The sequence below is a fragment of the Panulirus ornatus genome, chromosome 4 (assembly GCF_036320965.1).
Source record: "Panulirus ornatus isolate Po-2019 chromosome 4, ASM3632096v1, whole genome shotgun sequence".
Classification (NCBI taxonomy): Eukaryota; Metazoa; Arthropoda; class Malacostraca; order Decapoda; family Palinuridae; genus Panulirus; species Panulirus ornatus.
The window spans coordinates 43,778,280-43,850,368 of record NC_092227.1 but is presented as its reverse complement, the minus strand read 5'-3'; the positions used below and the strand labels follow the sequence as shown (position 1 = coordinate 43,850,368).

The 72,089-nt window shown below is 42.5% G+C and overlaps 1 protein-coding gene across 1 annotated transcript; it reads left to right on the top strand.

The window, feature by feature from the left end:
- Window positions 1-53,160: 53,160 nt before the first annotated feature.
- LOC139766044 (23 kDa integral membrane protein-like) lies at window positions 53,161-60,769 on the top strand. The gene is made up of 5 exons (XM_071694184.1): window positions 53,161-53,348; window positions 56,797-56,985; window positions 57,873-58,046; window positions 59,371-59,616; window positions 59,846-60,769. The coding sequence occupies exons 1-5, from the start codon at window positions 53,298-53,300 to the stop codon at window positions 59,900-59,902; spliced, it is 717 nt and encodes a 238-aa protein (XP_071550285.1). The 5' UTR covers window positions 53,161-53,297; the 3' UTR covers window positions 59,903-60,769.
- The last annotated feature ends 11,320 nt before the right edge of the window (window positions 60,770-72,089 follow it).

Genomic DNA, 72,089 nt, shown 5'->3' with positions numbered 1-72,089 from the left:
CATGAGAAAAACGATCGTGAGAAGCACGTATTTTGAGATCAGCTGAGTGAGTGTGTCGGCAGTTTGGATTAAGAGAACGGGCGATTTATATGCGAAGGTGTGTAATGTGGCAGTTGAGAGTGTTAAGTGGGGGATCATAGGGCAGCGCAAGGAAACTGACGAAGACACATTCACTCATACACATATATATATTCATACAAGCACATATATGTTCATACACATATATACAAATGTACATATTCATACTTGCTCGTTTTATCCATTCCCAGCGCCACCCAGCTCCACAGGAAACAGCATCGCAACACCTTGCATCAGCGAGACAGCGCGAGGAAACAGTCGAAGAAAGGCCACATCCGCTCATATTCATACACGAGCTGTCATGTATGATAAATACTACACAGCAGAAAGATGGCAAAGGAAAATCTAAAGCCACGGTCAAAGTTAGAAGTGCAATCTGGATATAGATAAAAAGTTGAACCACGGTACATTTTCTATATGAAATAAGACATTTGCTACATGGAGTATGTTATTCTATATAAGAAATACATGTCTGGTACTTCATTTTTTTTTAGAGTAACGGACATAGCATGAGTCATCTTGAGTGAAAAGAAAAAGAGAATGAAGAAATCATTCAGTGTTTCGCTGGCGTTTGTAGACCCGACTTTATAAAGGTAGGAAAGTTACCGGAAAACAAAGAAAGAATTAAGAGATCTTCACAGCTTTCCTGCTCGAGGAGAGGAAGAGGCATCATTACGGTCAGTCTTCGCGTAGCCGACCTACGTGAACTATACAAAGGTCTACAGATGCTATACAATCATCGAGGGTTATTACCACCATATATTCAGTGGTCAACTGTGGGGAACGTCACCAGCCTCCACCTGCTGGAGATTACACCGTGAATAAGACGTCATCTTAAGCGAGGCTGTACCATCGGGTGTACAGTCTAGTCATGGAGCTTCTCCCTCCAAAGGAGTTCCCATTCCCCTGCTACTAGATGTAGCGTGGCCTAGGCTGCAAGGGGTTCTGGAGGGAGAGAAGATAACACCGGGACCCTTACAAGTCCTGAGGCGATTAACAAATAAATCTCGACCCAGTGAATATGTCATCGCTCCCGACATATCACCAACACACAGTGCACTGTCATGGTATATTACATCAACATACACAGATAAGAGCAGCCACGTCCTATTCTTGACGTATGTACTTCAGTAGATAGCAATATACCTACCTCTACACACTTCACCTTCTCTACACCCAAAAAAAAAGATAGCATCATATACCGCACCAACACGCACAGCTCCTTCTGCACCCCCAAGGTGTTTAGATCGTTATAAACGTGTTCCATTATCATTTCCTTCCTTCGTTGTATAACAGCAGTAACCAGTCAACAATCTGTACCACTGCCAACCTTCCTCTCCCACAAAAGAAAAACAAAAAACATTACTACCTATATTTGAGTTTAGTCTTAGATTCATATTGTTAAATGCATACGTGAATAAAGGTGTTCAATAAGGGTAATATCGACTGGTCAAACTAGCGCAACATTTCCTAGTAAATCGAGACACTTAGCATATTTATAGACGTAAGACAGATGACTCACAGGTGCGCATTCCACTGACGTGGAGGCAGAGTTGCCAGACGTATGATGCTTTAATACACGCATGATAATGATAGCTGTCTGCCATCATGCTCATGTGTACAATGATTCGAGTCATAGCGGTGAAACAGAAATTGCAATAGGAGTTACAATGAATCTGTAGCAAGAATAAAATACTGATGATCATTAGAGGATATAATACCAAACCTGTAACACCAAGGGAACCACACAGCCGCTTTCATATAAATAATTTTGTATGACGACTTTCTTTTTCCCCTAAAAATGGTTCAAATACGACCATGTGGAGAGGCACGTGTGCTCATGTTGTCTCTGGAACCTGGAACCTTGTGGAGAGGCAGGCAGGGCCTGGTAGGCTAACCTTGATCTCCAGGAAGGAAACTTCATTGTTACATGAAGGACTTGTGAAAGGTTAGGTTACATTGCTCATTCTGATGACGAGCATCTTGATCTTCCCACTCCCGACCTCATGTTGTCCCCATGAAGGAATACTAGACGTGACAGACCTCGGGATCCTTCGTTAAGCGCGTCAACCACTCGAGTCTGATGAAGTGACCCTAGAGCACGGCGGTATGACCCATGGGTGTGATTGTGACCCGTATGGGTGGCACGGGCGGGCAAATTTCTCGGCTGGATATAACGCAAACCCACATCTGGTTATGCCTCTTTTCGAAAACGGCCGCTTCCACCACACCCGAGCACAGGTTCCCTCTTGTGGTTTCATTCTCATATACCTCTTGACACCATCCTCACCCTCCACACAAAGAATGAGAGTTTCCTTTTCCTTAAATAAACCTATTTTGTCTTTATCATCATCATCATCATCATCATGTCAGTAAAACGCCTTCCTGTCTGGACTCCTTTTGACGACTACCGAAAGACGATTCGACCATCTAACAAATCCGTTTCACATGTATTCAACACAGTAGCGTTACCGAACGCTATCTGCTCGTGGTCACGCCGTGTGTAAATCACCGAAGGCGGTTTTATCATCCGAATACAGTTTATTCAAAGAACTTCTCGTTCTAGAGGAGCCGGTCCTCTCCCTGCTCGCCACTGTGGCGCAGCCCTGGAGATGAGGTTCTGGGGTTATACGACCCTTCGAGAACGACTCTATACGACCCTTGAGCATGATGACATGATCCTTGGCAATGGTGTTGCCTCTGACCTGACATTTCAAGGAAAGGTCAGGTCAAAGGCAAGGCCCTATCTCTACCCATCCAAGCATCCACCTATCCACCTTAATACGTAAATACTCATTTCAATACCCATTCACCCATTCACCTATCCAATTACCTGTTTATCCAACTGTCTTCTCATCAACAACTCTCGTACCAGAGATCAATACATCATCCGTAATACGAGAAGATACAAGTTCTTGGCCAATCAGAATTCACTCCCAACATCAGCTCACAACATGAACACATTCTATCCCAACATCAGCGCACAACATGAACACATTCATTTTCCTCACACAAGTCATACCCATCTTCATCTCAACTTCTGACCTCCTGATCTCCAGACCAACAGGGAGTTTCCTAGTCCTTATCTACAACTTTCATCGACACCTGACCATCTAAGGTAGAAAAAAAAAGATGATTTCCTCGAAATCGATGATCGTGCCTAACCACTTTGCTTCCTTGCCCCATGCGTTAGTGCCATCCACGATGATTCATCAGCCAATGTCTGCTTACATCATAAAAAGACCTTAGCAAATGGATTCATACGCAGACGGCACATCCGGACTTAGAAATAAGTGAATATATTGTACTGTCCATCACGCATACCTAAGACGTGGACCTGGGTGTATAAAGCTGTCTGAATACGCGTGTGTCTGCAGAGATACTTGTGTGTAAAAGTATGGACGTGTCTGATATGGTTCGTTTCCATGGGTGGCACTGCATGCATGACTAAGTATGGATACGTTTGGCAGTGTTCGTATAAATGGATTCAAACGTGTCTACTTATAAACACCGTCGTGAATGGGTAAGGCATCGCTTACAAGACGCAGTATGGCAACAACAATACATGCTGCCGTCACACGCAAGCATAGACAAAAAATATCAATATACTTCCGTCGCAGACCCGAGGGTTGTAGCGTCACTCCCAAGGTCAGGCGGGCCACTTGTGCTGGTAGCAGGAGCAGCAGTGGTGGTGGTGCGTCCTTAAGGCCAGAACACGGCCGTAAACAGCGAGAGTGAGAGCGAGTGTGTGTGTGTGTGTGTGTGTGTGTGTGTGTGTGAATCCTTCTTGTACACTAAGATGGGAGGGAACGTCTGCAATGTGCTCTGTTCTACCAGCGTCTACAGGTAATGGCTTCTGATGAGGCGTCCTTAGGTCAAACCACAACCAGAGAAACCTATACCAGTGGTGTGTTCTTTGGTCACACTAACATCGAGACTGGTGCCTGCTTGCGAGATGGCGACACAGCAACACACACACGTAACTATGGAGAACCATGATAGTGTGTTCTGTAGTCACACCAACATCTGCTTAACACACGACAGCCATTGGATTCATAAATGATGCTCTGTCCAAAGATTACACCAAGGCCCAACGACCTCTAGCTACGTCCGCCTCCCCATACCTCAACCACAGCTGGAAGCTTCCTGTTGTGGCGGTCGCGTCTCAAACCCGAGCCACGAGACTCCTGATGGTGTTGTGACCTAAGGTCACACCATGGTTTTGTGAAGGGAATTTCAGGCGATTTGCCCTACAGTGACACGACAGGTTAAGCCCTTGTGGACGACGGTATGACCTAAGAACTCTATGGTAGAACCCTCGTGTACGGAGGTACGACCCTGGAGTTAGATGACAAAACCTCTGACCCAACCCTTTAGGGTTAATCTAAATTTCGTCTCGCAGTGCTCGAGGGTCGAACCGTCGTGCTCACAGGTCGTAACGATGTGCTCAAATATCGCAGCGCTGTACTCAAGGGTTCGCAACGCTGTGCTCAAGGGTCATAAAGACTTGCTCAAGGATCGTACCGTCGTGCTCAAATACAGCGACGTCGTATTCATGGACCGGAACGTAGTTATAAAAGATCGTAAAGTCGTGCTAAAGGACCGTACCGTCATACTCTAAGATCGTACCGTCGTACACCAGGGTTGTACCATAAGAGTTCATCGGTCGTACCGTCGTGCCCAAGAACCGTATAATGTCGTGCTCAGTGATCGTTCCCTCGTGTACAAGGGTCACCTTAAAGAGTCGTAAGCAGCGTTCAAGGGTCAGTTACCATATCAATATGTATGTGTCTGTACGAGTGCGGCATCACCGAGCAGTTCGCGTCTTTGTTTTCTGTGCGCCTTGCTGTCTTCCGCTATGACTGTCAGTATAAAGACTTGCAGGAAATCAACTTCACACCGAGTCTTATGTCTCTCTTCCTGTCTTTGTCTGTCAATCTGCGACCCAAAAAAAAATGTATCTGTGTATATCAATGTTATTGCGAGGCGAGAGGAAGAGGAACGTCGGGGTGGTAAGAGCATCCCACATAACATGAACCTGGATACCCTCAACCCTTTCATTATGACGGTACGATCCTTGAGCACAACAGTACGACTATTGAGTATGACGATGGCCTGGACTTCAAACGATAGATCAAAGCCAAAGTTATCGTACCCAAAACTCGTACTGCCGCCTTAAACACAGTACCGTCACACATCCACCTCGTACCGTCGTGATAAACGGTCGTCACGTCGAACTCAAGTTCGTAAGTATATTCCAATATAATGCATTCCATTACGAAACTCTTATGGCGGTAGAAGAATGAAAAAATAATCGTTACAGGTAGGCTGAATATGCAAATGAGTACACTGTCACAGAACAGGAAAATAGATATCAAAGCAGTTTATCTCCACGTGCCTCTGTCGTCAGCAACTAGAGGCGTGGTCAAGGCCTCACATTCTCAGAATCGGTCAAGACACCGGCCGTGCACTTCCACTCCTTCCTTGCAACATGGACCAACCTCAAGACTGGCAAGCAGTACGTAAGAAGATAGACAGTACAGTATTAATAGTATTCTTTTTTTTTTTACCAGTACATGCAAGATGCGGTAGTCAGGTTGACGCCCGTACGTGTATCCCAGCACACACACACACACACACACACACACACACAGAGGCAACGTGTTGCACGTTGGCCAGCCAGCCAGCCAGCCCAAGGACGGGTGAAAATAGAACAGGAAAATTTCTCGAGCCAGAGTTGATCTGACGCTTCAGCAAACACGGGGGGTGGTTTCTGGCTGGCAGGGTTGGGCAGGTTAAGACTTTGTGGTGGAAACCGGGGTTGAGGTGGTAGTGCAGCGTGGTGGTGGTGTATGGTAGTGTGGAGGTGCAGTGTGGTGCATGGTAGCGTGGTGGTGGTGGTGATGCAGCGTGGTGGTGGTGTGTGGTAGTGTGGTGGTGGGTGGTGGTGCAGCGTCGTGTATGGTAGCGTGGTGGTGGTTGTGCAGCGTCGTGTTTCGTAGTGTGGTGGTGGTGGTGATGCAGCGTGGTGGTGGTGTGTGGTAGTGTGGTGGTGGGTGGTGGTGCAGCGTCGTGTATGGTGCGTGTGGTGGTGGTGGTGCAGCGTCGTGTATGGTAGCGTGGTGGTTGTGGTGGTGCAGCGTCGTGTTTCGTAGTGTGGTGGTGGTGGTGATGCAGCGTGGTGGTGGTGCGTGGTAGTGTGGTGGTGGAGCGTGGTGTATGGTAGTGTGGTGGTGGTGTGTGGTAATGTGGTGGTGGTGATGCAGCGTGGTGGTGGTGTGTGGTAGTGTGGTGGTAGTGATGCAGCGTGGTGGTGGTGTGTGGTAGTGTAGTGGTGGTGCAGCGTCGTGTATCGTAGTGTGGTGGTGGTAGTGATGCAACGTGGTGGTGGTGTGTGGTAGTGTGGTGTTGGAGCGTGGTGTATGGTAGTGTGGTGGTGGTGTGTGGTAGTGTGGTGGTGGTGATGCAGCGTGGTGGTGGTGTGTGGTAGTGTAAAGGTGCTGATGATGACGGTGTAATAGTGGTGGCTGGCAGTAATGGTCATAATGGTGATAGAGGCAGTGATGGTGTGGTCGTAGCGCCAGTACCAGTTCGTTCCTGCTGCTAGATGTATGGACCATCAAGAACATGGTTATCAATAAAAGCATTTCTTCTCTATTTTTTTCTAATGGTAGCAACTGTTTCTTGACCTGGTTTACCATCAAACGAATTTCAAAGCACAATGAAGAAAACAGATTTGCCTGGTTTTCCACACCTAATGCCTTTATACAGGTATCTACTATGTTATGTATTCTTAAAAGAAATCTGACACAATAACCCTAGGCACAAACCCAACCCAGGTGTTCATCCTCCCCTTGAGGCTGGTCAACAAATGGGTACCTGACTTAAGCTGTTGTGTGTGTGTGTGTGTGTGTGTGTGTGTGTGTGTGTGTGTGTGTGTGTGTGTGTGTGTGTGTGTGTGTGCATGAATAAGAGCAAAGACATGGTATAAATATACACGGTCAAGGTACGGAGCAATATGTGTAAAACTCTCTCACTGTAACATAAAAATAGTAATGACATTACACACACACACACACACACACACACACACACACACACACACACACACAATAATAAGAGTAACCTCGACCTCAAAGTGCCTTATGGAACAACGCCATCATCTCAGGCTGGTGTCTCCACATTTCCCAACTCACGCCTCACGGCCGCACTGTGAAAGCGAGTTTCTCCCTCACCTCTTGTAACAACAGCTCAGCTCAGACCACAGGAAGGACAACGCCTATCATGAACCTCGCCCACCTGGGAAAAATTATCACCCATCTATCCTTATACCTTCATACCACTGGAAGTCCTCATACCACTGGAAGCCTTTCATGCCACTGGAGGTCTTCCATCAAACAAGTTCATTAACTTATAAATTTTACTTATTCTTTTTATATTCTCTGGCCTTTCACACCTTTGCCAGGCAGCATCAGAAACGACTGACTGATAACCGGGGGGAAATTCTGGCTTGGCTCCTCCGCTTCCCTACTTCTAGGTGATGACACAGGAGGGGACGATTTCCAGCCTCCTCCTGACAACCCCCAACCCCACCCACCACCCCGCTCGGTCGCCTTTCAAGACACACACGACACACGTGGGGAGTGAGGATTCTCCCTCCCCAGTCCCCTGGGATAATCCTGTAACCTTTCGACCTTTATGGGATAAGGTCAACAAACATGTGGCAAGGAGACGCGCATGGGATGGAGAGAACTGGAGCGATCTGGTATACAGGGAGGTGACGTGGTGTTAGTCTGTTAAACAAGGGAACAGGAAGTGGTTAGGGAGCTCTGGTTTCGAGGTATTATACATACCAGAGAAACTGTGGATAGCCATGACGAGATTCGGAAAACTCTGCACTGTTAGCTTTGGGTACATTTCTCGTGAGTGTAAGCAGTATTTCGTGCGAAATGAGCCTTTATTTCTTATATTGTAGGAGGCAGATTATCAGCGTTACACTCAAAATACTGATGGCAACGACGATGATGCCGAGGATAGTGAGGGATGGAACACGTACTGTTGCTGGAGGACAACAACAGTGATAAAGCAAGAGACACTGCAGGTCTGTACTGTGTATAGCTCGTCATTGTACTTTTCTCCGGTGGGGTGGGGGAAGTATCCCGGGTCTTGTGCTGCGTTACTGGGGACGGGAGAGGTGGGGGGGCGTTAATGGGGACTGGGAGAGGCAGGGGTGGGATGTGATCCCCGCCCAGCAGCAGGTGGTGGCCCACCTGTGGTAACATGAGAGGGAGGGAGGGAGGGAGAGGCTTGTATCCCCCGTCCGCACCGCTACTGCAGACTGAGCGCTACTCCGATAAACTGAAGGTAGAGCTTTTGTGATGTATACTAAACTGCTGAAGGCGCAAACCTGCTTGATGTCTTCGATGATGAACGGGAAACTTTAGTCGTCCACACCGCTGGGAAAATATAAGAATATCTAGTAGTTTCCGATGCTTCAGAACACTCTCTAAAATACAGGGTCAAAGCCAAGTCCTGAACACTGGAAAGGAAACTGAACAAACTGTCTGTAGTGCTGAGGAAATACAAACTGTGTGCATCCCTGAGGATGATCCTGTTGTGAAGACAGTCAGGAAGATCATACCTGCCTACACTGACGACAGCGGGGGAAGGGGGAGGTTATTCTAGCCATCTCACTGACGAGGTCATGGAAATTCCTAGCTCTCTATACTGACGCGGTAATTCAAAGTTCCTGGTCTCTACACTGAGATCATAGAAAAATTCTTGCTATCTACAGTGAGGATAACATACAAAAAAATCTGGCTACCTTCACTGAGGAGGTCTCAGAAAATTCTATTCATAAAGACAAGGTGATAGAAAATTCATGCTGGCTATAATGAAGATGCAACGGAAAATTCCACCTACAGACGACATTATTTAAAATTCTAGACCCTAAACAGATAAGGTAATAGAAAATTCTACCTACTGACGAGGTAACTGGAAAGTCTAGCATCGTACATTGACAAGAAAATGAAATATAGAAAAGATGAAAATTACCCAAGCTTAAGTGATAAATTTAGAAAAAAATAGCAATTATTCGGAATATTCTCATCAACACACAATTATGTCATTCCGCTCTTCAATGACCATCATTCACACAGAGAGAGCAGAGATCAAGGACAAATGATACTTTCCTACACCTTCAAAGAATAACACATCATTACTCAAGAATTTTGGTGTGCAGACCAACATCGCTGAAGTTACATGAATTGTATAAATACAATAACTCTTGTCCTACTTAACGTATGCATGAAGATGCTGTTTCAGTGGACTGAACCAGGGTATGTGAAGCGTCCAGGGTAAACCATGTAAAAGTCTGTGGGGCCTGGTTGTGGAGAGGGAGCTGTGGTTTCGGTGCATTACACATGACAGCTAGAGAATGAAAGTGACCGGATGATGCTGTTCTTCGTCTGCTCCTGGCGTTAACTCAAGAATGATATCCCATTCTAGGATGGGTTTCTCACTCGCTTGCATTCTTCTCAAGCCAAGCTAGTAACCACTTACCATCATTGCTTTTACCTTCTTTAAAAGACGTGTGTTGCTCCTTTGCACGTAGCGGCAAACGTTCAACATCAGTTTGATATGAGTCAGCCCATAATAGTTCAGGCTCCCAAACACATGTTGAAATTATCACACACTCGCTGGCTGTCGAGAGGGTCAGTCATATGCAGAATTCTGGAACAGTGGGAAGCACCGCAGCTGTTTTCTAAAGAAGCGAGCGGATGGGGCGTCCCAGATACACAACACTATGATCACTCAGAGAACTAAGCCAATGCTGCTAAAACTGAACGATGTCCCAACCAAAGTAGACAAAATTACTCTAGAATTCCAATTTCGGCTGAATACACAAGTATTTTGGGTACGTTTTAGCGTGAAGTAATACTAGAAAAAGGACACTGGCTTCCAGTGATCCTACAGCTGTTACTGCTGCAAACAGTATCGTCAGAGATCTTTATGATGGTGGTCTTATCTCCTGTAGGCGACAAAGAGAAAAGATTTCGGCTTGACCGTCGAGCGTTCTTGGTGGCATTGTCTTCACAAATGAGAGAGAGATTTACACTTGATGAAAATTATCCTATCCATCCTCCGAAGCACTGAACCAAAGGCAAGTATCTCCCTTCTGAGGAACGTCGAGTCTGTGGTATAATTGGCTCTTCATTTTCCTATATTCGTGGAAGACGACGACTTCGATGAGCAGCAGGATCAGCGGAGGGATTTGTTGTATGGTGAATACTTGAGAAGCAAGAGCGGTGCGGCAACAACTTCCTGGTCTGAACTATTGACAATCAAAGATGGCAACAATCAGTCCAAATTCAGTCTTCTTTCCACCTTTACGTGCAAGCCTTCTGGCTCGACTTCACTCCTATGGGTCTTTTCCAAAACTAAGGAGACAAACTGTCTCCATACGTCCACTGCAACGCAAGCTATCGCGGTGCAGGAGGTAACATCTTGTCTATCAGCAGGCAGCCGACCATATGACTTGGGAAAGAAGTTAAGGAAAGACAGTCTCTCAATAATATTTCATTAAGGTGTGTTCATTGTATGGCGATATGGATGTCACATGAAAACAAAGAATCTTGGTATTTTATGATCCATCTTAAGAAAGGTCATATTTTGGAGTGGTAACACTGGTGAAACATGTAGTGTACTGTAAAATTTCTATAAGATTATCTGAACTCCTACTGAAGTGCGATTACCCCTTCATATATCTATCCATAATCAACAAGGGGAACAAATAAAAAAAAAAATCTTTGGTGCCTCAGATTTTAGACATGATTCTAGGTATATTCACGCCACTGAATAAGAATATGACCTTCATTTCCTTCTAGCAGGTATAGTTTTTGAGATAAGACACTTATCAATAAATGTAGCTCTCATGAGCACAGGTATTTCTAAGTGGAGCTTAAAATGTTGTGCTTCTACACAATGGCAACAAATATGCTCTTACAGATGATATCATACCAAGATCACCAGTGGCTGCTGATCTGTGTGGCTCTTAAGATGGAGACTTTTCTCCTGGGTCAGCAGAGTAGAGACAGCAAGTATCCCTGCTTTATCTCTCTCTCTGGGATAGTAGAGCTAAGGATGAGCACTGGCTGAGAAAACAATGGCCTCTGAGAGAAAACATGTTGGTTGGAGAAAAAATGTAATCGCAGAACCCTTGGTTGACAGAGATAAGATCATTTTACCACCATTGCACATCAGACCAGGTTTAATGAAACAGTTTGGGAAGGCTTTGAACAAGGAAGGGGACTCTGATTACATATGCAGAGCAACCTTGGTGACCTAAGTGAGGAACAGGGAAGAAAGATACCGGGGAAACTGGGATACCCATACCGGGGACACTGGGATACCCATACCGGGGACACTGGGATACCCATACCGGGGACACTGGGATACCCATACCGGGGACACTGGGATACCCATACCGGGGACACTGGGATACCCATACCGGGGACACTGGGATACCCATACCGGGGACACTGGGATACCCATATGACGACGGATTACTGCTAGACCATTCAACGTGACTGTCCTGGGGCAGCTCACCGTAAGAAGGTTTTGAAACGTGAGATGTCTTGAGTAAAAGAAAGTTGCATCATTGATATACAACTTCCTATGCTAGCTTCGGTATTATCTGATTCTATAGATGTAATTTAATCATAAATAAACAAATTTTACTTGTATGAAGCCATTTTTTCTCATCAAAAAGGCAACAATTATTCATTTCTAGTCATCAATCTTTATGCCCAATCGGTTGTATGCATAACAATTAGGGTAATATCATATCTCGATAACCAGAACAGATAAAAAACTGATGGCATAGTTACAATCGGTGACCAAAATTTACCTGATAAAAAGGCCTAATTTCTAAGGCACCAAATTATGTGTAACCATATATGTACATATTATTCATTTATTATACTTTGTCGCTGTCTCCCGCGTTAGCGAGGTAGCGCAAGGAAACAGACGAAAGAATGGCCCAACCCGACCACATACACATGTATATACATACACGTCCACACACGCAAATATACATACCTATACATCTCAACGTACACATATATATATATATACACACAGAGACATATACATATATACACATGTACATAATTCATGTCTGCCTTTATTTGTTCCCATCGCCACCTCGCCACACATGGAATAACAACCCCCTCCCCCCTCATGTGTGCGAGGTAGCGCTAGGAAAAGACACCAAAGGCCCCATTCGTTCACATTCAGTCTCTAGCTGTCATGTAATAATGCACCGAAAACACAGCTCCCTTTCAACATTCAGGCCCCACACAACTTTCCATGGTTTACCCCAGATGCTTCACATGCCCTGGTTCAATCCATTGACAGCACGTCGACCCCGGTACACCACATCGTTCCAATTCACTCTATTCCTTGCACGCCTTTCACCCTCCTGCATGTTCAGGCCCCGATCACTCAAAATCTTTTTCACTCCATCTTTCCACCTCCAATTTGGTCTCCCACTTCTCCTCGTTCCCTCCACCTCCGACACATATATCCTCTTGGTCAATCTTTCCTCACTCATTCTCTCCATGTGACCAAACCATTTCAAAACACCCTCTTCTGCTCTCTCAACCACACTCTTTTTATTTCCACACATCTCTCTTACCCTTACATTACTTACTGGATCAAACCACCTCACACCACATATTGTCCTCAAACATCTCATTTCCAGCACATCCACCCTCCTGCGACAACTCTATCCAAAGCCCACGCCTCGCAACCATACAACATTGTTGGAACCACTATTCCTTCAAACATACCCATTTTTGCTTTCGGAGATAATGTTCTCGACTTCCAAACATTCTTCAAAGGTCCCAAAATTTTCGCCCCCTCCCCCACCCTATGATCCACTTCCGCTTCCATGGTTCCATCCGCTGCCAGATCCACTCCCAGATATCTAAAACACTTCACTTCCTCCAGTTTTTCTCCATTCAAACTTACCTCCCAATTGACTTGACCCTCAACCCTACTGTACCTAATAACCTTGCTCTTATTCACATTTACTCTTAACTTTCTTCTTTCACACACTTTACCAAACTCAGTCACCAGCTTCTGCAGTTTCTTACATGAATCAGCCACCAGCGCTGTAACAACAGCGAACAACAACTGACTCACTTCCTAAGCTCTCTCATCCACAACAGACTGCATACTTGCCCCTCTTTCCAAAACTCTTGCATTCACCTCCCTAACAACCCCATCCATAAGCAAATTAAACAACCATGGAGACATCACACACCCCTGCCGCAAACCTACATTCACTGAGAACCAATCACTTTCCTCTCTTCCTACACGTACACATGCCTTACATCCTCGATAAAAACTTTTCACTGCTTCTAACAACTTGCCACCCACACCATATATTCTTAAAACCTTCCACAGAGCATCTCTATCATATATATATATATATATATATATATATATATATATATATATATATATATATATATATATATATTATTCTAAGTCCCGTTATATTAGGCTCTCGCAGCTTAGAGTCTGCGCTATAATCAGAAGTACAAGAAAGATTGGCTCTTGTGAAGAGGGAAATTCTCTGACGAGTCTGTAGTCTAAAGTGACGATGATGTAACCTCACTAGAGGTAAAATTTAATTCGTAGTGTAACCATTGTCGGACGGAGTACGGGTAAAACACACATACACACACACGCGCATATATTATATATATATATATATATATATATTCCTACGAGTCCACGAGGAAAATGAAACACGATAAGTTCCTAAGTGCACTTTCGCGTAATAATCAAATTATCAGGGGAGACACTAGAGAGAAATATAACAGTCAGTTGATTTATATCGACGAAACGATGCTAATACGCCATTTGGGAAAATGATTTGGTAAACAGACAAGAGGTAGTGAAAGCTTTGCGGATTATGAAAGCTGGCAAGGCAGCGGGTTTGGATGGTATCGCAGTTGAATTTATTAAGAAAGGGGGTGAGTGTGTTGTTGTCTGGTTGGTAAGGATATTCAATATATGTATGAATCATGGTGAGATGCCTAAGGTTTGGCGGAATGCTTACATAGTGCCATTATACAAAGGCAAAGGGGATAAAGGTGAGTGCTCTTATTACAGATGTGTAAGTTTGTTGAGTATTCCTGGGAAATTATATGGGAGGGTATTGATTGAGAGGGTGAAAACATGTACAGAGCAACAGATTGGGGAAGAGCAGTGTGGTTTCAGAAGTGGTAGAGGATGTGTGGATCAGGTGTTTGCTTTGAAGAATGTATGTGAAAAATACTTAGAAAAACAAATGGATTTGTAAGTAGCATTTATGGATCTGGAGAAGGCATATGATAGCGTTGACAGAGATGCTCTGTATAAGGTATTAAGAATATATGGTGTGGGAGGCAAGTTGCTAGAAGCACTGAAAAGTTTTTATCGAGGATGTAAGGCATGTGTACGTGTAGGAAGAGAGGAAAGTAATTGGTTCTCAGTGAATGTCGGTTTCCGGCAGGGGTGCGTGATGGTTCCATGGTTGTTTAATTTGTTTATGGATGGGGTTGTTAGGGAGGTGAATGGTTTTGGAGAGAGGGGCAAGTATGCAGTCTGTTGTGGATGAAAGGGTTTGGGAAGTGAGTCAGCTGTTGTTCGTTGATGATACAGCGCTGGTGGCTGATTCGGGTGAGAAACTGTAGAAGCTAGTGACTGAGTTTGGTAGTGTGTGTGAAAGAAGAAAGCTGAGAGTAGATGTGAATAAGAGCAAGGTTATTAGGTACAGTAGGGTTGAGGGACAAGTCAAATGGGAGGTAAGTTTGAATGGAGAAAAACTGGAGGAAGTGAAGTGCTTTAGGTATCTGGGAGTGGATTTGGTAGCGGATGGAACCATGGAAGCGGAAGTGAGTCACAGGGTGGGGGAGGGGGCGAAAGTTCTGGGAGCGTTGAACAATGTGTGGAAGGCGAGAACATTATCTCGGAAAGCAAAAATGGGTATGTTTGAAGGAATTGTGGTTCCATAAATGTTATATGGTTGCGAGGCGTGGGCTATAGATAGAGTTGTGCGGAGAAGGATGGATGTGTTGGAAATGAGATGTTTGAGGAGAATATGTGGTGTGAGGTGGTTTGATCGAGTAAGTAAGGAAAGGGTAAGAGAGATGTGTGGTAATAAAGAGTGTGTAGTTGAGAAAGCAGAAGAGGGCGTTTTGAAATGGTTTGGTCACGTGGAGAGAATGAGTGAGGAAAGATTGACAAAGAGGATATATGTGTCATAGGTGGAGGGAAGGAGGAGAAGTGAGAGACCAAATTGGAGGTGGAAAGATGATGTGAAAAAGATCTTGAGCGATCTGGGCCTGAACATGCAGAAGGGTGAAAGGCATGCAAGGAAGAGAGTGAATTGGAACCATGTGGTATACCGGGGTCGACGTGCTGTCAATGGATTGAACCAGGGCATGTGAAGCATCTGGGGTAAGCCATGGAAAGTTTTGTGGGGCCTGGAAAGGGAAAGGTAGCTGTAGTTTCGGTGCATTATACATGACAGCTAGAGGCTGAGTGTGAACGAATCTGGCCTTTGTTATCTTTTCGTAGTGCTACCTCGCGCGCATGCGCGGAAAGGGAGTTGTCATTTCATGTGTGGCGTGGTGGCGACCATAATGAATAAAGGCAGCAAGTATGAATTATGTACATATGTATATATGTATAAGTCAGTGTATGTATATGTGTGTATATGTTGAAATGTATAGGTATGTATATGTGCGTGTGTGGAGGTGTATGTATAAACATGTGTATGTGGGTGGGTTGGGCCATTCTTTCTTCACTTTACTTATGCTACCTCGCTAACGCGGAGACAATGACAAAGTAAGATAAAAATAAATAATATATATATATATATATATATATATATATATATATATATATATATATATATATATATATATAATCTCGTTAACATCAGCATTAATAAAGTCTTAAATAGGGTAGTAAAACTAAACTTAAAGAATTCTTAAAGGAGTGAAATACAACTTGCACTTGAATCGATGAAAATCAATGAAACATCAACACTAAACGCACATGATTTGCTGGCGAATAAAAACCTCGACCAACGCTTTGTTAAACTATCAAAACGACCAACATAAACCGAACCAAAGCTTTGCAAAACTTAACCAGAAGCGAGTGAAACAAACCAAACCAACGACCTGTTAAACTACACCAGGGGTTGACTGAAATAAACCAAACTACCTTCCTGTAAAACTAAACCAGGAACGAGTGAAATAAACCAAGCCGAACGCTCTGTAAAACTACACCAAGGGCTGACTGAAATAAGCCAAACCAACGACCTGTAAGACTAAACCAGGAGCGAGTACCGTGAAGGTTCGTAGCTCCCCTTGTGTCATGGCCGGGCTGACCATTGCCTTCAGAATAGACCGACTGGCGCCTTCCGCGGTGGCCTGAGCCAGGGAGGAGGAAGGAGGGACAGCTGGCTAGTCACACCCTCACCCCAGGTGCTGTTGCTGCCTCGCTCTGCTCAACATTCCTGCGCTCAAGCTTAAAATATCTACTTAAGTAATGCTCTAAAATTATATATATATATATATACATACATATATATATATATATATATATATATATATATATATATATATATATATATATACATATATATATATATATATATATATATATATATATATATATATATATATATATATATATATATATATATATTATTATTATTATTATTATACTTTGTCGCTGCCTCCCGCGTTTGCGAGGTAGCGCAAGGAAACAGACGAAAGAAATGGCCCAACCCCCCCCCCCATACACATGTATATACATACGTCCACACACGCAAATATACATACCTACACAGCTTTCCATGGCTTACCCCAGACGCTTCACATGCCTTGATTCGATCCACTGACAGCACGTCAACCCCGGTAAACCACATCGCTCCAATTCACTCTATTCCTTGCCCTCCTTTCACCCTCCTGCATGTTCAGGCCCCGATCACACAAAATCTTTTTCACTCCATCTTTCCACCTCCAATTTGGTCTCCCTCTTCTCCTTGTTCCCTCCACCTCCGACACATATATCCTCTTGGTCAATCTTTCCTCACTCATTCTCTCCATGTGCCCAAACCACTTCAAAACACCCTCTTCTGCTCTCTCAACCACGCTCTTTTTATTTCCACACATCTCTCTTACCCTTACGTTACTCACTCGATCAAACCACCTCACACCACACATTGTCCTCAAACATCTCATTTCCAGCACATCCATCCTCCTGCGCACAACTCTATCCATAGCCCACGCCTCGCAACCATACAACATTGTTGGAACCACTATTCCTTCATACATACCCATTTTTGCTTTCCGTGATAATGTTCTCGACTTCCACACATTCTTCAAGGCCCCCAGAATTTTCGCCCCCTCCCCCACCCTATGATCCACTTCCGCTTCCATGGTTCCATCCGCTGCCAGATCCACTCCCAGATATCTAAAACACTTCACTTCCTCCAGTTTTTCTCCATTCAAACTCACCTCCCAATTGACTTGACCCTCAACCCTACTGTACCTAATAACCTTGCTCTTATTCACATTTACTCTTAACTTTCTTCTTCCACACACTTTACCAAACTCAGTCACCAGCTTCTGCAGTTTCTCACATGAATCAGCCACCAGCGCTGTATCATCAGCGAACAACAACTGACTCACTTCCTAAGCTCTCTCATCCCCAACAGACTTCATACTTGCCCCTCTTTCCAAAACTCTTGCATTTACCTCCCTAACAACCCCATCCATAAACAAATTAAACAACCATGGAGACATCACACACCCCTGCCGCAAACCTACATTCACTGAGAACCAATCACTTTCCTCTCTTCCTACACGTACACATGCCTTACATCCTCGATAAAAACTTTTCACTGCTTCTAACAACTTTCCTCCCACACCATATATTCTTAATACCTTCCACAGAGCATCTCTATCAACTCTATCATATACCTTCTCCAGATCCATAAATGCTACATACAAATCCATTTGCTTTTCTAAGTATTTCTCACATACATTCTTCAAAGCAAACACCTGATCCACACATCCTCTACCACTTCTGAAACCACACTGCTCTTCCCCAATCTGATGCTCTGTACATGCCTTCACCCTCTCAATCAATACCCTCCCATATAATTTACCAGGAATACTCAACAAACTTATACCTCTGTAATTTGAGCACTCACTCTTATCCCCTTTGCCTTTGTACAATGGCACTACGCACGCATTCCTCCAATCCTCAGGCACCTCACCATGAGTCATACATACATTAAATAACCTTACCAACCAGTCAACAATACAGTCACCCCCTTTTTTAATAAATTCCACTGCAATACCATCCAAACCTGCTGCCTTGCCGGCTTTCATCTTCCGCAAAGCTTTCACTACCTCTTCTCTGTTTACCAAATCATTTTCCCTAACCCTCTCACTTTGCACACCACCTCGACCAAAACACCCTATATCTGCCACTCTATCATCACACACATTCAACAAACCTTCAAAATACTCACTCCATCTCCTTCTCACATCACCACTACTTGTTATCACCTCCCCATTTGCGCCCTTCACTGAAGTTCCCATTTGCTCCCTTGTCTTACGCACTTTATTTACCTCCTTCCAGAACATCTTTTTATTCTCCCTAAAATTTAATGATACTCTCTCACCCCAACTCTCATTTGCCCTTTTATATATATATATATATATATATATATATATATATATATATATATATATATCATTATCTTTTTTTATAATTTTGCTTTGTCGCTGTCTCCCGCGTTAGCGAGGTAGCGCAAGGAAACAGACAAAAGAATGGCCCAACCCAACCATATACACATGTATATACATACACGTCCACACAAGGAAATATACATACCTATACATCTCAACGTATACATATATATACACACAGACAAATACATATATACACACAGACAAATACATATATACACATGTACATAATTCATAGTCTACCTTTATTCATTCCCATCGCCACACATGAAATAACACCCCCTCCCCTCTCATGTGCGCGAGGTAGCGCTAGGAAAAGACAAAAAAGGCCACATTCGTTCACGCTCAGTCTCTAGCTGTTGTGTAATAATGCACCGAAACCACAGCTCCCTTTCCACATCCAGGCCTCACACAACTTTCCATGGTTTACTCCAAACGCTTCCCATGCCCTGGTTCAATCCATTAACAGCACGTCGACCCCGGAATATCACATCGGTCCAATTCACTTTATTCCTTCCTCGCCTTTCATCCTCCTGCATGTTCAGGCCCCGATCACTCAAAATCTTTTCACTTCATCTTTCCACCTCCAATTTGGTCTTCCACTTCTCCTCCTTCCCTCCACCTATGACACATATATCCTCTTTGTCAATCTTTCCTCACTCATTCTCTCCATGTGACCAAACCATTTCAAAACACCCTCTTCTGCTCTCTCAACCACACTCTTTTTATTTCCACACATCTCTCTTACCCTTTCATTACTTACTCGATCAAACCACCTCACACCCCATATTGTCCTCAAACATCTCATTTCCAGCACATCTATCCTCCTCCGCACAACTCTATCCATACCCCACACCTCGCAACCATATAACATTGTTGGAAACACTATTCCTTCAAACATACCCATTGTTGCTTTCCGAGATAATGTTCTCGACTTCCACACATTTTTCAACGCTCCCAAAACTTTCGCCCCTCCCCCACCCTATGATTCACTTCCTCTTCCATGGTTCCATCCGCTGCCAAATCCACTCCCAGATACCTAAAACACTTCACTTCCTCCAGTTTTTCTCCAATGAAACTTACCTCCCAAATGACTTGTCCCTCAACCCTACTGTACCTAATAACCTTGCTCTTATTCACATTTACTTTCAGCTTTCTTCTTTCACACACTTTACCAAACTCAGTCACCAGCTTCTGCAGTTTCTCATACGAATCAGCCACCAGCGTTGTATCATCAGCGAACAACTGACTCACTTCCCAAGCCCTCTCATCCCCAACAGACTGCATACTTGCCCCTCTTTCCAAAACTCTTGCATTCACCTCCCTAACAACCCCATCCATAAACAAATCAAACAACCATGAAGACATCACACACCCCTGCCGCAAACCTACATTCACTGAGAACCAGTCACTTTCCTCTCTTCCTACACGTACACATGCCTTACATTCTCGAGAAAAACTTTTCATTGCTTCTAACAACTTGCCACCCACACCATATATTCTTAATACCTTCCACAGAGATCTCTATCAACTCTATCATATGCCTTCTCCAGATCCATAAATGCTACATACAAATCCAGTTGCTTTTCTAAGTATTTCTCACATACATTCTTCAAAGCAAACACCTGATCCACACATTCTCTACCACTTCTGAAATCACACTGCTCTTCCCCAATCTGATGCTCTGTACCTGCCTTCACCCTCTCAATCAATACCCTCCCATATAATTTACCAGGAATACTCAACAAACTTATACCTCTGTAATTTGAGCACTCACTTTTATCTCCTTTGCCTTTGTACAATGGCACTATGCACGCATTCCTCCAATCCTCAGGCACCTCACCATGAGTCATACATACATTAAATAACCTTAACCAGTCAACAATACAGTCACCCCCATTTTTAATAAATTCCACTGCAAAACCATCCAAACCCGCTGCCTTGCCGGCTTTCATCTTCCGAAAAGCTTTACTACCTCTTCTCTGTTTGCCAAATCATTTTCTCCAAATCATTCTCTCTAACCCTCTCACTCTGCACACCACCTCGACCAAAACACCCTATATCTGCCACTCTATCATCAAACACATTAAACAAACCTTCAAAATACTCACTCCATCTCCTTCTCACATCACCACTACTTGTCATCAGCTCCCCATTAGCCCACTTCACTGAAGTTCCCATTTGCTCCCTTGTCTTACGCACTTTATTTACCTCCTTCCAAAACATCTTTTTATTCTCCCTAAAATTTAATGATACTCTCTCACCCCAACTCTCATTTGCCCTTTTATATATATATATATATATATATATATATATATATATATATATATATATATCATTATCTTTTTTTATAATTTTGCTTTGTCGCTGTCTCCCGCGTTAGCGAGGTAGCGCAAGGAAACAGACAAAAGAATGGCCCAACCCAACCATATACACATGTATATACATACACGTCCACACAAGGAAATATACATACCTATACATCTCAACGTATACATATATATACACACAGACAAATACATATATACACACAGACAAATACATATATACACATGTACATAATTCATAGTCTACCTTTATTCATTCCCATCGCCACACATGAAATAACACCCCCCTCCCCTCTCATGTGCGCGAGGTAGCGCTAGGAAAAGACAAAAAAGGCCACATTCGTTCACGCTCAGTCTCTAGCTGTTGTGTAATAATGCACCGAAACCACAGCTCCCTTTCCACATCCAGGCCTCACACAACTTTCCATGGTTTACTCCAAACGCTTCACATGCCCTGGTTCAATCCATTAACAGCACGTCGACCCCGGAATATCACATCGGTCCAATTCACTTTATTCCTTCCTCGCCTTTCATCCTCCTGCATGTTCAGGCCCCGATCACTCAAAATCTTTTCACTTCATCTTTCCACCTCCAATTTGGTCTTCCACTTCTCCTCCTTCCCTCCACCTATGACACATATATCCTCTTTGTCAATCTTTCCTCACTCATTCTCTCCATGTGACCAAACCATTTCAAAACACCCTCTTCTGCTCTCTCAACCACACTCTTTTTATTTCCACACATCTCTCTTACCCTTTCATTACTTACTCGATCAAACCACCTCACACCCCATATTGTCCTCAAACATCTCATTTCCAGCACATCTATCCTCCTCCGCACAACTCTATCCATACCCCACACCTCGCAACCATATAACATTGTTGGAAACACTATTCCTTCAAACATACCCATTGTTGCTTTCCGAGATAATGTTCTCGACTTCCACACATTTTTCAACGCTCCCAAAACTTTCGCCCCTCCCCCACCCTATGATTCACTTCCTCTTCCATGGTTCCATCCGCTGCCAAATCCACTCCCAGATACCTAAAACACTTCACTTCCTCCAGTTTTTCTCCAATGAAACTTACCTCCCAAATGACTTGTCCCTCAACCCTACTGTACCTAATAACCTTGCTCTTATTCACATTTACTTTCAGCTTTCTTCTTTCACACACTTTACCAAACTCAGTCACCAGCTTCTGCAGTTTCTCATACGAATCAGCCACCAGCGTTGTATCATCAGCGAACAACTGACTCACTTCCCAAGCCCTCTCATCCCCAACAGACTGCATACTTGCCCCTCTTTCCAAAACTCTTGCATTCACCTCCCTAACAACCCCATCCATAAACAAATCAAACAACCATGAAGACATCACACACCCCTGCCGCAAACCTACATTCACTGAGAACCAGTCACTTTCCTCTCTTCCTACACGTACACATGCCTTACATTCTCGAGAAAAACTTTTCATTGCTTCTAACAACTTGCCACCCACACCATATATTCTTAATACCTTCCACAGAGATCTCTATCAACTCTATCATATGCCTTCTCCAGATCCATAAATGCTACATACAAATCCAGTTGCTTTTCTAAGTATTTCTCACATACATTCTTCAAAGCAAACACCTGATCCACACATTCTCTACCACTTCTGAAATCACACTGCTCTTCCCCAATCTGATGCTCTGTACCTGCCTTCACCCTCTCAATCAATACCCTCCCATATAATTTACCAGGAATACTCAACAAACTTATACCTCTGTAATTTGAGCACTCACTTTTATCTCCTTTGCCTTTGTACAATGGCACTATGCACGCATTCCTCCAATCCTCAGGCACCTCACCATGAGTCATACATACATTAAATAACCTTAACCAGTCAACAATACAGTCACCCCCATTTTTAATAAATTCCACTGCAAAACCATCCAAACCCGCTGCCTTGCCGGCTTTCATCTTCCGAAAAGCTTTTACTACCTCTTCTCTGTTTGCCAAATCATTTTCTCCAAATCATTCTCTCTAACCCTCTCACTCTGCACACCACCTCGACCAAAACACCCTATATCTGCCACTCTATCATCAAACACATTAAACAAACCTTCAAAATACTCACTCCATCTCCTTCTCACATCACCACTACTTGTCATCAGCTCCCCATTAGCCCACTTCACTGAAGTTCCCATTTGCTCCCTTGTCTTACGCACTTTATTTACCTCCTTCCAAAACATCTTTTTATTCTCCCTAAAATTTAATGATACTCTCTCACCCCAACTCTCATTTGCCCTCTTTTTCACCTCTTGCACCTTTCTCTTGACCTCCTGCCTCTTTCTTTTATATATCTCCCACTCATTTGCATTATTCCCCTGCAAAAATCGTCCAAATGCTTCTCTCTTCTCTTTCACTAATAATCTTACTTCTTCATCCCACTACTCACTACCCTTTCTAATCTGCTTACCTCCCACGCTTCTCATGCCATAAGCATCTTTTGCGCAAGCCATCACTGCTTACCTAAATACATCCCATTCCTCCCCCACTCCCCTTACGTCCTTTGCTCTTACCTTTTTCCATTTTGTACTCAGTCTCTCCTGATACTTCCTCACACAAGTCTCCTTCCCAAGCTCACTTACTCTCACAACTCCCTTCACCCCAACTTTCTGAAACTTTTCTGAAAACCTCTACAAATCTTCACCTTCGCCTCCACAAGATCAGACATCCCTCCAGTTGCACCTCTCAGCACATTAACACCCAAAAGTCTCTCTTTCGCGCGCCTATCAATTAACAGGTAATCCAATAACGCTCTCTGGCCATCTCTCCTACTTACATACGTATACTTACTTTTCAAACCAGGTATTCCCAATCACCAGTCCTTTTGCAGAACATAAATCTACGAGCTCTTCCCCATTTCCATTTACAACACTGAACACCCCATGTACACCAATTATTCCCTCAACTGCCACATTACTCACCTTTGCATTCACATCACCCATCACTATAACCCGGTCACGTGCATCAAAACTACTAACACACTCATTCAGCTGCTCCCAAAACACTTGCTTCCCATGATCTTTCTTCTTATGCCCAGGTGCATAATGCACCAATAATCACCCATCTCTCTCCATCCACTTTCAGTTTTACCCATATCAATCTAGAGTTTACTTTCTTACACTATCACATACTCCCACCACTCCTACTTCGGGAGTAGTACTACTCCTTCCCTTGCTCTTGTCCTCTCACTAACCCCTGACTTTACTCCCAAGACATTCCCAAACCACTCTTCCCCTTTACCCTTGAGCTTCGTTTCACTCAGAGCCAAAACATCCAGGTCCCTTTCCTCAAACATACTACCTATCTCTCATTTTTTCTCACCTTGGTTCCATCAACACACATTTAGACACCCCAATCTGAGCCTTCGAGGAAGATGAGCACTTCACGCGTGACTCCCTCTGTGTCCCCTCTCAGAAAGTTAAAATACAAGGAGGGGAGGGTTTCCAGCCCCCCCCCCCCGCTTCCGTCCTCTTTAGTCGCCTTCCACGACACATGAGGAATGCTTGGGAAGTATTCTTTCTCCCCTATCCCCAAGGATATATATATATATATATATATATATATATATATATATATATATATATATATATATATATATATATATATATATATCTTTTTCTTCTAAACTATTCGCCATTTCCCGCGTTAGCGAGGTAGCGTTAAGAACAGAGGACTGGGCCTTTTTTGGAATATCCTCACCTGGCCCCCTCTGTTCCTTCTTTTGGAAAAAAAAAAATATTCTTTTTTTCTTTCAAACTATTCGCCACTTCCCGCGCCAGCGAGGTAGCGTCAAGAACAGAGGACTGGGCCCCTGAGGGAACATCCTCACCTGGCCCCCTTCTCTGTTCCTTCTTTTGGAAAATTAAAAAAAAAAAAAGATGAGAGGGGAGGATTTTCAGCCCCGCGCTCCCTCCACTTTTAGTTGCCTTCTACGACACGCAGGGAATACGTGGGAAGTATTCTATCTCCCCTATCCCCAGGGATATCTATACATGTATATATATATATATATATATATATATATATATATATATATATATATATATATATATATATATATACATATATATATATATATATATATATATATATATATATATATATATATATATATTCTATGAAGGTGCGCGTTCCTATGCACTTTGTTCGTGTATATATATATATATATATATATATATATATATATATATATATATATATATATATATATTATACAAGCACTAAACTCAGTAGCAGGGACAGGATGGACCTCTTTGAAACGAATTCTTTAAAGACAGTGTACTCTTTCGTCAATTGAGGAAATTACAGCCTCCCTTTAGAGAACTTTTTTCACTCACGTGACTACCACAGATGAACTTGGGAATCACGAAGGAAAAATCAAAGCAGGAAAGTAAGCTTAGGCGCTTTCGTGTATTTCAACAAATCTTCTGGGGCAAATTGTAACATTTCACAGGAGAAGGAATCTTAAGAGACACCAGGAAACGTTAAGTCACATTTTGGAATGTACTGAACACGTGAGGACAGCGAGGGACGCCCCGTGGAGACAGAGGGTTCTCAGGTACCAAGCCCAGACCTTACGTGATCGGTCAGGTTGGGTCAGGTCAGGTCATAATGGCTACGCCATGTTATCTATCCTCTTACATAGGTTACTATACAGCATATGTCAAATTACACTACCTAAACTAAATGAACCTCTACTAATAACCATATGTTTACCACCAGTCTCTCACCTATTAGTTTTATAGCAATGGAAATGAATTCCGTATACGAGGTGCATCTTCAATTGTAAAATGCAGATGTAACAATCTTAAAAAACAATCTTTGCCATGACTTCCTTGTCTTAAATCAAGCATTTTCTGAAATTTACGGTTAAACTGATAGCGTAACGACTCTCTTAACATAGCTATAAAGCTCTTTAGGGTTTCTTCTGCTATTTTCAGTTCGGCCTCGTTTTGAAGACAGGCCATCGAACGCACACTGCCACACATGTTTCCACGCGACGCCTATATCTATGCAAAAATCTCTAATTACGATTCAAAATCACGTTCATCAAAAATTTCTCCTGAAAGATCATAAATCCTTTCATCTACCTCTGGTGTCTTTGCTGGGGGGGGGGGGGGGGGGTACGAGTTAATCTTATCGTTATTTTCTTACGAAGTTGAAAAATGTTGAAATTGGAGTTGATACTCCAAACAGCTCAACAGCATCTTCCGATACAAACTCACCTGTGATCATTGTATTCGCCATTCAACTGCTCTCCCTCTCATCCGTCACAGACATGGAGCAAGATACGAAAAAATAATAGTTACAACATACAAACGTACGAACGCACACACGACATCTTATGTGCATTTCCTTTGACCTATTGTAGAAAAAGGAAAAACTCCCGCTCAGTTTATGTAGGGGAAAATTCTGCCCAGCTTAGAAAATAGGTGAAAGATTTAATAAAAAGTTTGGAAAACACATTCATTTATCGTTAAAATAATTATGATTTTCAAAACCCTATGAAAACGGATGATTAAATGTGTGTGTGTGTGTGTGTGTGTGTGTGTGTGTGTGTGTGTGTGTGTGTGTGTGTGCAATTACCCATTTGTATTGTACGGGCATTTCAACACGTGTGTGTGTGTGTGTGTGTGTGTGTGTGTGTGTGTGTGTGTGTGTGTGTGTGTGATTACTATGTTACACTGCGTCAAGTCTCTTAACCCTGTTATGTACACACACAAACACACCCAGCCTAAACCAGGCGTGTGTAAGCACGTACACGCATGCCTGCGTTAGCTGTAATCTTAAAAGCCTTAATAAACCTTGGTGTACACATAGTGAGAAGCGTCCATACTAGTGGGATCAGGGAGTGTAGAATCCCCGACCATAAGATCTTGAACCCTTCGTTTCCTGCTACACTTCACCTTATCCCTTGATGGCTCTACTGCCAAGCCTTGATGGTCTACGACCTGTCATCCCTAGTACGCACGAAGGAACGACCCCTGAGCACGACGGCACGACCCTAAGTTTCATGATGGCATGAACTTCTTGCAAGATAAGCAACTCTCAGTTACAGAGAACCGAAGTGAAGAAGCGTGTAAATAATACATCAAAGCATACACGGTACAGAATGTTAACACTGTAACAGCTGACATTGTCAAGATTTCTCACACACTACATTACGTTACAGTGATAATAATGCTCAAAGCAAGATTGTTTTTCTTTCTTTAAAGTTGAAGGCTCCAGTAATGGGCAAGAATCCACACCAAGGCCTGGCCTTAATCTAAATATGACATTAAAGACTTGTGAAACAGAAAACGAGGAGTTAGGAAAGAAACGGCGTCGAGTAAGCGAGTCAAGTGTGGAAGTTAACCTGGGGAAGATTTATGAGTCGGGCAGCTTAGGACTCGTGTGTGTGTGCGTCAAGTGAGGATGCAAGCGCGTCCTGTCTTATCTTTTCTGAAGCGGCCGACGGCTTGTGATGTCCGGTGTTGGTGACGATGTGTTCTATCGTGAGAGTTCTCATCCACAGCCACACGACCAAGAAAACGGAACGTCACACCTGACCACTAAAGATTAAGCCAGCCGAGACCAAGTTGGTACACATCTTTTAACTGGGAGACACGGAGTTATCGTACAGAGTTACAATAATAATGACCTTCTGTAAGAGTTATAAAGTATCATCAGTGTTTTGTTTCCCTCTGTGTCCACAGCGCGCGCGCGCGCGTGTGGTGTGTGTGTGTGTGTGTGTGTGTATGTCATTCACCAAGACAACGCGTGTCATTGACCAGGAAGCAATTGTGAATAGTCAGACCGAGACACGAGGGTGCAAAAGTTCCATTCATCTCACTCTGCGAGTCCAAACATTAGCAGCGCCAGAGGAGTACAGAGCACGGGAGGTGGTTGGTTGGTTGGTTGGTTGGTTGGCTAGCTGGCTGGCGCTGCTTTTAACTGCGTCGTCCCCTCGGCAGCGCTGAAGGGGCTCTATAAATACGAACGGCGAGGTCAGATGACGACGCACATGGAGTACCCCACCTGCGGGGGGACCTTCTATGGGATATTGCCGTTAGGCAGGGATAGCGCATAGAGAGAGAGAGAGAGAGAGAGAGAGAGAGAGAGAGAGAGAGAGAGAGAGAGAGAGAGAGAGAGAGAGAGAGAGAGAGAGAGAGCCACTATGGCAAGCAACAAGAAGTCAAGGAGTGGTGACAGAACGAATATACTTAGAAGATTCAGAAAATCCGAGAAAACCTGATTCCATGAGGATGTCAGGCACAGATATACAAAGCAGCGAACCCTGTTGCATCATCCCAACACAGGATCAAACAAACACATGTCAAAGAGCACAAATAAACCTAGGACAGAAACTGACGAGACAGTACTCACTTATTCACTTACTCGTACTTACGAAAAATGTGCGACAAGGCAAGGCTAGGGCGCAGCACTCGCCCACGGAAAAATCTAGAGTTACAAAGAAAGTGTCGCGTGCGTAACGTGTTGTCGTCTGTTACTTGTGAGACGGAGAGACAGTCTGTCTGTTTGTGGACTGAATGCCAGCAGGCCACGTGTGGGTGAGGCAGAGAAAAAAAAAATAGAAAAAAAAAGGGGGAACAATTCTAGCTAACGGAGTAAAACTTGACAGCGAATGAAATGCTGGCTCACAGAGCAGCCGTCACTGACCCCTTTCAATACCCGGCCTGTAGTGCCAGTTGAATCAACCAGGGTGTGGGTGTGTGTGTGTGTGTGTGTGTGTGTGTGTGTGTGTGTGTGTGTGTGAGGGGGGAGAGGGGGGGGGGAAATACTGTCCTGGGTATACCTGGAAGGTTGGAGACGGCTGCACAGTGAACTAGTACTTCAGTAGCTGTCAAGTTTTGCTCCTTTGGCCCAGATAGCTTTCTTTTCGTTTCGACTTACAACCTAACAACCTGCACTTACACGCTTATGGAAAAAGAAATATCCCGATCTCGTTTATCTTAACTTCACTAATATCTACCATCGTTTGCCCACAACACATTTCATTCCCAGAGAAAGAGCTATCCAGATTAATAATGTTCCTTATTCATCCATAATATTAATATCATATGATTTAAAACAGTGAAGCAACATGACAGCTAGAAAATGGATGCGACTGGATGTGGCCGCCTTCGTCCGTTCTTGGCGCTCCCTCGCTAACACGAGAAACGGCAATCTAGTAGTATGAAAGTAAAAGATTATTCAGAACTATAGTATATCCTATCATCACTTCTTCCAACAACGCACCTCTAACTTCTGAGCAATGCAAATTATTCCTGTCAGAGAAATGAAAAAATATATTTTCGTGTCATTTATAGAATTAGAATTATTGGAGAGAAAATTTCATACCACATGATTTGAACAAGTGCATAATTACCTATTTGCAGTTAACTACTGTACGGTAGAGGGAGGGAGCTGTACACTCGTGTATACAGCCGGAATTCACATTATTTTCATTTTGTGATGTTAAGTACGTACTTGTACAGTAAGGGAGAGAGTTTTCCATTCGAGGGGCCCCATCTCCTGAACATTCTCATTTATCATACAACTTAATTTTCTGTATGCCATTTTCATTTTCCATGTCCTTAGTCATCTTATTCCATTCGTCCACCTCTCATGTACTAAAAACAATAGGTACTTCTACACATATCTTTTAACAAGTTTCTTGCTCAATTTCATGCCATGTCCTTCAGTTCCCCTATCCCAACATCTCTGGAAACACAGATAATTGTTCACGTCATCGACGAGTCTTTAAACCTTAAAGAAGTTGTGATCAGGTCAACCCTCACTCTTCTTTCCTCTAAGTTGGGGAAATTCAAAGCCTCTGACCTTTCTCCGTAAGTCAGTTTTCCTAATTCTGGTACCATCTTTGTTGCCCTCCTCAGGGACTTCTCTATTAGCTCCTTGTGTGTATGACTACACACACACACACACACACACACACACACACACACACACACACACACACAATGTATTTGAAATCCTCATCTTATCAGTGTCTAACGCCTTTAGTCACATCAAGAGCCCACAATCTATCCTATCATTTATACTTTTACAAAATTTTTCCCTGGGCAAGTCTTGACTATCACAAAAGCTTAGATATGTCAAGCATGATTTCTTTCCTATGAACCCACACTGCCTCCCGAGAATGTAATTTCTTCTACACATTAACTAATTTGCTTTCAGAGTATCTTTTCAATTGTGTAAGGCATCGAGCTTACCAGTGAAACTAACTTGCATTTAACTATATTTTCCATGTCTCATGTATATCATATATATATATATATATATATATATATAGCGCTGGTGGCTGATTCGGGTGAGAAACTGCATGCAGAAGTTGGTGACTGAGTTTTTTAAAGTGTGTGAAAGAAGAAAGCCGAGAGTAAATGTGGATAAGAGCAATGCTATATGTGTCACATGGAGAGAATGACTGAGGAAAGATTGAGCGGATATATGTGCCGGAGGTGTAGGGAACGAGGAGAAGTGGGAGACCAAATTGGAGGTGGAAGGATGGAGTGAAAAAGATTTTGAGCGATCGGGGCCTGAACATGCAGGAGGGTGAAAGGCGTGCAAGGAATAGAATGAACTGGAACGATGTAGTATACTGGGGTCGACGTGCTGTCAATGGATTGAACCAGGGCATGTGAGGCGTCTGGGGTAAACCATGGAAAGTTTTGTGGGGCCTGGATGTGGAAAGGGAGCTGTGGTTTCGGTGCATTACACATGACAGTTAAAGACTGAGTGTGAACGAATGTGGGCTTTGTTGTCTTTTCCGAGTGCTACCTCGCGCGCGCGCGGGGAAGGGGGGGGGGGGGTGTGCCGTTTCATGTGTGGCGGGGAGGCGACGAGAATGGATGACTGCAGCAAGTATGAATATATACATGTGTATATATGTACATGTCTGTGTATGTATATGTATACGTTGAAATGTATAGGTATGCATATGTGCGTGTGTGGGGGTGTATGTATATACGTGTGTATGTGGGTGGGTTGGGCCATTCTTTCGTCTGTTTCCTGGCGTTACCTCGCTAACGCGGGAGACAGCGACAAAGTATAAATATACATATATATATATATATATATATATATATATATATATATATATATATATATATATATATATATATACATATATATCCTTGTGTCGTGTAATGAATTCGTCTCGTAAAAAGAACAAGGAAAACGTTTCCTCAATCCTCCATCTCCATTAACCCGTCCTCCCTCGACGTGCAAGACATCACAAGTTGCCCGTCCACTGATCCCGTAGGTTCGCGACAGTACCACACCGATGTAGATATGATCAGAGGCAAACAAGGGATCCTTATCGTACCAGTGTGGCCGGCCGTGCATGGCAATGGGTGTCGACTGTTGTCGTCCGGATGAATTCTGCTCCGACAGTAATATGACGATTCACACACAACTGGGACACCTTGTATGGGCCGAATGGTAGGGCCGGTGTCCGCTTACGTTGTGCCGGAGGGACAGCTTTGGTAGAGTCAGTGGTGAGGGTCATGGCCGAGTTTACCCAGTATTCACAAACAGCTCAATGACATCGGTAAGGAAACAATAACGAAAGAGAGTGTATTTATGAAATATACAATCATATCTTGGTAAACCGGATATAAAGAAATGAAGAATGGAGTGGCCAGATGTAAAGATGATGATAACCACAATTTAAGAGGAATGGGTCAGTATAAAACTATACAGAATACACTATACAAAGAGCAAATGATTGCGAAACACAATGGACGAGTTAAACACTTTTTAATAATAAAGAATCTGATGTCACTGCAATGAAACAAACCCGAATGAACGTAGGAAATAGCGAACTGTTGGCTGCATATCATACACAGGGTGTTGGCTGCATATCATACACAGGGTGTTGGCTGAATATCATACACGGGGTGTTGGCTGAATATCATACACTGTAGTGGTTGAATATTATACACATGGCACCGGCTGAATACCATACACGGGGTGTTGGCAGCATATCATACACGGGGTGTTGGCTGAATATCATACGATGGGTGTTGGCTGAATATCATACGATGGGTGTTGGCTGAATATCATACACGGTGGCGGTTGAATATTATACACATGGCGCTGGCTGAATACCATACACGGGGTGTTGGCAGCATATCATACACAGGGTGTTGGCTGAATATCATACACACGGTGTTGGCTGAATATCATACACACGGTGTTGGCTGAATATCATACGATGGGTGTTGGCTGAATATCATACATGGTGGCGGTTGAATATTATACACATGGCGCTGGCTGAATACCATACACGGGGTGTTGGCAGCATATCATACACAGGGTGTTGGCTGAATATCATACGCAGGGTGTTGCCTGAATATCATACACAGGGTGTTGGCTGAATATTATACAATGGGTGTTGGCTGATTATGCACTGGGTGTAGGCTATCATACATGGTTGAATATCATACACAGGGATTTGGCTGAGAATCATACACGGTGTTGGCTGAATATCATACACAGGGTGTTGGCTGAATATCATACACAGGGTGTTGGCTGAATATCATACACAGGGTGTTGGCTGAATATCATACACAGGGTGTTGGCTGAATATCATACACAGGGTGTTGGCTGAATATCATACACAGGGTGTTGGCTGAATATCATACACAGGGTGTTGGCTGAATATCATACACAGGGTGTTGGCTGAATATCATACACAGGGTGTTGCCTGAATATCATACACAGGGTGTTGCCTGAATATCATACATAGGGTGTTGCCTGAATATCATACGCAGGGTGTTGCCTGAATATCATACGCAGGGTGTTGCCTGAATATCATACGCAGGGTGTTGCCTGAATATCATACGCAGGGTGTTGCCTGAATATCATAAACAGGGTGTTGGCAGAATACTATACACTGGGTGTTGGCTGAATATTATACACTGGGTGTTGGCTGAATATCATACACGGTGTTGGCTGAATATTATACACAGGGCGCTGGCTGAATATCTTACACTGAGTAGCAATGCGTTTCACACGGAGAGAGAAGAAAACGGAAAGGGGCGTATGGTGGCCATCTACAGTATAAACTGTATAAAATGCTACAATGAAAATCAAACAAAATCAAAACTGCATACAGCTGCAAAGTGGTGGCAACAAAGGCATCACCAAGGATACATTACACGAACGTCCAGACCTAGAAAAACTGCAAGACAAGTACACAACAGTCTGGGAAAAAATAAACACGGCAGCAAAATGTCAAAACCCATGTACAGCAGACAGCTTCAGAGCTTTCTAAAATTACGTTTGGCAGGACTAACGTGTTTGGATGGCAGAGGATTTCTTGGACGTGGTCCAAGCCTCCTCTCTAAAGCAATCTGTCATCTAAAAAGAAATCCACATGGAACCAAATTCTGGAGGATTAAGAAGCCAGCTGAGGGGTGCAGACTAGGGAAGACTTATTTCAGGTGACTTGACCTCAGGTGATCTCACCCCTGTGGGGTCCTTGACCTGAACAGTTGACCTAAGACCAAGCCAGCCATTATAGGATGATCACAAGAGTCTTGTCCCAACTGCCCAAGAACATTATATTCCCTATGAACAATTCAGATGAAATTCAAACAAGCCTACATGCATTAACAAAATACCAGAATACCTTATTGCATAGATGAGGAGGAATGTCTGTGTCTCTGGGATTAGTACTTAACCTCGAAACGTAGAAAAAATGAGGATAAAAATATGATACAAAGATGGCTAGAGCATCTAAATCGAAACCAATGGGAGAACTTTCCAATATATAAAGAAGAAAAAAATTGAACCACATAAAACTGACTCAAGCATGTTATCAGATAATGATCAACAAATCAATAATATTTTCCAGCTATAACTTCTTTCCGCATCTGCGAAAAGAAAGTCTCAAACACCATACATGAGGTCAAATAAATACATGGCGTAAAATGTAGATACATTATTCAACTTGTATGCAAAGAGATGTTCTACAGCAGATATCTCAAAGCCAAATAAATCCCCAGGACTTGACGATATTACTCCAGTCATAAATGAGTGCAAGGAGGAAATCAAGGCATCCATTATAGAGAATGTTTAACAAGTTCCCCGAGTCATGAATTACAGACAACTCATGGAAGATAACTCTAATTCCAATACTGAAGACAGAATGGTAGCCTCGGCTTCGGTAAAGCAGAGATCCTCGTGAGATTGATATAAAGAAAATAGAGGCACATGGCACTAGTGAGGAAGTTCTAAACTGGATTACAGCGTGGCTGACTGACAGGAAACAGGCCGTTGGCATACATGGGTATCACAATGGGGACAAGTGACAAAGTGGTGTTCCCCAGGAATCCGTTTTAGGCCCTCTATCATTTATGTGTTCATGACTTTGACACAAGTGTCACCATCACTATCACTTAATACTCTAGTAATACAAAAGTAAGAAGGTTAATAAATTCAAGTGAATATTCTATACCACAGTAGAACCCCCCCCTTTATCAGTGTCCCACATTAGCGACGTAGAGCCAGGAAGGGACAAAGAAGGCCGCATCCGCTCATTCTCTGGCTGTTATGTGTAATGCACTGCAACCAAAGTTCCTTCTCCGCAATCAGGCCCCACAGACCTTCCCATGATTTATCCCGGACGCTTCACATGTTCTGGTTCAGTCCACTGACGGCACGTCGATCCCTGCATACTACAAAGTTCCAGTTCACTGTATCCCGAGTACGTCTTACATACTTCTGTATGTTTACGCCCCGGTCGCTCAGTCTTTTTCACTCCATCCTCCCATCTCCCACTCTCCTTGTTCCTTCTATTTCTGACACATCCTCTTTCTCAAAACTTCCTCACTCATTCCCTCCATATGTCCAAACCAATTCAGCGGATCCTCTGCAGCTCTCACAATCACTTTATTTCCGCATATCTCTCTTACCCTTTCATACCTACTCGATCAAACCATTTTACACCACACATATTGTACTCGCACATTTCTTTTCCAAATCCCCCAGCCTCATCCGCACAGTCTTATCAATAACCCCTGCCTGATATCTGTACAATAAAGTCGAGACTATTATACCTTCAAACATAGCCTTCTTTTCCCTCCCAAATAACGATCTCTCTTTCCACACATCCTTTAGTACTTCCAGAACCTTCGCTTCCTTACCCACCCTATGACTTCCTTCCGCTTCCATGCTTCCATTCGCTGCCACATATGCCCACTACCAGATATCTAAAAAAAAAAAAAAAAACTTCGTTTCCTCCAATGTTTCTCCATTCAAAATCACGCTAACTAACCTGTTCAACTCTGCCAAACTTAATAACTTTGCTTTTATTGACATCTACTCTCAGTACTTATCAGTGTATGAAGACCCGAGTTAGACATTTACAGAAAAAAATGGAAAATGTAATCCACTACCATCAAATGTTAAATCATGAGGTAAATGGGAAAAAAGTACAGAGAGTATTATGTTAACACACATCGAGAGAGAGAGAGAGAGAGAGAGAGAGAGAGAGAGAGAGAGAGAGAGAAAATCTTGAATTAATAGGTGCCGACTCGTATCGGAGGTAGCAATGTATGAAAGTTCGATATGAAAGGAATACTTTGACACATCTATAAACGCCAGCGCTAAATATACAAATGCTGAACCGATGCTAAATCTATCTAGTGAGATCACACTCCGGCCATGCAGTGCAGTGCTAGGCACCTCATTACAGGATATGATCCCTGGCATTGGAACATCTTTCTTCCACAATCACAAACAGCCCCGTCAAGACCCAGTGGTCTGTTGGTGTTTCACTTCAATTGTTATGTATGGCCCCAAACAGGACAGTAAATACAGACTGTAAAAGGTTTCCAGTTCAGACTGGATGGATGGCTACACGAGTGAGAGTGGGTGGATGTGGGGGGAGGAGGAAAGTTCTTCGTCTGGGTTTACAGGCCTTAGGCGGCAACTTTCCACTCTCTGGCCAGATGCCATCACGGTCATGCGGCCTGGATGGACCAACGCCTCGCCCCCGGCCCTCCTCCTCAGAGCTGAGGTAACATGTCCTTCACTATACTTAATTTGGAACATTCGCATCCAAGATCTTCCCGTATTTCCTTCTTACCTTCACCCATCCTTCTCTCCGATGCTTTGAAGGTAAGCATTTGTTCTTGAACTGACAACTGGAGCATCATAAATATACAAGGAAAAAAAAAAAAAAAAAGGGGTCGGATATCTACAATTTTGCTGATAAAATATTTCATCTCTTCTTTACTTTTACACAACTTTTGATTCTGTCATTTCATGAGCTACTCTCTCTCTCTCTCTCTCTCTCTCTCTCTCTCTCTCTCTCTCTCTCTCTCTCTCTCTCTCTCTCTCTCTCGTTAGTCCTTCACGAACCAGAACCTGAAATTCAAGTGTTGCGTGATCGCTCTTCCCGGCCGGGAAGTCAAAGCTATTTTCTTTCCTACTTCCAGGCTCTCACGTGTGCACCACAAAACACGTAATATTTTAATGTCATACCAACCCCTCTACTGTGCTCGGTGACGTGTTGGTACGGGACGCTTTCTTGGACACATTCTAACGATTTCTCTTCACGATCGTCTACCAGATGCGAAACCATTACTATCTGGTCTCCTAGGTTTTTGAACGCCTCTCTCTCTGTGTCTGTCTGTCTGTCTCTCTCTCTCTCTCTCTCTCTCTCTCTCTCTCTCTCTCTCTCTCTCTCCCCTCCCACTTGGCTAGTATGGCTCATCTCGTCGACTCATCCATCTTGAAATGAGTCTTCCTTTATTTCATCAACCTGACCAACATGGGGTATGACCCTTAGCTTCGATGGCAGGCCTGTGACCTGACCATGGGTCAGGTCAAATGTCGGGCCATTATACCCCCTGGAGGCCGTATCGATGTGCTCAGGGATCGACCCGTCGAACTCACGGGACTTGCCATTATGATGAAGGCATGAAATATTTTACCTACTTCATGTCTTCCTGAAGAAGTATATCAACAACTAGTCTGTCTGAAGACAGACTATCAACAATTAGTCTGTCTATAGACAGTATATCAATTAGTCTGTCTGAAGACAGACTATCAACAATTAGTCTGTCTATAGACAGTATATCAATTAGTCTGTCTGAAGACAGACTATCAACAATTAGTCTGTCTATAGACAGTATATCAATCAGTCTGTCTGAAGAAAACATAAATACATTAGGATTCTTTTCTTGCTCACTTTAACTTAACCCAGTATCATGCATCGCTCACCTATGATTCATGAAAAACTTCAGACAGTCTCTTGTCAGGGAGGGGAAACCAGTAATTCCTCTGTCATCTCTTTCAACCCTTCCTCTCGCTGATCATGGCTTGGCTATGCCCTGCCTCCTTTCCAGGTAATGCCTCTCCCCAGCTGCTCCAGTATCATCTGGTTCGATTTCCTGAGTGTTATTCCTAATCTCTCTCTCTCTCTCTCTCTCTCTCTCTCTCTCTCTCTCTCTCTCTCTCTCTCTCTCTCTCTCTCTCATTCTCAAACCAGCAACTGACCTCAATTCGAGTATGTGTAAGTAATTACCTATTTGCATCACACGGGAATGGTGTGTTACACTCGTGGGGCCCCGTCTCGTGTGTGTGTGTGTGTGTGTGTGTGTGTGTGTGTGTAGGATGGTTTGCGCTCGAACGACCTCACTTCGTATTAACACTCCTATGGAAAATACCTCAGTATTTCCCAGTAGTCTTAACACACTGTCCTCATTTCGACTGTTAGACCCACCTCATTTTCGGTCAATACAAAAGTATTTCCTCACGTACTTCGTAGCTTCCCTTGCCCACTTCCCTTCACACAGCAACACTTCTCTTTCTTATCGGCGACCACACCACCGTCATCAACACCTCCGAGAAACAAGGAGGGGGCTGTCATCAACCTCGGTCACCTCCTCCTTCCTCCTTGTGTCCGAGTCTTGACGATCTTCATCAACCCGTCCTCTGAATTTTACCACTATCAAGACAATCAGTCCAACAACAATCAGAGTTAGGATCAGCGAAGGCGTGACCCCTGAGCACGACCGTCTGACGCTTTAACACGAAGGTGTGGCCGTTAAGCAAGGAAGTGCGACCTTATAGGTCGGAAGCCAGACCTTCAGACCTATGCTCAAGTCGTTAAGAATCACCGTAAGGTTAAACTCTTCAGTCCAGGAAAGGTCTGGGCAAGGAAACACTGATGAATCTAATATAACGAAAGAATCTCTTCCAGGCACTGAGAAAGAGAATTATGAGCCTACAGAAAACGCCGAGAGACGTCTTAAACATGGCAGACCAAACAACACAAGCCACACTGTGTGTGTGTGTGTCGTCATTTCAAGCTCGAGGTAAACTTCGTCATTTCCGCCTGACGCCAGTGTGACCATGTGACCGGGGTTCCTGACTTAACTCTCTAGAGGCGGCTGGGTTTTCCAGCCGTGGGCTCGGTCCAGTCGTGTTCTGTGACTCACCCCATATTCACACCTAAAGTTCTTTATACACTCAAACTCTGCTGAGTGCTTGTCATGTCTGGCCCAAGCCACAGCTCTTGGAGTAGCAGGTTTTAAGTGATCGCAAGAGGTGACTGTATTCTCTGTCTTACCACTCTCCCTGGCAGACTGTCTGCCACAAGAGAGAATCTTTCTCCACTCTAGCCTAAGTCTGTACAGCATGTCTGTGTATTCTGTCTTCCTTTAGGGATATAAACTATCACACTCGGTGACTTAAGATAATGACATGTCTTTATAACAAACAAACCCATACCTGCCATGTCCTTGTAACAAACAAACCCATACCAGTTATGTCCTTGTAACAAACAAACCCATACCAGTTATGTCCTTGTAACAAAGAACTAAACACATTCGTCCAGCTAACAAACAGACCCACACCTCCAAGTGCTCTTGTAACAACCAGCTCAGTACGTACAATGTTCTGGTAACATATATCCACATACTCACTATGTCCTAGTAAGACGCAGCCCTATACCTACCATGACCTAGTACCACAGAGTATCAACCAGTAACTAACCAGCGAGTGGCATAAATACCAATATCATTCTTACTCTATATACATTATATCTATTTTCCGAACACTAGATATCTTCTTTACATCAGTAAACCTGTAATCACCTGTGTTCAACAGGGCATACGTTATCTACCACACATACCCTGCTGTTGTATATACATACACATTTGGGATATGTAACACACACACACACACACGGGGGTCTCCATAATACAGTGGTTAGCGTTACTCATGAATCATACGGATCTGCCCAGAGTCGGACCCCATGGATTCGAATCCTGAGCGCGACAAATCAGCCCGCACCCAACCCAGGTGTTCAACCTACTCTTAAGGCTTATTGATAAACTGGAACCTTGTGTGTGTGTGTGTGTGTGTGTGTGTGTGTGTGTGTGTGTGTGTGTGTGTGTGTGTGTGTACTATTTAGGAAAAAAGACATGGTATATATATATATATATATATATATATATATATATATATATATATATATATATATATATATATATATATATATATATATATATATATTTTATACTTTGTCGCTGTCTCCCGCGTTTGCGAGGTAGCGCAAGGAAACAGACGAAAGAAATGGCCCAACCCCCCCCCCCCCCCCCCATACACATGTACATACACACGTCCACACACGCAAATATACATACCTACACAGCTTTCCATGGTTTACCCCAGACGCTTCACATGCCCCGACTCAATCCACTGACAGCACGTCAACCCCTGTATACCACATCGCTCCAATTCACTCTATTCCTTGCCCTCCTTTCACCCTCCTGCATGTTCAGGCCCCGATCACACAAAATCTTTTTCACTCCATCTTTCCACCTCCAATTTGGTCTCCCTCTTCTCCTCGTTCCCTCCACCTCCGACACATATATCCTCTTGGTCAATCTTTCCTCACTCATTCTCTCCATGTGCCCAAACCATTTCAAAACACCCTCTTCTGCTCTCTCAACCACGCTCTTTTTATTTCCACACATCTCTCTTACCCTTACGTTACTTACTCGATCAAACCACCTCACACCACACATTTTCCTCAAACATCTCATTTCCAGCACGTCCATCCTCCTGCGCACAACTCTATCCATAGCCCACGCCTCGCAACCATACAACATTGTTGGAACCACTATTCCTTCAAACATACCCATTTTTGCTTTCCGAGATAATGTTCTCGACTTCCACACATTTTTCAAGGCTCCCAAAATTTTCGCCCCCTCCCCCACCCTATGATCCACTCCCGCTTCCATGGTTCCATCCGCTGACAGATCCACTCCCAGATATCTAAAACACTTCACTTCCTCCAGTTTTTCTCCATTCAAACTCACCTCCCAATTGACTTGACCCTCACCCCTACTGTACCTAATAACCTTGCTCTTATTCACATTTACTCTTAACTTTCTTCTTCCACACACTTTACCAAACTCAGTCACCAGCTTCTGCAGTTTCTCACATGAATCAGCCACCAGCGCTGTATCATCAGCGAACAACAACTGACTCACTTCCCAAGCTCTCTCATCCCCAACAGACTTCATACTTGCCCCTCTTTCCAAGACTCTTGCATTTACCTCCCTAACAACCCCATCCATAAACAAATTAAACAACCATGGAGACATCACACACCCCTGCCGCAAACCTACATTCACTGAGAACCAATCACTTTCCTCTCTTCCTACACGTACACATGCCTTACATCCTCGATAAAAACTTTTCACTGCTTCTAACAACTTGCCTCCCACACCATATATTCTTAATACCTTCCACAGAGCATCTCTATCAACTCTATCATATGCCTTCTCCAGATCCATAAATGCTACATACAAATCCATTTGCTTTTCTAAGTATTTCTCACATACATTCTTCAAAGCAAACACCTGATCCACACATCCTCTACCACTTCTGAAACCGCACTGCTCTTCCCCAATCTGATGCTCTGTACATGCCTTCACCCTCTCAATCAATACCCTCCCATATAATTTACCAGGAATACTCAACAAACTTATACCTCTGTAATTTGAGCACTCACTCTTATCCCCTTTGCCTTTGTACAATGGCACTATGCACGCATTCCGCCAATCCTCAGGCACCTCACCATGAGTCATACATACACTAAATAACCTTACCAACCAGTCAACAATACAGTCACCCCCTTTTTTAATAAATTCCACTGCAATACCATCCAAACCTGCTGCCTTGCCGGCTTTCATCTTCCGCAAAGCTTTTACTACCTCTTCTCTGTTTACCAAATCATTTTCCCTAACCCTCTCACTTTGCACACCACCTCGACCAAAACACCCTATATCTGCCACTTTGTCATCAGACACATTCAACAAACCTTCAAAATACTCATTCCATCTCCTTCTCACATCACCATTACTTGTTATCACCTCCCCATTTACGCCCTTCACTGAAGTTCCCATTTGCTCCCTTGTCTTACGCACCCTATTTACCTCCTTCCAGAACATCTTTTTATTCTCCCTAAAATTTACTGATAGTCTCTCACCCCAACTGTCATTTGCCCTTTTTTTCACCTCTTGCACCTTTCTCTTGACCTCCTGTCTCTTTCTTTTATACTTCTCCCACTCAATTGCATTTTTTCCCTGCAAAAATCGTCCAAATGCCTCTCTCTTCTATATATATATATATATATATATATATATATATATATATATATATATATATATATATATATGTACGTGTAGGAAGAGAGGAAAGTGATTGGTTCTCAGTGAATGTAGGTTTGCGGCAGGGGTGTGTGATGTCTCCATGGTTGTTTAATTTGTTTATGGATGGGGTTGTTAGGGAGGTAAATGCAAGAGTCTTGGAAAGAGGGGCAAGTATGAAGTCTGTTGGGGATGAGAGAGCTTGGGAAGTGAGTCAGTTGTTGTTCGCTGATGATACAGCGCTGGTGGCGGATTCATGTGAGAAACTGCAGAAGCTGGTGACTGAGTTTGGTAAAGTGTGTGGAAGAAGAAAGTTAAGAGTAAATGTGAATAAGAGCAAGGTTATTAGGTACAGTAGGGTTGAGGGTCAAGTCAATTGGGAGGTGAGTTTGAATGGAGAAAAACTGGAGGAAGTGAAGTGTTTTAGATATCTGGGAGTGGATCTGTCAGCGGATGGAACCATGGAAGCGGAAGTGGATCATAGGGTGGGGGAGGGGGCGAAAATTTTGGGAGCCTTGAAAAATGTGTGGAAGTCGAGAACATTATCCCGGAAAGCAAAAAATGGGTATGTTTGAAGGAATAGTAGTTCCAACAATGTTGTATGGTTGCGAGGCGTGGGCTATGGATAGAGTTGTGCGCAGGAGGATGGATGTGCTGGAAATGAGATGTTTGAGGACAATGTGTGGTGTGAGGTGGTTTGATCGAGTAAGTAACGTAAGGGTAAGAGAGATGTGTGGAAATAAAAAGAGCGTGGTTGAGAGAGCAGAAGAGGGTGTTTTGAAATGGTTTGGGCACATGGAGAGAATGAGTGAGGAAAGATTGACCAAGAGGATATATGTGTCGGAGGTGGAGGGAACGAGGAGAAGAGGGAGACCAAATTGGAGGTGGAAAGATGGAGTGAAAAGGATTTTGTGTGATCGGGGCCTGAACATGCAGGAGGGTGAAAGGAGGGCAAGGAATAGAGTGAATTGGAGCGATGTGGTATACAGGGGTTGACGTGCTGTCAGTGGATTGAATCAAGGCATGTGAAGCGTCCGGGGTAAACCATGGAAAGCTGTGTAGATATGTATATTTGCGTGTGTGGACGTGTGTATGTACATGTGTATGGGGGGGGTTGGGCCATTTCTTTCGTCTGTTTCCTTGCGCTACCTCGCAAACGCGGGAGACAGCGACAAAGTATAAAAAAAAAAAAAAAAAAAAAAAAAAATATATATATATATATATATATATATATATATATATATATATATATACACACACAAGGTTAAAAGACGGAGTAATACGTGTTGAACTTCTTCCCTTAACACACAAATATTAACCACGAATAGTAATTACAAGTGTTAGATGCAACATTCTGTGCTGGGAAACATGAAAATAGCATTGACATCGAACAAAGGTCCTAATCCAGCATATGCTTCACAGGTTTGGTCACCACACCTACAGAAGCACAAAGACCTGCCAGAGAAGGTCCAGAGGAGGGCAACAAGGATGGTAACAGAGTCAAACCAGCCGAATTACAGGGAAAGTTTACAGCTCTTGAATTTGCATACCAAAGAAGAAAAGATTAAGGGATGACCTTACCAATACGTTAACTTTTTAAGCCGGATTGATGATGTAGACAGAAAAGTTCTTCGAAAAATATTCGTGGATATAACACAAATTTAAGAAAGAAACGTGATAAAAAAGACGTAAAGAATTACTGTTAAAGTCCAAGAGTGGTGGAAGAATAAAGGGAAAGAGGACGTGTTCAAAGTAAACAGATGTTATACGATGGTAGAAAATGTTCGAGAGTTGAGGCCCCATCAGTACAAACAGAACCCCTCCTCGTACAACAGAAATAAGCGATTACATATAATGTTACAAACATCTAAAGGGAATAAGACTCCCAGGAGCATGGTGGAGGAGGAGGAGGAGTGGTCAAAGTATCGGTGCTGCTGAAAGTTCCTGTGAGCAGCGGGCTTGGGTGATGCGAAATGAGGCGAGACTGATTTCGTTGGTTTTGGCTTACCTCGAAGTCCGGCTACATCATCTGATGTCAGGTCACGGCCCATCAGTTTGTGTTAGGCTAGTAATTGTCTGTAGGGTCTGGTCTGGTCTTCTGTGAAAGATCTCGTCACCATCGTATGACTGCAGGCGGCAGTCAACACTGGCAGAGTTGAGAGTTGTCATCATCATCATTATCATCTGATGTTATTGTTTTAGGACTGCCGGAACTCCACTTTAGTATCTGTGCCTGATGCAACCGTTCTCCGTCATGTGATACATGCCACTAATGGAAATCAGACTCGATAAATTTTCGGCAGCGCAAATAAAGGAAGAAAATCCCTCGTAAAATATTGCTTAGGGAACTATTCTGTTTTTCGATGAATTCCGACGCATATCCGGGGATGAAAATTCTGTAAAAGATGTAAAATTTCCCAGAACGGAAGACATTATACAATCTGTTGCTAGTAAATAATAGGATGAGTAAGAGAAGACTTTTTATGATACGCTGTGCTTAAACCTGGCATCTGGCTCCATCATAGAGACCAATGGATACATACAGCTCCATATTCTCAAGAACTGCAAGAGGAAAACAAAGGACGACCACATTCTTCTTACCACGCAATAACTCTTTTTAGTCGAATTAACTTAACGAGCGTGTCACGATGTGTGGCAATGATCATTCAGCAATCATAAACAACAGACAAGACGTGCTAAGTTTGTACACAACGAACCAAAAGCAGTTTGTCGCAAGTCTTAACAAAACGTTGATAATCAGGGCTCCCTACCACCATCAATACACAAGAATAATCTAATCAAAATCAATGTACGCGAGGGATCACACAACATCAAATTCGTTTACTCAATGACGCCATTATTTACGAACTTCGATAAAACCAACCACAGGCAGAATCAAACGTTATGTATATCTATATTCATCTATCTATCTATCTATACATACATAAAATATATGGTTATTCCATGACCCCTTTCAGAAAGGGGTCTTGGAAGTTACTTCAAGTTCCCTTTCCCAGGAATTCCTGAAGCTCCAAGGCTCCGCTACCTCCACTAGCACGTTAATAATGGACTCCTTACAGCCTCAACGAAGGTGACTTTTCACTCGCGGTGTAACCACAGGCAGGTGGAGTCCGGTAACACCCACCACGCTCTTCAAAACGTACACCAAAACAACGGTAACTTTATTCTGAACCTGTGTAAGGGAAGCAGAACACACACACGTGTAGGCAGACACGTTACCACCAAGGTGAAGTACATCAGCAAAACCCACGCACCTCCTGAAGGCCGACGGTCCGACCTTTGAGCAGGACGACGGCGAGGCTCTCCAGCCCGACTGACTGCTTGCCACTCTATTGAACGGTGTGACCCTTAAGTAGGACGGCTTGACCTTTGACCTCGCCGTTAAGGGGCCATACCTTTGGATCATACCGTCGCATTTACAAGGGCCATACCGCTGTATTCAGAGGCTGCATCCTCTTGCTCAAGACTTATGACTGTCCTCTTCAAGAAGTTAAGAGCTTCCTGTCCACATTTCCAAGAACGTACACACACCCAGCCGATGAGGCGAGACCCTGCGCGCATACACACACACACACACACACACACACTTCAGTGGTGTAGCCCCAAAATGAACGATGACACGTGATCTGCCCACGTGCACATCCCACGTCAGGACACACACACGTACAGTCGTGCTGCTTCCCCAAGAAAGAATATCAAGATCTTAAAAAAAAAGTAATTTTAGGAAAATATGAACGAATCCTTATGGAGTGAGGTACCATTTTTTTCCCTACCATAAAAATTGTCAAAATCCATGATATTTGGTTACTCCTCTGGGTACTTGAAGCCGCTGGTGGAGTCACTCTCCTACGTCAATATACCCCACTGCACACTCCATACTAGGACCCGCATACCCACATTATGTACCACCACACAGCATGCTACACGCTGGTCCCAGCATGTACCAACCTTTTCTGTCACTGACAGACGTTTTGCAAGAATTTCTCAAGCCAGGAGAACTCGTCAAAAGCAATATACTAAGTACTTAAATTTGGCACGGCGTGCAGGGAGCAGAGAGCAGTTTTCTGACAATATTTGCACCACGTCACTGCCAGTTTGTGGAAAACTGGTGGTTGACAGGCATCAAACACACACTCTGGGGACTACCGAGGTTCTCCTGAAGTCAATAATATCCTTAGTCCCTCAGATCACGAAGACTAAAAACCCTTGTGTACGACACACTTAACCATCGTACTCAAGCGATTAAGTCATCGTACAAAATACGGCTGTCTCTCTCTCATCGATGAAAAGGTTTTGTTCCTCCTTGAAATACTTTTAAGAACCTCTCAGTCAAACTTGTGTGATAAGTCATTCACACAATCCACTACTGTGAACGCTAAAAGAAAAAAATTCATATATATATATATATATATATATATATATATATATATATATATATATATATATATATATATATATATATTGCTTGCTTTATTTTCATGAAAAGATGACTCCTTATGCTAATCCCACAAGCTGGTGACGTCAGTGGTTTGTTGTTAATGGCGAGTACTTCATCGAACAGTTGACCTCCAGTGTTTCTCTGAAGAGTTAATACCGACATTTTCTCTCAGGCAAGGTCTAAATAGTTTCAGAATTAGTGTTCCTCCTTGGTTTGTTCCACTCTATATACATTAAAGCAGAGGATGTTTTATTCCATGTACATTAGAGAGGATTATGTTCCATTCTAAATACATTAGAGCTGAGTATGTTCCATTCTATATACATTAGAGCAGAGTATGTTCCATTCTATATACATTAGAGCTGAGTATGTTCCATTCTATATACATCAGAGCAAAGTATGTTCCATCCTGTATACATTAAAGCAGAGTATGTTCCATTCTATATACATTAGAGCTGAGTATGTTCCATTCTATATACATCAGAGCAAAGTATGTTCCATTCTGTATACATTAAAGCAGAGTATGTTCCATTTTAAATACATTAAAGCAGAGTATGTTTTATTCTAAATACATCAGAGCAATGTGTGTTCCATTCCATACACATTACAGCAGTGTCTCGTCTTACAGACTGGTAGGAACATACGATGCATGAAAGGTGAGACTTGCGTGCAAACACAAGCAACAAGCAATAACATCTGAGCCACCAACTTCAAGCAACTTCAAACGGCCAGTATTACACCACGTTACCTAACCTGGTTGGGTCTGGTCCCAGCCAGTGGTGGTGGAGCGAGCAGGGCTTTCTGGGTAGTGATCCCCCCCCTCCCCCTCCCGCCCCCTTACCCCATCCTAGGAGTGGACAGGGGAGGAGCGACGCGGGCAGTGGCCGACCCCCCCAAACACACAGAGCGGTGAGGTGAGGTGTGGCGGAGGCGGTGTTGGCGGGAGGGATGTGGCCGCTGCCGCTGCTGCCGCTCCCCAGGTATCGGAGGCAGAGAACTTGAAGGTCTCGCGCGGTCCCTGAGTACAAAACACACACACCCACACGTACTCTAACATGCCATTTATATTGAATAGATCACATGTAAAGTCATTTAAGCAACGAATGAATGTCGATTAACTTTGTTAAGTTATGCCCACAAGTTGGAAGGGACTTGAAACTTTCACTACTGCAATGCAGGCACCTCGCCCTTACCTTACCAAAAAGAATTCTTTATTCGGAGCTGAATCTCCTACTTACGTCATACTTATCACTTTTATGACTGGTAATAAATGTAACGCGTTCGTTTAAAGGGTTTCAAAATTAGGATCAATATGGTTTGGTCTGTATGAATAAAGCCACTTCCGAGAAAATCATGAATCACACGAAGGGTGGCTCCATGACGTCAGCGAACCAAAAAGAAAATGAAAAAAAAAATCACGTGATCCCTGGCAAGTCATGACGACATCGATGTGAGAGACTTGCCGAGCGGCTAACGGTTATGACGTCATCCTGGACTGTTACCATCTCTCAGCAGGACAGATATCTTCTCAACTTAAATCTGCTCCATAAAATCATAAACTTTGTAAGAATTACAAATAATTACTGCTAGAAAGAAAAGTCTAAACATCAAATACCTGACGACGGATTATTTCACCAGCGTATTATTCCTTTGAATTAAAAGACATATTTTGGGAGGGAGCTAAGATATGACGTCATTGTTAACTATGACGCACGTTGTGGCCTTTTGTGACGTCAAGTATCCTCTTTCCTGACTTGTATATCAGGATGAGTTCCAAATAACTATTACACGGACCTACAAACAATATATGTATATATATATATATATATATATATATATATATATATATATATATATATATATATATATATATATATATCTTTCTTTCATACTATTCGCCATTTCCCGCGTTAGCGAGGTAGCGTTAAGAACAGAGAACTGGGCCTTTGAGGGAATATCCTCACCTGGCCCCCTTCTCTGTTCCCTTTTGGAAAATTAAAAAAAAAATAATGAGAGGGGAGGATTTCCAGCCCCCCGCTCCCTCCCCATTTAGTCGCCTTCTACGACACGCAGGGAATACGTGGGAAGTATTCTTTCTCCCCCATCCCCAGGGATATATATATTGGAAAGGATCACAATTTTGAGCGTGATCAAGATATATGTGTGTGTGTGTGTGTGTTCCCGGACTCGCCTTCTACGTGGTAACACCAGTTGCCGCTAACGAGGCTCCAGAACAGGGCTACTCAAGTGGCTGCCCACGGGCTAAATCCGGCCCTTGAGTGGTTTTTCACTGGCCCTTTGACAGACTCCGAGTTAAAATCAATGAAATTTATCCATTTAAGTACTTACGAAATTCTACATGAACATATTTTTATCGTGACCAACTGTATTGATTAGCTGAATGAAACATGTCATCAATTGTAATAATTAGTCGAATGAAATGTTTTGAGAAAAAAAAAATGGAGGTAAAATAAATGCATAGCCGTTCCACCAATCTGAGTTTCGTACTCCGGCCTTACTCCTGAAGTAATTGAACATCCCTGCTCTAGATGAAAAAAAAAAATCATTTTCTGCTTAGATTAGACTCTAAATGTGCTCTTGACAAACTTACAACAGAGTACGTAATGTTTAAATACGTACATGTAGAAATACTGATATATCAGATTTTAATTCAAAGCAGTAAACACATCTCACTCTTCATCATCGTCCGCGCAGTACATCATCATATTACCATCTAGTTCTTCATCGTAGTGTTATCCTCAATATATATATATATATATATATATATATATATATATATATATATATATATATATATATATATATATATATCAGTAATATGGATATGATCGACAATAATGCACAATTAATGGAAATCATTAATGAGGTTCTTTGGCTTTGGAAGGGGTCACTTGGTGCTTACATGCGTGAAAGCAGTGAAATATGGCACTGTTGTAATGCAGGCACCTGCTGGAGATACAAAATTCCCAACCTTAATTCGCCTTCAACGAGCCTTCTCGCCCCAAAGGAGCCCACCTTCCCCTCCTCCTAGTGTGGTTCGCAGCCTCAAAGCTGGAGTCCCATAAAAAGTGCACTGCCCCCTTTAACAAAGGCATCATGAAGCTAAAACGCATGGAAACCCCTAACCATGAGGTACACCACGTCCAAGCCTGCGTTACTCTCACTCATGGAGACATGATGGCCTCCTTTGAAGGAGAAAATTCCTTAGCGAGATACCGCTACCGTACAAGGGTGGGGAGGGATCGTCAGCCGCAGTTCTCTCTAATGGAGAAAACTAGGAAACCTGCCAACGAGGAGGATTTTACGTACACGTTTGTAGAGATGATGTGGGAAACCGGATCACAGAGCATGGAGGGCGTAACCAAGTGGGACAGCAATAGGCAGTGAGTCACAACCTCGCGCTATTACAACACACGTAAATTCACAATAATCAGTGGAAATTTGTCTATATATCGTTCAATACTTTCTTTTCATAACTAACATATCTTAAAGTTCCCTGATATTCGAGAGAACCGACGTAAAGGATAAATTAAACTAAAAGTAAAATAAAATTCGAATCGGCATTCAACCGAACGAAGTATATGAAACAGAACGAATCTCAGAGAACCTTACAAGCCACAGGTGCTACGAAAAGGCACATGACGCAAGCGTTGGTCGGTGAATACAATCAGCGACTGACAACAGCACATGTATCACCACCGGGCATACAATCAGAGAATACGGATACACATCCCGAAAGTCTCCAGACAGTAGACACGAGGGAGTCGCCATTCTTACACGCAACACAATCGAACATGAATGCCTCACTACTTCAGGGCAATTCCAGCACTTTCTGACAGTAAACACAATTCAAGGCTCCATTACCTTCCGCACTACGTGCGCTCGACCCAACACGCATCCCACTCCACGATCTTTTACACCCATATCCCAATCTTCCTTCGAGCTGACCTCAGCGCTCAACACAGAACATTCCACCACAAGAGAAACAATACTCACGATCATGACCTATTCACATTATAACTCCTTCAAACGTCTCAACTTCCTAGGACCTCACTTCCACACCTCTGGCCTGGGAGGAAAAGGCAGACCCGAACTTGTCTTCTCCAGGGCCTCAGTGTGGATCCGTCCACATCCCTCTTTTTCTTCACCTCTCATCTAAACCTATCCTCATCCCATCACCCCCACACTATCCTACAACAATGAAGACCGGGACAACTTCAAAGACACTCTTTCAAATTGCACTTACGCCTCCAACTACGAAAATCACTCAATGACATTAATACATACAGAAATAGAACATATACATCAAACAATCATACACACTGAAGCATCCATCCCAAATCCCCATTCACCACAAGATACGCCTTCTCATCTGCTAAAAGAACAAGACTCCTCTCGTGCTACCGTCGACGGTTTGATCATAACAGACATCGGTCAGGCCTAGTACGGTGGGACCTCACCTCCCTACGCAACCACACACTCAACAGCCTCAAACAAGACCACAATAGGTATTGGAGGTCACTAATCACCACAGCAGAGCAACAACGAATAAGATCCCCTTAGGATTTTTGGAATCGAATCCGAAAACTCAAAGGGATACCAAAAACAGACTTCAATGGACTAAACGACAACAACACTACATTAAAACCCAAAAGATATCGCAAACATTTTTCAGACATTGGAAGGGTATCTTCATCCACATCCCCCCCCCCCCAATCCTCTGGCGTGCTGTCACACAGCACACGCAAAACAGACCCGGTCATTTTTATCCAGAACAAATTATCCACCAGCAATCCCTCTCAGACGACCATTCATTCGACTCCTATTAGGTTGAACGAGGTCAAGTTCTCCTCCTAAAATCCCCCGTAGTAGCCCCTAGTAACTCAGGCATTGGTTACTTACTATCTTACTCATCTCCCTGATGACACAATAAAAGCCATTACCGCCCTCTTCAGTCGCAAATTTCAAAACAGCAACGATCATTATGATCCTCAAACCCAATAAATCGAGCCGAGACCCAGTTAACTACAGGCGCATTAACCTGCTCAAGTCCATCGGGAAGACACTTGAGAGAATCATTAACAACAGACTCGGACTTCACCTAACGAGCAACCACCTACTCTCACACAAACAGTTCGGCTTACGACAACATCACTCCACACAAGACGAACTCATCATAATTACCAACTACATACAAAACAACACTTGGACATACAGAATGACTGCCCTCATTAAAAAAAAAATAATAATAAGACGTAGAGAAAGCCTCTAACACTGTCTGGCACGAAGGCTTGAAGTACAAATTAAGCAGCTAGTTCCAATTCCGAAGACCCACCATTAAACTTTTATCCAATTATCTCAGTAACCGAAGGATGCGAATGAAATACAAAAATTCATAGTCAAATTACTTCCCCCCTCAATGCCGGTGTACCTCAAGGCTCCGTACTGGCCCCCACTCTTTACATCCAGTACACAACTGATCTTCCCAAACCTTTACGGGCAGACTCGTTACAATAAGCGGAGGACGCCATCCAACTGGTAATAGCTAGGACCAACACATCTTGACCAGAAAAGCTCAGGAAGAAATTGACCAAGTTTCGTTTTGGGAGTTGAAATGGAGAATCATATCAAACCCCGCAAAATCCAACATATACTTCAACGTACGTCAAAGACACAACTTAACCAATGTCTACTTACACTCCCGTATTCACCGTCATTTACCCATACCTGTCTCACGTACCAACACTGAACTAGGTCTAAATTACGACGTTCAGATGAGAATGAACCATCACATCTAATCAAGAGCGGCTACTGAGAGAGTAGAGCTCATGAAATTTATCTAAAACAAAATTGCATCTCTATAAAAGATTGACACGCCCATCGATAACTTACGCCCCAGCACTTCAACTCACAGACAAAACCAACATCCGCTCCCTCCAAATAATACAAAACAAAGGTTTACGGTGATCTTTAACGTACAAGGCGACTAAAATTGGAGGGAGCGGTGGGGCTGGAAATCCTCCCCTCTCATTTTTTTTGTTAATTTTCCAAAAGAAGGAACAGAGAAGGGGGCCAGGTGAGGATATTCCCTCAAAGGCCCAGTCCTCTGTTCTTAACGCTTCCTCGCTAACACGGGAGGGAATGGCGAATAGTTTGAAAGAATATATATATATATATATATATATATATATATATATATATATATATATATATATATATATATATATATATATATATATCCTTCCTTTCCCCACTTCACTACCCAGCTCTGTCCAAGCTAACCCAACCAACTCAATGCACGCTGGGTTGAGCCCTGGTTCTTTACCTTCTACTAAATCTTACTTCTTCTAAGCTAGCTCTTGCACACCCCCCCCCCCCCCCCACCCCTTTCCTATCATCATTATTCATTCATTCCACAGCTCATCTTCACGTCTCTAGTCCCTTCTACTGTGAACAAGGAAAGCCCATGTCCGCCTAAATAACCTAGCCGTACAAAGAAACTTAAAACGATTTAATTCTACAGTGCATTCAAGGTAGGTAGTGAACAGCTGTGATAACGAAGCGTCTCCCAAAATACTCAAGAACAGGATTTTATTTTCTATTAAAGTCTGTATATTGCAAACTAAAAACAATAGCTCATTATCCAAGGGAATAAAGCCGAAAAAAAACATACCTGGTCGCCGCCGATAAGATAACCACCAGGAGCAGCCATATTCCCCACGCTCGGCTCCAGTGGGTGGTTCAGTGCGCACCGAGGCAGCGTAGAGTGTACACGTAGCTCGTCTTTGTGGCCAAACTCGCCCAAAAGTACCTTTTAAAGGCTTTTTCTGCTACCCAACCGCAACAGTAACAAGCACCAAGATGGGCTGCATAAGTAAACTGGGATTATTCATCCTGAACTTCTTAGTTTTCGTAAGTACTGAGACGTTTGTATTGTGCGAGTGTAAGATGCGCACGCCTAACAAGGCCCCAAATCTACTCCCACGACTACGATTCTTGAGAAGTGACAGATTAAAGTGAACTAAACTCTGTACTACGGGATTATGTGGTGTGGATAGTGTAAGCATTAAACAGTGATTCCCAACAAATTACTTAACTATGTGTGAGCTGCATACTGTGATGTGCGTCGTGACCAAAGCAGTGATACAGTATTCTGAAAAAAAATCCCAGTGCTCTTATGAAAAAGGCACAAAGTCCTTTCTGAAGACTTGTAACAAGATTTCACAAGGTTAAAGAGGGGGAAGGGTGGTGTGTGAGCAGGTCCTAAATTTCTCTTTATATTGCTCAACCTGATTACTGCTTCTCTGATGCGGGATTTGACTAAAACTCCTAAGTACAGGTTTTATGAATTTCTAAATCAGTGTTCATAGTGAGAACTGATATAGCGTGTGTATGAAGATAGAAACTGGGCTGTGGCGCGATTCAAACTTGTCCTGTTAAACAGCAACGATTATCTTCCCAGCCGGAGGGCATACTTAACCACTCTAACCTATGGAGGAGGGAGAGACCCACTTCTGGAATAACGAATGCATCAACTTTACTCCGCGTTGTGAAGTTTGCTCAGTCAACCGTATCAAGCTTAGTGTCATAGAAGGCCAGGGGTCAAGTGCAAGTGCTGGCAACTGTAGCGCTATTAAAGTTAACAGAAGAATCTGCCGTTGTGCCTTGCTATTCCGACACTGGTGTGTCCGTGTGAGGCACCGCATGTCTAAATAATAGGCTGCGAGCGTTCTTTGTTTACCAGGGGAAACATTATGAGTCAATTACCCGTACATGAAGTCACATACTTTGCTCTAGACTGACTTTTGTTATTTCAGCTTAAGTACGATTTCGCTGTAATATTCTTTTACTTGATTATGAGTTTCAATCACTACATAATGCAACAGGAATATATATGTACAATAGTGATTAACGAAGCTGTTTCGCAAACTTCCGGTGTATAATGAAGAATGTCACGTGAATAGCAATGAACGTGTAACAACGCCCAGCCTTGTTACCCGCCTTTCACAGAGCTCTCGCACATCCAGGCCTTCCTCAACAATCGAACCTTATCACACCCTTCTCATCTTAACAGACCTCATACTCACCAAACTCTCTTACCCACTTTGAATAAACAGTTTCTCTTACATCCGTTGTTACCACATCCACTTCTCTCATAATCATCAAAATTGTCTCAACTTGTCCAAATGAGGCTATATGGAAACTACCTTAGCATACAACAGTTGGTTCCGTATTGTATTTGTTACGTCAGTTAAGCTGCATTACGTCTGACAAACTCGTAAAGTTCCTTCAGCCTCAGGAATATATATATATATATATATATATATATATATATATATATATATATATATATATATATATATATAGGCTCAACGCTGTTCCTGTTTGTCTTAACCATCTATCTTGCTCCATATATTTACTGACGTACTATTTTTTCTCTTACGATGGTCTGTTCCTTATTTAGCTGCGCTTAATTTACTCTTAGAGTATTTTAACGCCAGCTTTCATAAAATCACCACGAGGATTACATCGTCGTCGGATGTATTACACAGTTTTTGAATGAAAGTCAAGCTAACAACAGGATCGTAACAGAAATTGCCTTAAATGTCTACCTTCAAGGAATGTCCACGAGCTAGCTCGACTGTAAGATAAAGCTATAAGAGGGACTATTGATCATGGCGCGGCCTAGCTGACACAAAACAACTTTCACCGCCCCCGCTGGGTCATGGCGGGTCTTCAAGATACTGTCTACAGTGACAACATACCTCTTGCATACTTTCACAACAGATTTTCAGCAAAATTATCGTCTGTAGCTAACCCAGTCCTCAGCACATTATGAACTTACGAGCCACTATTTACCGACAGCCTAGCTGTCGTTCACTTCTGTCTTAAACACAACACGTCTGGAAGACATGCAGCATAATGTGTATCATATGCTGTGTAATTATGTATATTTACATTCATTTCTCTGCATCATGTATGAATGCTTGGCCTACAGGACCTACATCTTACTTTAATGAACTCCGTAGTATACTAACTACCCTGCAACAAGTAAAAAAGTGAACGGATTGAATTATCTAGGGAAAAAAAGTTTGGAGTCACAAAGAGAACTTAGCTAAAATCTCTGCGTTTGAAATAAGCACGAAGGCTTGTTTTATTAAGAATAGCATCGACTGTAACGGTATTTAGAGTGCACAGCTGATGAAACTTTACGATGTAAGGGGAAATTACTGGGTGGCAGTTTAGAGTCGCCTACTACAGAGGAATGCTGGGGGAGATGGCGCCTCGCCCAGGTAAGATGGCGAGATCCTCTGGTCGCTCACTCTGTGTGTATCTGCCGCTTTGAGTTAGCCTTCTGTTTTTACTGACGTATTGTGATGATGCATGTCGTAATTACATTGTTCATTTAGTGTTTATTCCCCTGAAGCTCATTGTTATTAAACAAATAATGTAATTATTAAAGGAGTTTCACTGACGTACTTCCGTGGCCATTATGTAACCCTCGACAAGCTACGGAGTCAGATGCTTCAAGTGGTATTTTACAGTGGTAGTAGTACTGAAAGACTCAAACTTAAACTAGGTTGACATTCTCGAAAGATTTATTTCTCGAATGTCACAATATTTAAAGAGCGTTTAAAATGAAAAGAATCCACTAATATAATACGATTTTCATCAAACTTTTGTTTCATCAAACTTTTGACAGATGAATAGTATTCAACCTTATGTATACAAGCTTATCTGATGTTTAAACTGTTTACCGTGACAAATATCAAAATTTAAACTTACACAACTAGAGATGGTATAAATAACCCACTCGCCGTTCTAATCTACTTTTTGCCATCGTAATCTAACTTGTACCGCGTACATTTCAATACAATTCTCCACACTGTTGTATGTACACTGACCAGATTCAGTTTATATATATATATATATATATATATATATATATATATATATATATATATATATATATATATGCACAAAACACCCACTCCTCACACTAACAACTAAACTAATTAACAACCAAAACTAATTATCAACTGCCCAGTAATGTTTTGTTAACTGACCTACTCGAGCTTGCATACAATGTGGTTTATATGGGAAATAATGAGACCAGATAAAACCATTTCTCTCAGCAGATCTTCCTACTGTCAAAGCAAGCAATCCTCTAAAAAAAAAAAGATTCACATGTACGCATTATTTTGTATATTTATCTATCTGATGTACCTCCAAATTCTTATATATATATATATATATATATATATATATATATATATATATATATATATATATATATATATATATATATATATATAATCCTTCAATCACTGTGTTGTTAATTAAACCTTGTCCGTTGCAGGTGGTGGGCGTGGCCGTGGTGGTTCTGGCCTCCATGATCATCAACAAGGACAACACTTACAGCGTGTTACTGAGTCATGGAACCTTCAGCGTGCCCATCATCATCCTGATTGCTGGTCTCTTCATTGTCTTGCTGGGCTTCCTCGGCTGCTGCGGTGCTATGAAGGAGAGCTCCTGTATGTTGAATACGGTAAGTCAAATGGTGCTCAGGACAGCTAAGTGTATGCTCATTTAGCGCCAGGAAAACAGACAAAAAAAAGGCCACACTCGGTCTCAAGCTGTCATGTGTAATGCACCGACACCACAGCTCCCTATCGACATTCAGGCCTCACAGACCTTTCCTTGGTTTACTCCGGACGCTTCACATGCTCTGGTTCAGTCCACTGACAGCACGTCAATATAGTGCATTTGAACGCGCACTTTCACAGAACTAGTAATACCTTTCCAAAGCAAAGATTCAAAGCCTCTTACAATTTGCGTGCTAGCTGGTGACATGGGCTGCTTAGCCGAATGGTTGGTGTAACGTTACTACGTAAATGGGACTAAACTCCAATCCATGATGTTAGAGGAAGTATGATTTTATATATATATATATATATATATATATATATATATATATATATATATATATATAATTTCGTATGGATAAAGGCGACCTGTCCCTGTGCATCTTAGCAACATTTTGCCTGGGCTGCAAGTCAACACTATTATGATTAGATGATGCAAGATCATTCACTGCCCACAGACAAAGCTAATACAGCAAGGGACATTTACCGTGACACAAGTAAATGATTTATGCACTATTTATTCTTTACTTTTCCTGCAGTCGAGTAATTAAGATTCGGGGTGCATAAATGTCACGAAGGTCCATGGCTATTTAAATCAGGTAAATATAAAATTCGTAGTTTTACACTTTTTACCATCCATCTCGTGCTGTCCTACCCGAACATTAATTTTGGTAAATGCTGAACCTTTAGCTGCTCCCGTTTATCAAACACTATCACCATCATGTGTGTAACGTAAACATCATGAAATCATTATAATACCCGTTCCTCATACTGCTCTTCCTTTCAACAGTATGCCTTCATCGTGACCATACTACTCATCGCAGAAATCGTACTGGCTATCATCCTTCTGGCGTTCACAGACCAAGCTGAAAGCACGATCAAGGGTGGCATGGAAGATGTCTTCGAGCAATATGGAAACAATGACACAGTCCTCAAGAAAACCATTGACGCCGCCCAGCACGATGTAAGTTTCATTGTGGTTGAGAATTGTATAGTATAAGGTTCACTGTGGTGGGGACTTTCATTGTAGTAGGAACTTATATTTTACGTTTCCGTGTCTTACGGACTTGTAGTCTAGCATGCTAATGGTGTCTAGTTCCTAAGTCAGGGTCCAATACATTTCCATACCCGAGAGCACTAACGTCTCAATGCAACTACGGCTGTGTACCATGAAAACGAAACATGTCCACTTTCCATCATTAGCCGTGTTCGCTACAACACGCCCTGCAACATACTGCTCACGAATATAATCTCCAATACTGTACATAGTTCACCAACTGTACCATAACATTCAACACACACATATGAATATACGTACCTCCTATGAACATGAATTACACTACAGTACTTAATATTCATTATCACGAAATGTATACACACAGCTGGTGTACATAACCTTACATAGTTTCACTTAGCTCACCCAACATTCTTTATCTCAATCATCATTTCATACTTCATGCTACTTATCCTCCAGCTGTGGACATCAAACACTTAATCATAGACTTTGCTCCTGTACTCGGTACACTAACCTATTCCTAGTTTCTTTGTTCATGTAGTTAACTGTACAAGCTTGGATGAACTTTATGCAAAATGTGACAAAATGAATGGCACAGTATAAACTCCAACAAATTGCCAATGTACACTTCTAACACGTCTTATTGTTATATACATCATAACACGCTTCCCTTCCTGTACAAACTGGAAGACAGACATCATAACCCTCCCCTTATTAGGGCTTCTTGATACACCACAAAGTACACACTATTGAATGGTTTTGCACTCTGCTTTCCAGTACTGGTGTACAAACCATTTTTATATGTAACGCCGCCACAATAGTTCATATGGTAAGCAATGCCATCACCCGCTGCATCTTCACGTTGGTCTGTCTAGGCACATCGTTATTAGCATAACTCAAGAACAAGTTTTGTACATATTAACTTCATACTGAACACCACAGGGCAATTCCTGTGAAAATGAATAGATTCGATGTTTGGGCATGTATTTCCATAAATTTGCAAAATTTAGGATTTTTTTTTTTTTGCACATGGAATAAACTAGGCAGAGAGAAAATTCTGGCATATAGCTTTTTTTTTTCCTCTTTTTTCTTTTTGCGCGGCGTCAAGATCATACATTTATATTCTTGAAAATCACTCTTCATTAGGTCTTCAAATCATAAATTCACAATAGAGCTGGATTTATAATTCAAGTCCACACTGTTCAGCAGTGGAGGTACTCCGAGAAACATCACACTTCACATTTGAATTCTTAATTCCCTGTGTCTTCTTCAGCTGCACTGCTGTGGAGTGGAACAGTACACTGACTGGCAAAATTACACATATAGTGGCGGTGAGGACGTGAGCATAGGCTGCTGCAGGGAACAGATACCAGACTGCTACAAGGGCATGGCTACCCTACCTCTTGCTGAAGCCAACAAGACCATTTACACCAGAGGTTGCTATTATGCCTTGAAGGACGAGATAATGGGCGAAACCATCGCTCTCGGTGTGACCTGCCTCGTCCTTGCTGTCATTCAGGTGAGTTGCACGATGTGTTTAAGTACAACATAAATCATTCCTGACTACCTTTACCTCACGTTTGCAAAACTGAACGTGACAGTCGTTAAGTCGGAAATCATCTTGAACATTTTAATTCCCTTTTTTTTTCACACTTTTTAACCATGTGACAGATGGAAGTTGTGACGACATGACGCTTGATGCAGTTGTTGTTATATACATCACAAACCTTTTTTATTGTACGTTACAGATCATGAGCATTTGCTGCGCCTGTGGTATTGCCAAGAAGTCGAGTCAATACGTATAGACACCACCAACTCCCACGCTCTCTGAAGAAGTCTTACATGCAGCAGTACAGTAGATGCGACGACGAAGAAAATCTAAATCATGTTCCTCTACAGTATCTGCTGCCAAGCCAGTGTCCAGCGTCTCTACTCGTACAAATGAAATTCACCAAGACGAGAAACTCATCATCATAGATACGTGTGATGAACGTGGGGAATCTACAAATGACGTCATTGGTAATACATGACAAAGTATACAGCATTGTCAAGCCATTTGTAAGGGTTAAAAGACAAATGGGTCTTTATTGGGTTGGACTTTATCATATACCTATTTTTATATGAAATTCAAGAATGCACGGTGTGACTTAAAATGAATGTACAAAGTTTATTCTGAAACACTCAAATGCTTATATATATATACATATATTACTTTTTTTATTCCATACATATTCACCTTTTCCCAGCATCATCCCCAGGGATTATATATATATATATATATATATATATATATATATATATATATATATATATATATATATTGCAACATTAACAGTATTCTAAGACCCACATGATGGCAATTTTAATGTGAATGGGGAAACCTCAACATTATGAATTATATTTGTACGCCCATAACTAACTACTTTTTGAGCTTGTGGTATCCTTTCCCTCATCAATCATCACTCGACAATCGTGCAAATTTTTTGGTTATAATATGCATTGTTTGATTTCATAATGAATGTGTGTCCATGTGCATTCCAGTACCTAACTAATGGTCTTCTGCGACCTTCATTACAGAATTTTGGATCTTTTTTTTTTCTGAAACATGTATAATCTTAAAGTTTTAATTTAAGAAAATACAGTTGTAGATAATAAAGATTTTTTTTTGAAAACAGTTTTTATAACCTCTGATGAAATGCAATGTGATAATGGTGAAGGGTTATATTTTCGGTCGTAATATGGAAAAAAAAATTGACTATATGCAACGAAATTTCTGTAAACAACCCGAGCATTATTCATGGTAAGTAACTGCCATAGAATGAGACTGAACAACGGCCATGCAGAGTCGATTCCATGCTACACATAAACTTGCCAACGTCTGTTCTTACCAACTTATATTTGATCCGTTATTTTCGAGTATTCCAATCATAAATGACGCACCCAAACACGTCATAATTAGTTTGTTTCCGAAATAACCCAATCCCATCATACCGTATTTCCTTCCTGACCAATCGATATGTCGGTTCCATTTACATGGGAATATGTGACCCCCATCAGCTCCACGATGAGATCGAGAGGAATAATCTTCGAAGGGCAACTAAACGACTGTACCGGATAACGTGATACAAACGTCAAACGTACATGGATGTTCAACGCATCAACATTCTCCACGATAAACGGGCCTGGCCGACTGCTCTCCTCGCTGTTTAACGGCTGACGAGCGAAGCAGTAAATTCAGAGATTCTCGTTTTCTTCCGAACTGCACCATCACTTTGCCTTTCCATGGCCCCGTTTATCGTAACGGAACGACAACACCGAATTACAAACGGTCATCCGTTGATCTTCCGAGTTTCAACCTACGTTACCTCCGTTGTGTAACGGTTAGCAGTGCAGACCGTGAAGCATTCACGAGTCGTCCGGGATCCAGTGCAGGGGTTAGAATCCTGGTGGTAGCGTGTCCACATTCTACCCAGCTGTAAACCCCCCCCCCCCACTACTAGTTGGTCAACAAACTACGTATCTGAATTAGGATACTATATATATATATATATATATATATATATATATATATATATATATATATATATATATATATATATATATATATATTTTTTTTTTTTTTTTTTTTTTTTTTTTTTATACTTTGTCGCTGTCTCCCGCGTTTGCGAGGTAGCGCAAGGAAACAGACGAAAGAAATGGCCCAACCCCCCCCCCCCCATACACATGTACATACACACGTCCACACACGCGAATATACATACCTACACAGCTTTCCATGGTTTACCCCAGACGCTTCACATGCCTTGATTCAATCCACTGACAGCACGTCAACCCCTGTATACCACATGACTCCAATTCACTCTATTCCTTGCCCTCCTTTCACCCTCCTGCATGTTCAGGCCCCGATCACACAAAATCTTTTTCACTCCATCTTTCCACCTCCAATTTGGTCTCCCTCTTCTCCTCGTTCCCTCCACCTCCGACACATATATCCTCTTGGTCAATCTCTCCTCACTCATTCTCTCCATGTGCCCAAACCATTTCAAAACACCCTCTTCTGCTCTCTCAACCACGCTCTTTTTATTTCCACACATCTCTCTTACCCTTACGTTACTTACTCGATCAAACCACCTCACACCACACATTGTCCTCAAACATCTCATTTCCAGCACATCCATCCTCCTGCGCACATCTCTATCCATAGCCCACGCCTCGCAACCATACAACATTGTTGGAACCACTATTCCCTCAAACATACCCATTTTCGTTTTCCGAGATAATGTTCTCGACTTCCACACATTTTTCAAGGCTCCCAAAATTTTCGCCCCCTCCCCCACCCTATGATCCACTTCCGCTTCCATGGTTCCATCCGCTGACAGATCCACTCCCAGATATCTAAAACACTTCACTTCCTCCAGTTTTTCTCCATTCAAACTCACCTCCCAATTGACTTGACCCTCACCCCTACTGTACCTAATATATATATATATATATATATATATATATATATATATATATATATATATATATATATATATTTATATATATATATATATATATATATATATATATTTTTTTTTTTTTTTTTTTTTTTTTTTATACTTTGTCGCTGTCTCCCGCGTTTGCGAGGTAGCGCAAGGAAACAGACGAAAGAAATGGCCCAGCCCCCCCCCCCCCCCATACACATGTACATACACACGTCCACACACGCAAATATACATACCTACACAGCTTTCCATGGTTTACCCCAGACGCTTCACATGCCTTGCTTCAATCCACTGACAGCACGTCAACCCCTGTATACCACATGACTCCAATTCACTCTATTTCTTGCCCTCCTTTCACCCTCCTGCATGTTCAGGCCCCGATCACACAAAATCTTTTTCACTCCATCTTTCCACCTCCAATTTGGTCTCCCTCTTCTCCTCGTTCCCTCCACCTCCGACACATATATCCTCTTGGTCAATCTCTCCTCACTCATTCTCTCCATGTGCCCAAACCATTTCAAAACACCCTCTTCTGCTCTCTCAACCACGCTCTTTTTATTTCCACACATCTCTCTTACCCTTACGTTACTTACTCGATCAAACCACCTCACACCACACATTGTCCTCAAACATCTCATTTCCAGCACATCCATCCTCCTGCGCACATCTCTATCCATAGCCCACGCCTCGCAACCATACAACATTGTTGGAACCACTATTCCCTCAAACATACCCATTTTTGCTTTCCGAGATAGTGTTCTCGACTTCCACACATTTTTCAAGGCTCCCAAAATTTTCGCCCCCTCCCCCACCCTATGATCCACTTCCGCTTCCATGGTTCCATCCGCTGACAGATCCACTCCCAGATATCTAAAACACTTCACTTCCTCCAGTTTTTCTCCATTCAAACTCACCTCCCAATTGACTTGACCCTCACCCCTACTGTACCTAATAACCTTGCTCTTATTCACATTTACTCTCAACTTTCTTCTTCCACACACTTTACCAAACTCAGTCACCAGCTTCTGCAGTTTCTCACATGAATCAGCCACCAGCGCTGTATCATCAGCGAACAACAACTGACTCACTTCCCAAGCTCTCTCATCCCCAACAGACTTCATACTTGCCCCTCTTTCCAGGACTCTTGCATTTACCTCCCTTACAACCCCACCCATAAACAAATTAAACAACCATGGAGACATCACACACCCCTGCCGCAAACCTACATTCACTGAGAACCAATCACTTTCCTCTCTTCCTACACGTACACATATATATATATATATATATATATATATATATTTTTTTTTTTTTTTTTTTTTTGCTTTGTCGCTGTCTCCCGCGTTTGCGAGGTAGCGCAAGGAAGCAGACGAAAGAGATGGCCCAACCCACCCCCATACACATGTATATACATACGTCCCCACACGCAAATACACATACCTACACAGCTTTCCATGGTTTACCCCAGACGCTTCACATGCCTTGATTCAATCCACTGACAGCACGTCAACCCCGGTATACCACATCGCTCCAATTCACTCTATTCCTTGCCCTCCTTTCACCCTCCTGCATGTTCAGGCCCCGATCACACAAAATCTTTTTCACTCCATCTTTCCACCTCCAATTTGGTCTCCCTCTTCTCCTTGTTCCCTCCACCTCCGACACATATATCCTCTTGGTCAATCTTTCCTCACTCATCCTCTCCATGTGCCCAAACCACTTCAAAACACCCTCTTCTGCTCTCTCAACCACGCTCTTTTTATTTCCACACATCTCTCTTACCCTTACGTTACTCACTCGATCAAACCACCTCACACCACACATTGTCCTCAAACATCTCATTTCCAGCACATCTATCCTCCTGCGCACAACTCTATCCATAGCCCACGCCTCGCAACCATACAACATTGTTGGAACCACTATTCCTTCAAACATACCCATTTTTGCTTTCCGAGATAATGTTCTCGACTTCCACACATTCTTCAAGGCCCCCAGAATTTTCGCCCCCTCCCCCACCCTATGATCCACTTCCGCTTCCATGGTTCCATCCGCTGCCAGATCCACTCCCAGATATCTAAAACACTTCACTTCCTCCAGTTTTTCTCCATTCAAACTCACCTCCCAATTGACTTGACCCTCAACCCTACTGTACCTAATAACCTTGCTCTTATTCACATTTACTCTTAACTTTCTTCTTCCACACACTTTACCAAACTCAGTCACCAGCTTCTGCAGTTTCTCACATGAATCAGCCACCAGCGCTGTATCATCAGCGAACAACAACTGACTCACTTCCCAAGCTCTCTCATCCCCAACAGACTTCATACTTGCCCCTCTTTCCAAAACTCTTGCATTTACCTCCCGAACAACCCCATCCATAAACAAATTAAACAACCATGGAGACATCACACACCCCTGCCGCAAACCTACATTCACTGAGAACCAATCACTTTCCTCTCTTCCTACACGTACACATGCCTTACATCCTCGATAAAAACTTTTCACTGCTTCTAACAACTTTCCTCCCACACCATATATTCTTAATACCTTCCACAGAGCATCTCTATCAACTCTATCATATGCCTTCTCCAGATCCATAAATGCTACATACAAATCCATTTGCTTTTCTAAGTATTTCTCACATACATTCTTCAAAGCAAACACCTGATCCACACATCCTCTACCACTTCTGAAACCACACTGCTCTTCCCCAATCTGATGCTCTGTACATGCCTTCACCCTCTCAATCAATACCCTCCCATATAATTCACCAGGAATACTCAACAAACTTATACCTCTGTAATTTGAGCACTCACTCTTATCCCCTTTGCCTTTGTACAATGGCACTATGCACGCATTCCGCCAATCCTCAGGCACCTCACCATGAGTCATACATACATTAAATAACCTTACCAACCAGTCAACAATACAGTCACCCCCTTTTTTAATAAATTCCACTGCAATACCATCCAAACCTGCTGCCTTGCCGGCTTTCATCTTCCGCAAAGCTTTTACTACCTCTTCTCTGTTTACCAAATCATTTTCCCTAACCCTCTCACTTTGCACACCACCTCGACCAAAACACCCTATATCTGCCACTCTATCATCAAACACATTCAACAAACCTTCAAAATACTCACTCCATCTCCTTCTCACATCACCACTACTTGTTATCACGTCCCCATTTGCGCCCTTCACTGAAGTTCCCATTTGCTCCCTTGTCTTACGCACTTTATTTACCTCCTTCCAGAACATCTTTTTATTCTCCCTAAAATTTAATGATACTCTCTCACCCCAACTCTCATTTGCCCTTTTTTTCACCTCTTGCACCTTTCTCTTGACCTCCTGTCTCTTTCTTTCATACATCTCCCACTCAATTGCATTTTTTCCCTGCAAAAATCGTCCAAATGCCTCTCTCTTCTCTTTCACTAATACTCTTACTTCTTCATCCCACCACTCACTACCCTTTCTAATCAACCCACCTCCCACTCTTCTCATGCCACAAGCATCTTTTGCGCAATCCATCACTGATTCCCTAAATACATCCCATTCCTCCCCCACTCCCCTTACTTCCATTGTTCTCACCTTTTTCCATTCTGTACTCAGTCTCTCCTGGTACTTCCTCACACAGGTCTCCTTCTCAAGCTCACTTACTCTCACCATCCTCTTCACCCCAACATTCACTCTTCTTTTCTGAAAACCCATACAAATCTTCACCTTAGCCTCCACAAGATAATGATCAGACATCCCTCCAGTTGCACCTCTCAGCACATTAACATCCAAAAGTCTCTCTTTCGCACGCCTGTCAATTAACACGTAATCCAATAACGCTCTCTGGCCATCTCTCCTACTTACATAAGTATACTTATGTATATCTCGCTTTTTAAACCAGGTATTCCCAATCATCAGTCCTTTTTCAGCACATAAATCTACAAGCTCTTCACCATTTCCATTTACAACACTGAACACCCCATGCATACCAATTATTCCCTCAACTGCCACATTACTCACCTTTGCATTCAAATCACCCATCACTATAACCCGGTCTCGTGCATCAAAACCACTAACTCACTCATTCAGCTGCTCCCAAAACACTTGCCTCTCTTGATCTTTCTTCTCATGCCCAGGATCACAATTTTGCGTGTGATCAAGATATTCCTACGAGTCCACAGGGAAAATGAAACAATAAGTTCCCAAGTGCACTTTCGTGTAATAATCACATAATCAGGGGAGACACAAGAGAGAAATATAAGTCAGTTGATATACAACGAAGAGACGTAGCTAGGACGCCATTTGCTAAACATGCGATTGTCCAAGAGAGACAACGAGCGCATCATAAAACTTATTTTACAAATTTTATCTACAATAAAGTTATCTAATTTGTATAGGCCATCACTAATATAAAGATTATAATTCTTTGTGTATTTAATAATAGAAGATTCAATGATATTTCTCGTGGTAACAGAGTTAAGAGTTAATCACTGAGATGGCATTACTCCAGTCAATACAATGATAATAGTTTTTAACGTGATTAAACAAGGCATTTGATTCTTGTCCCGTTCTTATACTATATCTATGTTGCTCAAGTCAAACGAAAAGATCCCTTACCAGCCTTCCCAACATAAAACTTATCAATTTCTACATGGCACGTTACAGATGCACCAAGGAGAATTTTCTGGTGAATTCCTGATTAAGATATTCTTTATAGTATCATTGTTGCTGAAGGCAACATTCACAATAAAGGATTTAAGCAACATGGGAAGTAAAGTAAAATTATCATTAACAGGGGAGAACTAAAAGATTCTTGGTGTCAGTGGGAGGTTTGGGCTCAACTCTAAAAATTGATTTCTTTGCTAACTTAAGGGATTTATCAATGAAAGATCTAGGGTACTTTAACTTAGATCCAATAGAATATATCTTCTCAAACTCATCATCAATAAACTCTGGGCTGCAAATACGTAATGCCCTGAGGAACATAGACCGAAATGACGATAATTTAACTTTGTCATGTTGAGAAGAGTAATAATGGAAATATGAGCATACATTAGCAGGTTTTCTGTATATGCTAAACTTAAACGTGTTTCTTTGCCTATGGATCATGCAATCTAAAAATGGTAACATACCATTATTTTCATTGTCTACAGTAAATTTGTTGGAAGGTTCTAAATTGCTAAGTAAGGGGAGAAATATTTGTAAATTTTCATTTGTTGGCCAAACCCAAAGATCATCTACATACCTAAACCAAATTGCATTAGAAGGTAAGATATCCTTAGTAATTTTGTTTCAAAAAAAAAAATCCATATAAAGATTACTTAGTACAGGTGAAAGAGGTTTACCCAGTGCCGTACCAAATTTTTGAGCATAATAATCTCCATTGAATTGAAATACACAGTCTTTTATACACAATCTTATCAGTTCAATGAAAACATTTGAAACAGGTAAATGAATATCATCCAAGACATCAAACAAATATTCTAAAAGGTCATCATATGGAACTTTCGTGAAAAGAGGAAACATCAAAGCTAACTAGTTTGAAATCAAAATTAACATATATATTGTTATTTAGTCAAGCTTAACAATATATGCCACTATCATCTAACACATTCAACACACCTTCAAAATACTCATTCCATCTTCTCACATCACCAATACTTGTTATTACCTCGCCATTAGCCCCATTCACCGATGTTCCCATTTGTTCTCTTGTCTTAAGCACATTATTTACCTCTTTCCAAAATATCTTTTTATTCTCCCTGAAATTTTATGATACTCTCTCACCCCAACTCTCATCTGCCCTCTTTTTCACCTCCTGCACCTTTCTCTTGACCTCCTGCCTCTTTCTTTTATACATCTCCCAGTCATTTGCACTATTTCCCTGCAAAACTCGTCCAAATGCCTCTCTCTTCTCTTTCACTAATAATCTTACTTCTTCATCCCACTACTCACTACACTTTCTAAACTGCCCACCTCCCACGCTTCTCATGGCGCAAGCATCTTTTGCACAAGCCATCACTGCTTCCCTTATTACATCCCATTCCTCCCCCACTCCCCTTACGTCCTTTGCTCTCACTTTTTTTTCATTCTGCACTCAGTCTTTCCTGGTACTTCCTCACACAAGTCTCCTTTCCAAGCTCAATTACGCTCACCACTCTCTTCACCCCAACATTCTCTCTTCTTTTCTGAAAATCTCTACAAATCTTCACCTTCGCCTCCACGAGATAAAGATCAGACATCCCTCCAGTTACACGTCTCAGCACATTAACATACTAAGTCTCTTTCGCGTGCCTATCAATTAACACGTAATCCAATAACGCTCTCTGGCCATCTCTTCTACTTACATACGTATACTTATGTATATCTCTCATTTTAAACCAGGTATTCCCTATCACCAGTCCTTTTTCAGCACACAAATCTAGAAGCTCTTCATTTCCATTTACAACACTGAACACCCCATGTACACCAATTATTCCCTTAACTGCCACTTTACTTACCTTTGCATTCAAATCATCCATCACTATAACCCGGTCTCGTGCATCAAAACTACTAACACACTCACTCAGCTGCTCCCAAAACACTTGCCTCTCATGATCTTTCTTCTCATGCCCAGGTGCATATGCACCAATAAACACCCATCTCTCCACTTTCAGATTTACCCATATCAATCTAAAGTTTACTTTCTTACACTCTTTCACATACTCCCAACACTCCTATTTCAGTAGTAGTGCTACTCCTTCCCTTGCTCTTGTCCTCTCACCAATCCCTGACTTTACTCCCAAAACATTCCCAAACCACTCTTCCCTTTTACCCTTGAGCTTCGTTTTACCCTAGAGCCAAAACATCCAGGTCCCTTTCCTCAAACATACTACCTATCTCTCCTTCTTTCTCATCTTGGTTACATCCACACAAATTTAGACATCCCAATCTGAGCCTTCGAGGAGGATGAGCACTTCCCGCGTGACTCCTCCTGTTTTCCCTTTCAGAAAGTTAAAATCTAAGGAGGGAAGGGTTTCCTGCCCCCCCCCCCCCCCCCTCTCCCATCCCCTTTAGTCGCCTTTTACGACATGCGAGGAATGCGTGGGAAGTAATCTTTCTTTGTCGCTGTCTCCCGCGTTAGTGAGACAGCGCAAGGAAATAGACGAAAGAATGACCCAACCCGCCCACATGTATATACATGCACTTCCACACACGAACATATACATACCTGTACATTTCAACAAATACTTATATATATATACACAGACATATACATATATACACATGTACATAATTCATACTTTGTTTTTATTAATTCCCATCGCCACCCCACTACACATGAAATGAAAACCCCCTTCCCCCGCACGTGCGCAAGGTAGCGCTAGGAAAAGACAACAAAGGCCACATTCGTTCACACTCAGTCTCTAGCTGTCATGAATAATGCACCGAAACCTCAGCTCCCTTTCCACATCCAGGCCCAAAAAAAACTTTCCATGGTTTACCCCAGACGCTTCACATGCCCTGGTTCAATCCATTGACAGCACGTCGAACCCGGTATACCATATCGTTCCAATTCACTCTATTCTTTGCACGCCTTTCACCCTCCTGCCTGTTCAGGCCCCGATCGCTCAAAATCTATTTCACTCCATCCTTCCACCTCCAATTTGGTCTCCCACTTCTCGTTCCCTCCACCTCTGACACACATATCCTCTTTGCCAATCTTTCCTTACTTATTCTCTCCATGTGACCAAACCATTCCAATACACCCTCTTCTGCTCTGTCACCTACACTCTTTTTATTACCACACATCTCTCGTACCCTTTCATTACTCGATCAAACCACCTCACACCACGTATTGTCCTCAGACATCTCATTTCCAACACATCTACCCTCCTCCGCACAACCCTATTTATAGCACCCGCCTTGCCACCATATAGTATTGTTGGAACCACTATTCCTTCAAACATACCCATTTCTACTTTCCGAGATAATGTTCTCGCCTTCCACACATTTTTCAACGCTTCCAGAACTTTCGCTCCCTCCCCCACCCTGTGACTCACTTCCGCTTGCATGGTTCCATCCGCTGCCAAATCCACTACCAGATATCTAAAACACATCACTTCCTCCAGTTTTTCTCCATTTAAACTTACCTCCTAACTGACTTGTCCCTCAACCCTACTGTACCTAATAATCATGCTCTTATTCACATTTACTCTCAGATTTCTTCTTTCACACACTTTACCAAACTCAGCCACCAGCGATGTATCATCAGCGAACCGACTCACTTCCCAGGCTCTCTCACGCACAAGAGACTGCATACTTTCCCCTCTCTCAAAAACTCTTGCATTTACCTCCCTAACAACCCCATCCATAAACAAATTAAGCAACCATGGAGACATCACGCACCCCTGCCGCAAACCGACATTCACTGAGAACGAATCACTTTCCTCTCTTCCTACTCGTATACACGCCTTACATCCTCGATAAAAGCTTTTCACTGCTCCTAGCAACTTGCCTCCCACACTACTCTTAATACCTTCCACAGAGCATCTCTATCAACTCTATCATATGCCTTCTCCAGATCCATAAATGCTACATACAAATCCATTTGTTTTTCTAAGTATTTCTCACATACATTTTTCAAAGCAAACACCTGATCCACACATCCTCTACCACTTCTGAAACCACACTGCTCTTCCCCAATCTGATGCTCTGTACATGCCTTCACCCTCTCAATCAATACCCTCCCATATAATTTACCAGGAATACTCAACAAACTTATACCTCTGTAATTTGCTCACCCACCTTGATCCCCTTTGTGTTTGTACAATATATATATATATATATATATATATATATATATATATATATATATATATATATATTCTTTTTATTAAACCTTGTCGCCGTCTCCCGCGTTAGCGAGGTAGCGCAAGGAAGCATACGAAAGAGTGGCCCAACCCAACCACATACACACGTGTATACATAATCGCCATATATATATATATATATATATATATATATATATATATATATATATATATATATATATATATAAAAGGGCCAGTAGGAAAGGGAGGTGGTTGATAGGAGGCAGTAAGCAGGCAAGACACATTCACAGTCACGTTAACATTCAATATACTGCCTGTGCGTGCGAGAGTCCACCACGACACAGGTGACAACGCTCTTATATCACAGGTGCCGGCATCATCTGCCGCTGCTCAACTGGTCAACCTAACACACACAGAACTTAAAAGAAAGATGCCTAATGAACCCTTGAACCAGGAGGTGTTAACAACAACGGAAACGACGTTTCGACCACTGAGCACGGCGGAACGATCCATGGTGGGTAAGGAGATGTAGCCTTTGACCTAACTTGACCTAGTCGTATCGTCGTGCTCTTAAATTTTATATATCAAAAACACCAATTTATCTTGCGTTCGTACAAAATTCGTACAAAATTTGTTTCTCGAGATAGTGGAGAGTTAAGAGGTTAACGTACAAGTTTCTGCTAGCATTACTGAACATAACG

Excerpts from the sequence above, each read along its gene's own strand:
- LOC139766044 (XM_071694184.1), top strand. The coding sequence starts at position 53,298 with ATGGGCTGCATAAGTAAACTGGGATTATTCATCCTGAACTTCTTAGTT. Across the intron at positions 56,986-57,872 it reads GCTCCTGTATGTTGAATACG|TATGCCTTCATCGTGACCAT; the intron begins GTAAGTCAAATG and ends TCCTTTCAACAG. Across the intron at positions 58,047-59,370 it reads TTGACGCCGCCCAGCACGAT|CTGCACTGCTGTGGAGTGGA; the intron begins GTAAGTTTCATT and ends TGTCTTCTTCAG.